This window comes from Hydractinia symbiolongicarpus, chromosome 4 (genome assembly GCF_029227915.1).
Source record: "Hydractinia symbiolongicarpus strain clone_291-10 chromosome 4, HSymV2.1, whole genome shotgun sequence".
NCBI lineage: Eukaryota > Metazoa > Cnidaria > Hydrozoa > Anthoathecata > Hydractiniidae > Hydractinia > Hydractinia symbiolongicarpus.
In genome coordinates, this window is record NC_079878.1 from 12,709,734 (window position 1) to 12,775,193 (window position 65,460).

At 33.7% G+C, this 65,460-nt stretch overlaps 6 protein-coding genes across 6 annotated transcripts; 5 read left to right on the forward strand and 1 right to left on the reverse strand.

Annotated features, from left to right (window-relative positions):
* The first annotated feature begins 7,389 nt into the window (after positions 1-7,389).
* On the forward strand, positions 7,390-8,121 carry LOC130642247 (uncharacterized). The gene has a single exon (XM_057449336.1). The coding sequence runs from the start codon at positions 7,390-7,392 to the stop codon at positions 8,119-8,121; it is 732 nt and encodes a 243-aa protein (XP_057305319.1).
* Positions 8,122-9,919: 1,798 nt separating this feature from the next.
* Positions 9,920-13,332, forward strand: LOC130641350 (demethylmenaquinone methyltransferase-like). Its single transcript, XM_057448120.1, has 2 exons — positions 9,920-10,299; positions 10,546-13,332. Exon 2 carries the CDS (start codon positions 10,546-10,548, stop codon positions 11,311-11,313), a length of 768 nt encoding a protein of 255 aa, XP_057304103.1. The 5' UTR covers positions 9,920-10,299; the 3' UTR covers positions 11,314-13,332.
* Positions 13,333-14,240: 908 nt separating this feature from the next.
* Positions 14,241-18,265, forward strand: LOC130641351 (lens fiber membrane intrinsic protein-like). Its single transcript, XM_057448121.1, has 3 exons — positions 14,241-14,497; positions 16,455-16,589; positions 17,728-18,265. Exons 1-3 carry the CDS (start codon positions 14,326-14,328, stop codon positions 17,877-17,879), a joined length of 459 nt encoding a protein of 152 aa, XP_057304104.1. The 5' UTR covers positions 14,241-14,325; the 3' UTR covers positions 17,880-18,265.
* A 3,638-nt stretch (positions 18,266-21,903) lies between these two features.
* On the forward strand, positions 21,904-25,480 carry LOC130641352 (epithelial membrane protein 2-like). Its single transcript, XM_057448122.1, has 3 exons — positions 21,904-22,164; positions 22,472-22,606; positions 25,226-25,480. Exons 1-3 carry the CDS (start codon positions 21,999-22,001, stop codon positions 25,372-25,374), a joined length of 450 nt encoding a protein of 149 aa, XP_057304105.1. The 5' UTR covers positions 21,904-21,998; the 3' UTR covers positions 25,375-25,480.
* A 4,594-nt stretch (positions 25,481-30,074) lies between these two features.
* Positions 30,075-49,681, forward strand: LOC130641354 (transmembrane protein 87A-like). Its single transcript, XM_057448123.1, has 21 exons — positions 30,075-30,405; positions 38,594-38,725; positions 39,558-39,650; positions 40,129-40,257; positions 40,612-40,860; positions 40,959-41,043; positions 41,368-41,429; positions 41,609-41,701; positions 42,023-42,050; positions 42,416-42,475; positions 43,390-43,489; positions 44,391-44,487; positions 44,887-45,070; positions 45,170-45,225; positions 45,565-45,668; positions 45,968-46,038; positions 46,997-47,067; positions 47,471-47,520; positions 48,141-48,168; positions 48,640-48,684; positions 48,862-49,681. The coding sequence occupies exons 1-20, from the start codon at positions 30,280-30,282 to the stop codon at positions 48,679-48,681; spliced, it is 1,860 nt and encodes a 619-aa protein (XP_057304106.1). The 5' UTR covers positions 30,075-30,279; the 3' UTR covers positions 48,682-48,684; positions 48,862-49,681.
* A 2,801-nt stretch (positions 49,682-52,482) lies between these two features.
* On the reverse strand, positions 52,483-62,595 carry LOC130641355 (uncharacterized). The gene is made up of 6 exons (XM_057448124.1): positions 62,330-62,595; positions 61,275-61,556; positions 53,948-61,021; positions 53,502-53,834; positions 53,029-53,127; positions 52,483-52,871 (listed from the first exon to the last, which is right to left on the reverse strand). Coding segments are annotated over exons 1-6 (7,857 nt in total). The 5' UTR covers positions 62,397-62,595; the 3' UTR covers positions 52,483-52,869.
* Between the last annotated feature and the right edge of the window lie 2,865 nt (positions 62,596-65,460).

The window sequence follows — 65,460 nt, forward strand, 5'->3', positions numbered from 1 at the left end:
GACAAGCAACTTTTTCTAGTAAAATAACATCTAAAATAAGGAAAATTTTATTAATTGACCCTTTGCTTGGTTCTCTTAGAAATAAACGTGCAATCTGCTATTTCCAGCACATTCACGAATGATGGCGTGTTTTACGTTATCTTACGTTATCTTAGGTTTTTTATGCCCCCCCGCCTCCCCCTCCTTCAGCTTTTTAGAGCACCCAAAAGACTGGCAGGAGCAATGGCTTACTTAAAGATAATATACGATGATATATAGGGATAGACTCAGCATGCTGGTGTCACCATCAGAGATCCCGCAATAAAATAATTGATGTAGTAATCATTATCAATGAAACAACATCACATATCGAATATATATTCTTAGTTTAAAAGTTTCAAAATATTTGTTAGCGAACCAACTATTTACACATTTTTAGCATTTTTTAAGTGTCTTTGGGAAGTTCTGTTGACACAGAAGGTTATATTGCTTATAAATATAATTTACTTATGCGCGAATAAAATGTAAGAGTATATAGAGTTTTCATTTTTTTATAAACTGAGCCGGCGTCGTGGTGGCTCGCTCAACTATTTTGCTTTTTTGTTGTTGCTGTCGTGGGTAAGGCGCATTGTTTAATTTCACGACTGTTCTTTCAAAAATTTTATAGAAAGATAAAAAGGTTAAGTGAACCAGTTTTTCAGAAATGTTAAAATATTTACATCTTCAAAAGCATCGACCGCTTTTAAAAAGTTACCTTCTAGAATGCCGAAAAATGAACTTTCCCGCCACGATTTAGTAATTTGAAACCAGCCTAAAGAGGTCCTTTTTAAGCGTTTGTTTCTTTTTTTGATAAAATTAGAAGAAAGAAAATCAAAAAATAAGATATGCGTTTCTTATTTACAATTTTGATGACAACATTGATGACACCATTGACAAAATATATAACACACGTCATAGCATATTAATAAGATATAAAAACAAGAATCCTAACGGCTAACAGCTCATACACTCAACAGCCGTAAAACGTCACTGACATTCTGTTACCAGCTCTTTCAAAAATTTTCCAATTGATTACATAATTATTTTGATACATTTGATATGCGACCCACTGTTCGCTATTCACATGGTACTCAAAGAATCTTTAAGATAAAATTGATCTATTTTCTCAAACGCCTTGTATTGGTCATAGCTCATCTCGCTGTCATCTTCCATTTCATCGTCTTGGAGATAAAGTTCTCTCTGTGCTTTTGAAATTTCACAATAACTCGCCTATCTCAACTTCGCTTCTTGGGTGGCGTTTTTGAACTACCCTGCATGTATGTTTATGCCGCAAAAGTTCATAAAAAGAACATACGAGAAATATAGAAAAAGAACAAAAAAGAGCATTTTAAAAATGTTCTTTTTTTCTTTAAAACCTACAAATAGGGATGTTTTTGATTGAATACTTTTGATATGCGACTCACTGTTCTCTGTTCTCTGTTCACATGGTACTTCAGTTTAGAAAAAGACAGGCGTTTTATCCCGCATGCATGTTTACACTCCAATGTTCATGAAAAGAACATACGAAAAATATAGAAGAACAAAGCTTACAAATAGGGGTGTTTGTGATTGAATATCCCTCGCACATACCCCGTCAAAAATAAGAAACTTGTTAAGAAAAGGCGAAATGACATCGGCATCTTTACTTTAATTTTCAGTTTGCGTGGTTTCGTATAAAAAACGTGCAATCTAGTATTTCCAGCACATTCACGAAATATGGCGTGTTTTACGTTATAAGTTTCTACCTCTTGAGAATAAGGCTTTATTTAAATTTTTATAGTACAAGTTGACATATTTATATTCATCTAAAAATTAAAATGTTGCCAGAAAAATAAATTACGTTGTTTTATCACTATGTTTTATCTGTAATAATTTCAATATCGTAATCAGGACCAGAGAAAATTTTAATTCTTTTTGATCTGTTAAAATGCACTAACACAGACCTTCTTTGAAGTTCACGTTTTTTGAAACATAGTCGTTAGCCCGTGGAAAAATCCACGGGTACACCCGTGGCAGCTAAGCTACCATTTTGCGTGACAGACAAACAGACGGACGGACGGACGGACGTGGATTTTTCCACGGGCTAACGACTAGTACCGTCAAAGGCTTAAAGTAAATAGATCGATGATTGTCATGTGGCTAAAAAGATATAAAATAACAAGCTATATAGTTTAAACAAAGTATATAAAGTAAAAGAAAGCATAAAAAAGAAGTAGTAACAGGGCCATAAAATTGTTGCGGCTACCTTGACCTTCTTTATCTTTAGTTTTTTGTGGTTTCGCCTTTCGTTTATTGCGAAAAAGCTATTATGCATGCGTACGAAGCTAAAGCTGCGCTATTCCTATAACCACGATACAAAAAAAACTGTGTAAGCTCTAAGAAATGACATTGCAGTTTTAAATCTCATTCTGGGTGCGTCCTTTGACATGACATGCCCATGTAAACTGATATTCTTAACTCTTAAAGGACTCTTTTTGGTCAAGACATAATCAGGTTTTCGAAACTTGAGCCACGACTGATCGTCTGACGGTTCAAACTTTGTGTAGCCCGAAATTGCATCACGAATTATTTCGCGATAACTGCAGGTGAACACATTTAGCGATAAAATACGACGCAAAATCAGTAATCTATCGCGTAATATTTTTTCCCGATGGAGAATGTAAACCTTTTCATTTTCAAGGGGAAATATTTTTTGTAACAACTGGTATTTTTTAAACATCAGAAAAATGCCGTTGATGTTTCTTGATCTTTCGATGTTTATAAAAAGATTTATTGCAAAATGAATCAAAGGTAGCCTTTACATGGACCAGATTTATGAGATTCACCGAAAATAAAATTCAAACTGCCATAAAATGTCGTTGTGTTTACATGGAGTTCTTCATATCGGAGTTTTGTGTGAAGTGCGCATGCGCCATAACTTTTTGAACATGCGCAATAGCATTTTATACAAACGCAAAGTTTTATTAGGTAAATCGTGCTTACATGAAATTTTTAGGAGTGAACATTTATAAAGACTAGATAAGAGACCGAAATGTAGTTTTTATTTTTTTTCACGAAAGAAAATTTATGTAAAGGCATCATAAATTCGCTCAATATTGTGTGATGTGCTGTTACGTCGTAAGCGAAGCCAAACTTTTTACTGTTGCGGTTGAACCGATCGTGTATTTCCGCCTTAAAGTGAACGTTAACCCAAACAAAGTCAACAATTTTCTTATTGTTTTATTCTTCTAACAGGAAATTTAACGCACATTTTCTCGCTCAAAATATCGACTCCCTTAACTCCCTTGTTCAGAATGTTGTTTCCGTAAAAAGAAAACTGCAAGATTCAGTCTAAATAAATACAAATTATAGACTTTTTCCCTATCTATTTTTGATAATTGTTTTGGGTACTTGTTTTAACTGCCCTGTCCTTGAAGTTAAAAAGATACTTGTATAAAGTGGGTTAGATTATTTTTTTATATGTTGAGTAAGATGATTGTTTTTCTCCTCTGGAAATGTTTTTCTTTCTTGCATTTGTTCGACATTTTTGATATAACCCAATCATATTGAATATTATAGGTATTATCATTTCATGAATAAGCGAGTTAATTCTAGCATACGTTTTGATAGGTACAGTTGTCATCGACGGGCTATTATCGAAATCGTCTTTGACTATTTACTAGTTGAGGCTAGTAGGTTAAGGAGATAATTAGAGAATCGAAATCACCAATCAAATCTCAGTATACTACGTAGCGTGTTTTTAGATTAACACAGGAGCTATATTATATGCTCTTTTAAAACCCGACGAAGTATGTTATTGATCTTTGGTATATATGACATGTACGCTGTTGCTACTGGTTTACTTCTGCATTCTTCGTAACCGTTCTTGTCAGTTCTGTTCCTGATTTTTTTTCAACCTTTTTAATGCTTTGTCTCGAGTACCTGTATTCACTGAAGCCGTTGTTTTTGTGAAACAATTCTTTCCTTCGATCATTTTCACCATTTATAACAACAGTTACACTACCCAGTAATGAGGACACTACCGTAATTATTCTAATTTAACGCGCCGGTAAAAATAATTATTTTAACCGCCCCGCGAAAAATAATTAGAAGCGATAAATTACAAACTTTTGAGCACGGTCAACCCGCGTTAATAATTACAGGCAAATAAACTAATCCGTTCAAAATAAGAAACATTTTTACGCTATCTTTGCAGGACAATTGACGATTAGATTTGTGACTGAGATATTGATCATTGTATGTTTGTTACTGATACGGATACGTTACCACTGTCGCGGGACACTAAAGTGTGTAAAAAAAAGGAAACGTACCGTTCCTCTCGTTTTCAATTGTAAATTGAATTATCGGGTGTAAATGATATTAAATTGTTCATGAAATGCGTTTTTTTGTTCGTTTTGTTTGTGTTTTTTTTATTTATTAAGAATACGTCATCCATAAATCTTTTCAAAACGCTGGGAGCGTGATCTTCAGTTGATAAAGTTGTAGTCTCATAAGCCTGCATAAATATTTCAGCTCCCACAGAGGAAGTTGGGACACCCATAGCCGCACCGTCAGTTTGTGTGAAGAAGTTACGGTCAAGAAAATACTATGTTTTTATAGGCACAACTTCAATCAGGGACATTAGTTTGTCAATAGGGATACGTGTGTTGTTCTTATACACATCAAATTTAGAATACAATCTATCATCGATGTTATTGCCTTTATTAAAACGTATAAAGATATCCATTGTGTCACGATTGATAGTTGCTGATGAATCTCGCTTGAAGCGTGCGTATGGACTGTTGTTAATATGGTCATAACATTTATCTAGATAATCCTTCTTGTATAAAATGACTTTCGTTCGGCCTTTATCCGCTGTCAAGATCATAATATCATTATCCTTTGTCAATGTAGACAGTATGATGTGTCTTTGTTTCGGCATGTTGTACTTTGGGACTTTTACATTGTGTAAAGTCGGGCTAATTTTCGCAAGGACAATGTCTGCTTCCTCCTTTGAAAATACTTTTAGCCTGTTACACACTGGTAACAAATTTCTTTAGTTGGCAAATCTGTTGGAGCTGGTTGGTTGATTTCAACCCTGTAATTATCGCTTTAACTAATAAAAGCCAAAGATTTTGACCATTACGATCATTGCCTGTCGATGACAGTCGCCTGTTCATGACATGTTAATATGTATACTAAGCTGTAGTTTTATTTATTTTAAAGGATCGAATCATTTAATACCAACGATGTATAAGTATCTTAATAGGTCATCTTCATCCCCAGGGATTTGTTGCTTATGGCAAAGCCGCTAGCGCTTACTTGACGCCTAAAAAAGATTTTGTCCCTCGCCTTGATGTTAAAAAGGCAAAAATCCCTGGGGAAACCCCTGAAAATCCAGGGTGGTGAACTTTCTCTCCTTCTGCGTTTACCTCCTTTCTTTCTCAATTCTAGTTTTCACTGTTTTAAAAAATGTATCCTCTTTAAACATTAGCCTGACATTGGTTGTGGGAAAGTCAGCTGTCTGCAAATATCATACGGCGTGTCAGAACCTCAACAGATGGAAAGGGAAGAGGATACAGTTCCTTACGATCTCAAAACTGGTCAAGATTGATTTTGTTGTTTCCTGGAAAGATATTGTACAGGAAAGAACTTTTATTTTCATATTTATGATGTATTTTCGTTTTCAAAAAGTTTAAAATTAGTGATTAATAAATAATTAATAAGGAACAGATGTTGTTTTTTCCTTCCGTGACAGAGGGAAGCTTATTAAAAATTTGTGTGTGTTAGAGAATAAGGGAACAATAACTTCAGTTTTGGATGCTGTTGAGAATTGTTGACCAAAAGATTGTGCTAGCAGAAATAACAGCAATCCTTGGGTACATCAACTCTTCCTCCATCATGAAGAAAAATTTGAAAGTGAATACTTTTCAAAACAAACGTTGTATTTTAAATATACACAAAACACGATACACCCAACCTCCTCCCCAGGCCATCTTGTATCTTTTCTAACATGGCAATGCCGGTAGTCACGCCGTCCTGATATAAAAAAGAGGCCCTGGGAACGATAAAACCTTGTTTCGCGCCAGCGATATAATTTTGCGACATGTTTTTCGCAATAACAAAATCATTTCAAGTGAGCACACAGCTTTATGGGTTAACGTATTGTTCGGTTAATGGATTAAAATAATTTAGGATTAAATTATTTTTTATTCACTTTGTTCAACCAAAAAAAAAGAGCCTTATTGTCTACGTAATCTCTTCAAGACTTATGACACTATTCGAGAAATAAAATTTAGTGAGTAGAGTTATCTTCGGTATTCTGAGTGGAGTCGTCTTCGGTATTCGTACGTATTTACAATTCCTAATTTACTCAATATTATATAATTACAACACAACTCAGTTTACAACAACAACAATTTTCTTACGGACTTTCCGTCTATACTTCTTAATAGTGCCACAATTCCCCGTTCCCTCTATACGGCTAATTCGCAATGCATTATGGTAGTTGTATTCCGCGAAAACGTAAACAAACCATTCGTAGTAACAAAAATGGCCGAACAAGTACACTTCATCCTTAATTCTACTCAAAACCAAAGCGATATACAAAATTCTAATCAAGACAACAGTTTTTTTCAAAACTTGGGCTCTCCTGCAAGCATTGGCTCAAACTTTTCATCAAGTTCAAGCTTTTTATTGCAAGCTAAAAGTAAAGGAGGAGGGATAACTTGCTGTGTACCTCTCTGTCAAAACAACTCAAAGAAGAATCCAGACTTATCTTTTTATGTCATTCCTAAAGACTCAGAGCTTCGAAAGAAATGGCTTTTTATGATCAGTAGAAAGGATTTTGTACCTTCTACATCGCATAGAGTTTGCTCTGTTCATTTCACTGGTGGAAAGAAGACATATATGAACAATGTTCCCACAATAGTCCCAAAAACTATCAAACCAACAGCTAGCAAACCAAGAAAAACTCTCAACAGTACAAACTGTAAATTGCAACTATTTTCTCCTGTGAGGGCTACGACAAATGACATTGCTGCAGAATTATCTGTGGAGGAAGAGTTAAAACAAGAGTTGGAAAAATTGAGAGCCGAAATTAGTTGTATGAGAATTCATGAAAAGGAACTTGATCAAACTATTGAAAAACAACAAGCCACTATAAGTGACATAGCATTTTCAATTGACCGGTTTAAACACAATGAAGCACACTTTAAGTTTTATACCGGATTCGAATCTTATAAATTATTCAAAGCAGTTTTAGAATATTTACAACCAGCTGCAAATAAACTAATATATTGGGGTTCAAATACTAACACTGAAAATACAAAAAATATAAACTCTACAAAACGAGGCCGATCACGATCATTGAGCGCAGAAGAAGAATTCTTTATGATACTGGTTCGAATTCGATGTGGACTTTTGTTAGAAGATATGGCTGTTCGATTTAATATGTCGACAAGTCACATAAGCAGAATATTGATTACATGGACAGATTTTTTACATTCACAATTCCGTATGCTTCCAATATGGGCTTCAAAAGAAACAGTACAAAATAGAATGCCGAAATGTTTTCAAAAAAGTTACCCAAATACCCGTGTCATATTAGATTGTACAGAAGTATTTGTGGAAATGCCTACGTCATATCGCACACAGTCCAGTACCTTTTCAAATTACAAACACCATAATACAGCAAAAGGATTAGTCGGAATAGCTCCTGATGGATCAGTGACATTTGTCTCTGATTTGTATGGTGGACGCTTTTCGGATAAACGAATAACAAAAGATAGTGGTATATACGATTTGCTAGAGCCTGGGGATTCTGTGATGGCTGATAGAGGATTTGAGCTCGAGGAAGATTTACCTGATGGAGTAACATTAAATATTCCACCATTTTTAGATGGAAAACCTCAGCTAAGTTTATTAGAGGAAAACGAAACTAGAAGAATAGCATCTGTACGTGTACATGTCGAACGAGCAATCGAACGTATAAAAAATTACCGAATTTTACAAACAGTTTTCAAACTATCAATGGCTGCTGAACTCAATAAGATATGGGTTATTTGTTGTTATTTAGTTAATTTTTTACCACAGTTGGTACCAGATGTAAATACGAATGACTAAAAATTATAAACTTTCGTACACTATATATATATATATACTAGATCATGAAATATAAAGACAAAACAATATTGTGAGGAAACAATTTTATTTACTCACACTGTTGTTCTGTAATGTTGCTGTGCATGAAAGTGAAATAAAAGTGTGTTAGCTCAGGCAAAGTAATTCTGTTCCATTTTTCCTTTTGAAAAACTATTGTTTCCACATGTCGGTCAACTTTTGTATAAACAATAAAATCAATTTCATTGACTTGTGTTACTGCCATCACACCTTGACATTGGTGAAAATAATTATGTCTTTCTTTGAGTTTTGGCTTGCCATTCGATATTTGTAAAAAAAAATTTTTATCTTTGCATGCGTCAGAAATAGAGCAATCCTTTTTTGAATATGGGCACTTCACCTCAATCAATCGAGCATTCCCATTCAAAGTTGTTGCGCCATCAGGACTTGCACCTAACCACGGCCATTTTGGATTAATAACGAAACCACATTTTTCGACTTCAATATTTTTCTCGGTTTGATACCAGTTTAGAGCATTAACTTCATTTTCTAAGCCCCATTTGCAGGCCTCTGATGTAAAGTTTTTATTTTTATTTAGACATTTTTGTAATATGCTTTTTGGATGTATATTTTTTCTTCTATTTATAATAGATCCAAAATTGGATGATGTTATGCGTTTCTTTCTTTCTGTGTACCACATATCACATTTATACTGAGTACATGTGGATTTTTCTATGTCTCGAACTTGTTCGGCATTGACATGAATGAAATTGTTTACAAATGACTTTTGCTCATCTGATAACTCTGCTATTTCTGGTTCAAAGTCAAGAGCCTGCAAAAATAAATTAACTGTCGGACGTAATTCAACTGTTTCACTGTTTGTCTGTTCAAAATTAAATTCTTTTATAGATGTGTCATAAAATGATGATGGTTTATAGTCATTTCCTTGTAATAAATATGCCATTGAAGTTCCTTGCCCTATTTCAAATAAGTCTGTCGCTAATTTTTTGACTTTTTCGGTTGAGGGCTCATGTGCAAACAGTGGTGTAGAACAAAATTTTCTATTTCCTGTGACCAACGGTCTTTTGCGACTTTCATTTGTGTCTTTCGTAAGGTCTGCTTTCTCGAATGCCATTGCAGAAAATTTTATTGGTGCAGAATTTGCACTTTCTCCAGGTACATGCCATTTTTGTAACAAATCTGTGCATGTCTTGTCATCAGGGACAATTTTTAAGTCCAACTGTTTGTATTCAACCAATTGAAATAGAACTGCTGCGACATGCTTACAGCATCCTCCTGCTCCAGCTTTACATAAACATTTCGCATACAAAATATCACCACTTCTTTGACACAGGTGGACATAAACAGAATATTTTTCTCTTTTCATGGAAGCAGCTACAAAACATTTCACAAGAAAAGTTAATTTTTCAGCCATAACATTACTTTTAACTCTCACTTTCTTCACGTAGCTCTCCTTGAATAGTTGGTATCCAAGAATTTTATGCTTTGTAGCACCCTTCGGCTTGCTATCACAGCTATTTCCAAGAACTAAATATTGGTGAATTTTCTCCTGGGTGATCGAAGGCATAGCTGCAAGATCAGTTGACCATTGACTTATATCTTCGTGTGTTCTTTCCTCCACTTCTTCGTCCCTCTCGGCATTTGTTAATTCTTTAAAAACAGGTCTTGGTACCACACAAGAGCTTTGAGAAAAGCTAGGCCCAAGATCTGTAGAGCTTAAAATTATATCTAAATCTGTATCCTTATTTATTACTTCCATTTCGACTTCTTTCACTCCTAAAACCTCACTAACTAACAATATTTAAATGTTTACATCAATAACACGGGTTTTGGATAAGGGAGATAATGATTTTCTTGAGGAGATTTGAAAATTATCACAAACAATAACGGCTTTTTGTTATTATCGCCACAATAAAAAGAATGCTGTTATTTATTTACAAACTCTCGCTTCTGGGAGGGAAAACTGTAGAATACAACTACCATAATGCATTGCGAATTAGCCGTATAGAGGGAACGGGGAATTCGTGTAAGCATTAAGACTTTGTTACCTTGCTGAGATTATACATTTGAGTGTTATACCGATTCCAGGATAAAAACTTTCGGTTATCCCGAGCCAAAGGGGATTCACTTCTTCTATTTTTTCCGGAAGAAACCGTATAGGTAGGTATAAGATTCTATGTCACTCAGCCAATCTTACTTTTGGAGTAATTTCTTCAACTTACAGGGTCTCAACTTATGTCTATCCCGTACGATTAGAATTGACTTGTGAGTAAAAATGGGCGAGAAAGTTCTATTCAAGCATGCGCTATCAGGCGTTTGCGTAACTTGCCTTGATTACTACGAAAATAAGTTATGTTAATGAGGTCTTTAAAGTCTGTTTAATTGTTTATTGCCATGTTATTTAAGATGACAGATAGAAACGCAAGCACGTATCACGAATTGAATCATTTAGTTCAAAAAAAGACGTTTGATAATCTTGTAACAAGATTGGGAGTCAAAGCCGGAGATGACTGTTTGGACATTGGTTGTGGGACAGGTAATTTAACAAGTTCCTTAATTAACGTGGTTGGAAAAAATGGATCCGTGCTTGGTATAGATCCTGATGAACATAGAATAGCAAAAGCCAAACAGCAATATGGCGGCTTATCAAATATTTCTTTAAGTTATGCGAGTAACCTATCTGGTATTTCAAAATGTTTCGATGTTGCTATAGCAAATCATGTAACACACTGGATGACCGACAAAGTAAAAATGGAAACATTTCAAGTCGTGTTTCAAATGCTAAAACCAGGAGGTGTTTTCGGCGTATTCTCATTACTTAGCGTCAGTGAGAATGTCAAGCAAATTTACCGTTACGTACCGGATAATGGTAATGCACGAAAATTGATGAATTGTGAGTACTCCAGTTTGAAAAATTACAAAAAAATATTTATTACATGTGGGTTTGAGATTATTTATGCTACGGAATCTAATGAATTCGACTGTTTTGATTCATTGGAAACATACCTGAGATGGATGAATGCTTCTGCGGGTGGTGATGTCGAAGATATTTACATGCAACATAAGGATGATATTTTATTTGAGAAATCTAGTGATGGCAAGTATAAACACCCAGCTCATTCTGTTTGTATTATTGGAAAAAAACCTTTACAAGCTAAGCAAAAAAGTCGGTAAAGGGTGACTATATTTTGGTTCAGCAATTAATATTTCGTACCCATCAAATTTTTTTTCGTGCATTTTTTTAAGACCACCTATTCTTACAGACTTTTTTGGTAACTAATTTTTAACCAAGAAAATTTTACGCACTATTAGTAACAGCATTTTATAACCTTCGTTTAAAATTCTCCAAACTAAAGAAATATCTGTCACGATCACCCACAATATTTTTGTCTTCATGTTTTGGGTCCCTCTTCCACAACATACTACCAGCTTCAAACAATGAAGTTTTTTATGATGAAATAGCGCCAAATTGCATCTTTTTCTGACATTCGAGACACCGATACGAACATGACCCTGGCGCAGGCCTGTTATAACTTTGTGCTGTGATTGGAAGAATTGACGTCACCAATTTATGCATTAACGCAGCGAGCTGGATTAAACTGTTCTATTCCACTGGGGTTAAAATAAAGGAAAAATGGTGCTTTTGGTCGTGAGTTTAGCTGGAGACTTTTGAGTGCGATGACCGAATTTATTGTTACCCTTGACTATTAATGTTAGATATTTTGTATAGCTACTTGGTGCAAAATTAAAAAGTGTCAGTTAAGAAATTTATATAGCTAGCTAGCCATATAGCTAGCTAGCTAGATCGTATTCTTTTTAAGAATATACACTTACTTTTGATAGTGTTTGAAGCGATGCTTCAAAATGATCATCCAAAATGACTGTCTTTATTGACCTGCATGCCACACCATAAAAGGAAAAAAGGCGACACAAACTAGTCTCATCTTTACATTCAACCAACCATGTGGAAAAGTGAGTTTAAATCTGCCCTTTTATTTGCTGTTAGCCCATGATTAGGAGTTCATCTGGAATATTAGACAGAAACCTTAAATACTGGAAGCATTTTGTACAATTTCTCACCTCTTCTGTTAAGCAATTAAATAATTCTGAATCATGCAGCGGTAGTGAGGACGCTCTTACCTTCTTAAGGTTGGTAGGTGGAGTGAGGTTGTACAGTAGTAATAAACATTCTCTGTCCAGTCGTGGGTAAATAGATGTATACTTCTACTCTGTTAAAACCAAAGTCTGAATCCAAGCCTTCAATGATTTTCCAAACAAATATAATTCTGTATCGTTAACGACGTCTTTGAAGCGAGTATAAATTGTATTTTCTGAGTGCATCTCAATGGTTAGAGATGTATTTGCCTTTGATTTTACGTATGAAGTATTACTGAATCAATTTAATTTGTTGAATGATGCCCGCAGTGGTTGGACAACACAGCTGTGAACAATATTCAATTCGAGGTAACAAAACCATTTCCCCATAGGGTTAACATTACTGCACAATATTCAGGAAGACAACTTTTCCCTGGATCAATTACACTATGTATGTGATTCTTAAACGAAGCATCGATTGTCATTAATACGTCAAGATCTCTGACTTCATTTTTTCTGTGATAATTGATCCTGAACATGTTAGGAAGCTTGTGCATAGTTTCAAGATTTCATCGTGACCGTACCTGAGAACTTTAATTTCATGTTGGAGTATTCCAAGGTCATTCATATATTCTGTCAAGGTCTCCTTGCGGTTTAAAGATATCTTGGACAATTGCTACAGCTCGGCTGACTTTTCTGCCATTAGCAAAACATTCTAAGTTACTGTGTTTGATATCTTTATCAATATCTCCAATAAGGATCAGAAAAATCAGCAGCTAGTACAATAAACTTCATTGTGGTACACCTAAGATAACATCAACATCTCAAATATTTTTATTACATGAGATGTCAAAGCTATAGGACGGTAATTTGACGCTACTGTTTTTATTCCACCTTTGAAAATGAGAGTAATTGAAAAGAGAACTCGCATTAGTTTTTGTTTTTGAATATTTTTTTGCGTAACTTAAGAAATATTTTGGACTGATTTTAATTGCGTTAGTTCGAAATGTTTGAAAACCCCCGGACAGAATAGGGCTAACAGAGGCGTGAATAAAGGAAGTCAAGTTGTAATCAATATTAAACGACCACGAAAGTCAGTGAAAGCTTCTGGCGTGCAGTAAGCTGATATTCATGGTGTGGTAACTGTAAAATCATAAATAGATGCCAAGCCAACTCAACAAAAAATTAAATCCTGTTCTCGAACATTTTAGGTAAAATGAGCGTTCACGGCTCTGTTCATAAAATTAACTACGTTAATCCTAGCTACACTAACTTCCAGACATTCCCACGTTAAAATAGAGCAAAAATTAAATCTAAATCTCGTACATGTTCGCGTAAAAATAATGGGTGCCCGTTGTTGTTATTTAAAAAATTCGTGATTTTTGATTGGCTGAATCAAAAAGCACGAATTCAAAAAACCAAGGACGGCAAGTATTTTATTTCCATTGGAAATAAAATACTTGCCGGGGGATGTGGTAAAGACTTTTAAAATAGGTTAAAAGATTGGGAAATTTCTCCAGACAGGCAACATATTTTTCAGTAAGAAATTAAACTGGGTTCCCCAGTTAAGAAATCCACATTGTGTAGTGCCCACTTTTCCTACATGTGGTAACATATAGGGTTCACCCAGTAATGCCGCCAGCACTACTTTCCAAAACCAATTTGACTTGCTTTAAACAAACAAAAATTTTCCTAGTGAAAACCTACCTTTAATTTACAAACAAGGAGGACATGCTTATTGTTTTTGCAATTAAAAAACATGTAACATTAATTATGCATGTCCACTCTTGCCCGTTGAAGCTAAAGTTTTTTAAAATGCTTGTAGTAATATAACATATGAATGAATGAGAAACATTGGAGTTCTTTCTACTTTGGAGAAAGACAGTAATGTCTTTTAATTTTCGTATACATAATAATCTTTGTTGCCCTCTGCAGATCATTCATCATTCATTCTCTGGGTTTTGTTAAATTCTGCGACGGAGTGCTGGCCTCTTCAGAATGATAAAAATATTCTTCCGCTTTAGAACTTTTTAAGCGCACGTTTTTTGTAAAGTTAAGGATGGTTAGTGAGACACTTGTAAATATTAAAAAATGGGCGTTGCAACTATTATCGGGTATGTAAACTTTATCGCGATTGCATTTGCTGTGTTGTTTGGAGTGCTTTCAATATCAACCAACAATTGGCGAACCTTTTCGTTAAAAGACTTTAATTATGGCTTGTGGAAGGTCTGCGATACTCTTACTTGTTCGAAATTTACGCAGGGTAAGTGCTACACATTAATTTATAAAAACCTAATTTATAAGAACGTCCAGGTTAAGGACTGTCAACAACTAAAAAGAACGTACCAAGCCTGAATTCCTTATTAGATTTGATTATAAAAACAAAATAATGTGAGTTATGGTTTGAAATTCTTTACAATTACAAACAATTTTTTCTTGCTTTTTACTACTATTTTTTAACAACAAAAAAACTTCAAGTAACATAAAATGCTTAAAATATGACAATAACTAAAAACACCAAATTAGGAAAGAACACGTTAGCTTGAATCTCCTGGTACTTATAAAGTTATTGTAAACCACTTTGGATGGTCATAAAAGAAGATTTATTTTATGTTTTCAAGATAAACAAACAAACAAACAAAATAGCACATGTTTACATAACGATCGCGCTTCTCAACGAGGTCGGCAACCTGGCGCGTTAGAATTTTGGATTATGCAAGTCGTTGCATAAGGTTATGTTTACACGTTCCAAATAGAGACAGCTTGTTTCAAAACGAGTTTCGTACCGGATAGGATGTTTTTTTCAACGAAACTGAAGCTTTACAGTTTTAGAAAGTAGTAAAATTGATTTGTGTAAGATTTACATGGCTAAAAAACGTGATGGTATATTTATTAGCATAGTATAGAAAAAAAGATCAAAAAGAGATCATTTTCAAACTTGAGCTATGCGACTTTTAAAATGGTAGTTTAACCGTCAGTTTTACTAAACCACTTAATTTTACTAACCGCCTCTAAGACACGCATATCTTCTATTAGTCCTAGGAGATCAGGATTTTGTGCGGGTTTTTAGCTGAAACTAGTTAGTGTTTTGTAGCTAACTAGATAACTATTAATTTTCTGGTTCTTATATATTAATAAAAAAATTATATACATTCTTTTTTATTGTGCGCAATAGAAATTTTGGATTCAGCTAAGGAATTCTTAATTTTCTTAGCGTTTTTAGATTTAACTTGCGTTCATTTTACAGTAAATTAGATTTGATATATACCACAACCCTTTCTTAATTCTCATCGGTTAGCTACCTTGTGTTTTACTCTTTTTTTCTTCTACTATCGCACATAATGAGCAGTTATTTTAGGAAACGAATTAATTTGTACTACAACTCATTAGCCCTTTTTCTAGACCTACCAAAATATTGGCAAAAAGGACATTTTGATATTAGCCCTTTAGCCATAACGCAACATTGGCTTTTTTGCTGTTTTGTCATGAAAGATCTGATCCTCCTTGTCCAGTTTAGCTAACAATAAAAAATGATCATTTTTACACTAGCCCATTTGCTATCTCTTTTACGTTTTACCCAAAAATTTCACCTTGACATTATTCTTGCTTCGTTCATATTTTTCAGTCATTTCCAGCCTTATAGCACTCGCCCGTTAAATCGCTTTTTCCATCAAAGAAAAAATGAAATTTTTGTCTACTAGTGTATTTAAAAAAACACAAAATGGCGATTTTAAGTAATACGTCGCTGGCATTCATCCACCGTCTACCGACTCGTATATAGATCGTGGAATAAAATAATTCAAAACTATGTATAGTTGTTATACATACTAACCGGTAAATATGCATAATTCCCAACTAATTTCCGTAACATTCTTTGTTGTTCTTTTCAAGTCTATAAAAATTGTCTGTGGGAGTGGCGAAAAGAAAAGTTTTGTGTTTCGACCGTTTTTATTTTCTTTTTAATGAACACCCGAAACAGATAATTCCTATATTTCTAGGTTACGTTTTTATTAATTTGACGATATGTAAGCGAACATGTTAGTCGCCTGGCTTTCTTTTACTACCCAAATTACAGGTGCAGTTACAGGCGCGTTTTTTTTGTTTGTTTCTTATATCTTGGTCTGCTGCACTGAAAAATAATTAAATGTATGGTTGTTGACCATAACATTATTTTTGGATTTTTTTAGAATCTTATTATTAGTATTTTTTGTTTCTTTTAGATGAAACATTGCCAACGCGAGTGTTGATGATCATAACATGTCTATGTTTTGCAGTTGTTGTTGTTTTGAGGCTCCTCGGGTGTTTTATCAAATCGTTATCTCCCAAGATTGTGACTCTCTTTTTGATCCTAGCATGTAAGTGACTAATATTCTACTGCGATGAATATATCGAAGGTTCAAATACACAGCTTCACAATCATTTGTAGTGGTTGAAGTTAATCTGAACCTCCACACAACGGAACGCAACAGAACGAAAAAAAAAATACTTGAATTGGTTTGCCTATCTGCTAAATATTCTTCTGTTTTTATAATTTTTTCTGTTCTTGTCCGCCATAAAAGTTGAAATGTTTCAGTTGGAACAGAAAAGTTCATCAACCAATTAAATTCTAAAAATCACAACCAAAAATCCGTTCCATTCCGATCCATTCCGTTTTGTTTTTGAGTGGAAATTCAATGAGCAGTTAATGAATTATCAATAAATTGTGCAGCTAGCTATACACAAAAAATGACAAAAATTTTCTCTTTTATCTGTTCTCTTTTTTTCATTTTCTAATGATCATTGATAAAAACAGATTGTTTTTGTCATTTTCACGCATATTATTGTACACTATCATTCTCAATGATAATCAGCCATGCTCGATACTTCTCCGCTGGCAATTATTAATAACAATGATTTTAAAGGGGATAGTGTATCTGAGCGTTGCTATGTTTTACATTGCTTTGTCGGTGAGAAAAATATTTAGCTGAAATTGGAACACCTAAAATACGTGTGCGCTGATGTTTTATAATGATATAAATGTTGAAATCTTTGGCTTGTTGTTCAAAATGCGATGCTTATATTTGTTAAAAAAGCTAGTGGTAAAAACAAGAACTGATCAACTCGTCCTGCTTTCAAAATATCCTTTCGACCATTACACTAAGATCGCAATTTCAGTACCTAGACATTGTTAAACCAGCGGAAAATCAATTCTGCGGACTCATAAAATATTAAGTTATCAAAGCACGTGAAAAACGAATGCACGTGAAACACTAAATCACATGGGTAAGTTATGAATCCGCTAGGGCACGTAGGCAAAGAAGGCATGTACTATTTTCGGTGGCATTACATCTGAGGACATACAATACCCTCACCGGAACTTAGCTATTATATATGACTTACATAGAATATTGTTTTACGAACATTTGACTGTTTTCCCCAAAAAATTCACATTCCTACGGGTTAAAAATTTCCTGCCAGGAACCCAGCTGGCTCTATTTTCTTTTTTCTTTTCAGTTGTTTTTGAGTTAGCAGCAGTGGCAAGCTATACAGACAAGATGAAGCAAGATGGATTTAGTTTCAGTTGGTCTTATCATTTAGGCTGGGTTTCGGCATTCCTAGCTTTAATTACAGGAATTATAAACTTGTTTGAGCGCAGAGATGAGTAAAGTGTGAAGAACATACTAGATTTAGTTTTTCTATCTTGAGCTTTTTTTATCAATACATATTTTTGTTATTATATTTATTATCCGCGAAACAGAACCGTCAAAAGCCTTTTCTTACGAGTTTTTTTACATTTTTTTTAAACTATGTGTTCATATGTGAGCATATTTATGTTTATATTTGTTTTGTTGTTGTTGTTTTTGTATATTTATTAGGGATTTTTTCATTCTTATATTAGGAAATATATATATTGGATCGGCAGTTATTAAGAAAACAAATTCCCTATTTTAACAGTAGAAGATTCTGCGATCATAAATCTTTGTGATTATTTGGCGTTTGTTTAAAATTTTTTTTTCATAAAATACAGACATTTGATTTAAAGATTTAGTTTTCTTTTCGCCTTTTTTTCGCAGTGTGATACCTCATAATTCAAATCTTGGAGGTCAAACTTACAGCACAACTTTTCCCAAAATGTTTCACATTCTTTTATTTTAGTTGCCCGAATAAAAATAATACCAAGTTTTGTAAATTAATTCAGTTGGTTGTTGAAAATCAGTAAAAGCATGGCCGCTTTTTTTTGATGAAGTGAGAACTGTCATAGGTCCAAAATCAAAACCGCCCAAAACTGACGAATTATACCACATTAAAAAGATAATTTATTGTTTATTCACTTTCAAATAGGAATCGTGTTCCAGCACGCGTTTGAAAGTATCTTCAGGCTAAATGTTTGTGTAAGGTAAAACAGAGATCCCATTTTCTATTTTTTTAAGGTTGCAACAAAAGTTGATGTTGATTCGTTTTATTGCGACAATTGTGAATCTGAATACACAGTCAAATAAGATATAAAATCATTAGTGGTTGAATAGTTTAAGTGATGCATGTCCTTAACATCTGAAATACTAAAATTTTGATATCATGTCTTCCAGTGTAATACCATAATGGAGAATGCTACGCCGGGTACTCTATCCTGTTTTAGGGTCGATTCTGCAAACCGTGGTTAGATCAACCTCGTCCCCAGGACCTCTTTTCGCTTTCTTGATATCGGGGATGGCGCGAAGAAGATCGCGCCATCCCCGATATCAAAAAAGCGAAAAGAAGTCCTGGGGACGAGGTTGTGGTTAGATTGCTACTTGCTGCTTATTTAGTCAGTTTAAGAGTAATTCATCGCAGTTTAAAATTCTTGATGACTGGTCGAATTGGATTGTGTGTCGGGATATATGTAAAGCATACTTTTGCTTAAGGCAAGAGAAAGTACTCACAAATATCCTCCGATAATGGTGCAACCTCATTACCAGTGCTTTAATTCCGGACTATCTGCTGAATGGGCTACATATCTACGCCGAGTAGAAAAAAAAAGGATTTTCTAAGAAAACCCTTTTTTGGAGTAATTAAAGATTCAAAAACCAAAAGTTTTCCCTTTCGTTCCAACCATGGTGGGGCCTCACAGAGCCGTGAAGTTGTACCTCTCGTATTTAGAACCTTCCTGTTAAAAGGTCTGATGTATTCTAGGGAATAGATAAACATCTATCTTCCATATGTTATCCTTATCTATCCTGCTAGGTGTATTGGACTCTAGAACTGGTTGGCTATGTTAATAGCTACATCCAGCATTTGATTTTTTCTTCCTATAATGTTTCCTAAAATACCCTTCAATAGTTGCAACTATATTTTGGTATCTATTCTAAAACTTAAAGCATGGGTTTTGCTTTTTGAAAAAAAAAACATTCTAAAAAATTATTTTTCCTGCCTGTCAGAATGCGCCTGCGTATATGGAATTTTGTCAACACGGCGCCTGTTGATAGCAATGTTTATATTCGTTGAAAAAATTTTACTTTGTATAATTGTTTTTCAATAGTAATAATAAAATTATAATGATAATAATAATAGTAATAATAATAGTAATAATAATAATCAACGGCACCTCGTTGTGTAAAAACATCTCAAGAAAGTGTGAAATTAACATACAGTAAATCGAAATCAGCGCATTAAAGGTTAATTCTTTAATAACAGCATGCCAGTGAAATTTTATATGTACCACAAAATAAATGTTTATTTACAAAACACAATCGGAAATAAACTTATTGATGGCGTTGTCAGCGGTTATTCTATAATGTGCGGATGTTTATGCAATAACACTGTATTATTTACACAAGCATTACATGTTGTTTGCGATCTTGAGACCAGATATTATTGTCTATGTGTCGTCATTTGTATTTGATTTAAACTAATTAGAATAGAATAGACCGCTTTATTTGCAACGTAATGTTTTGATTATGTGTTAAAAACAATGAACGTGCGCACTCATTCCTGTAGGTCTCAGATATAAAAAACACACAGCAAACAAACAAAATATTGATAAACCTGTTTTAAAAAAAAGAATATAGAATACAGTTAAAAAATTAATTTCAGTGCCTTTTGGATTTTTCAAATAATCTGTATGAATTTTATTGATTATTGGTATCATTTTTAACCCTATATTGTCGTATATGTCTGAGCATTTTTTGCCAACAATTTTTAATTATTGAACTTGATTGCTGGTCACCTGTTGTTAGAATGTTGTCGAAATTAGAAACTGTCTGAAAGTAAATTTAACCCTCTAGTCTTTAGCCCTAAAAAACATAAAAAATACCTATTTGTCCCTCACCCTGTTAGCAAGAGTTTAGTAGATAGCATACATGATCTCCTCAAAAGACCTCTTGGAGTACTTCAGGATCGAAGGATTTGAATAATTTGATGAAAGTTAAAGAAAGGGACGAGTGTTAAAAACGCATAGGCGTTATTTCTAACATGCAAAACGTCTATAGCAAAAAAGACTTGGTATGCTTTGTAGAAAGCAATGCTTGCATTATCGGGTCATGCAAAAACACGTGCAAGAAACTGTAGTGCTAACCTATACTCAAAAGGCTACACTAAATTTAAAAAAAAATGAAATTTTATTTCTAAGAACATGTATACTGTAATAACGTGCCAAATTTTGATAACTTTACTATCCTCTTCGCCGTATATACTAATGTTATTTAGAACTGAGCAGAAACGTCGTTAGAAATCTTTGAGATATCTCATCAACTTGTTTATTTATTTTATTACACACTCAATCATTTGTTGAAATTTTTATCACTATTTGTGCAATGGTATAGAGGGGGAAGAATGATGGGTATAACTTTCCCTGTTTGTGTGTTATATGTCATGAAATTTAGTTAAAATAACTTCTGATACAAAGAAATATCAAATCATGTTATGATAAGTCAACAATAGGTTCTGTTGACGAAATTTTTTTAGGCGGAAGGGGGGGGGGAGTATGTAAAAATAATACTAATAACTAGTCGTTAGCCTGTGGAAAAATCCACGGGTTCGCCCGTCCTTTTTATACCGCATTGCGTGCGTCTCGCGCAGCAAAGCTACCATTTTGCGTGACAGACAGACGGACGGACAGACGGACGGAACGAATATAGATAATAACGCTTTTGCGTACAAAATGTTTTTCGCAATAAAGGACATAATCAATTTAATTATTTTAAACATAAATAGTATATGTACAACTTCACGACTTGGTAACCTTGTTTTTCAAATCCTAGAGTGATTCTTATAATCACATACATGAACGTTTTTTCACGTTAGTATGCACCTCTCGCAGAAGAACTAATGTAGGTTGACCATGTGATCAATGTTATCAGTATTTTTATTTTATCCTGTTTATAATTAATGTATTATTAGTAAAAGTGATTTAAGCAATGGGTGCTATGCCATTTCATCACCCGTACTTAATCAGAACAGTTTTACACTGTATAAAATGTAGAAAACTCAGTAGTCAATAGGATATCTGAAACGTGATGAAATATTGAAAGCTAACACCTACTTTAAACTGAAAGAAAGAAGATCATTATGCGTTTGTTTACATAGCACTCCATCGTCGTACCAAACTTAGTTAAAATCTACCAAGCATTCCTGACATACGTTGCGCGTTTCATAATGTTAATTTAAGCATATAGTGGGAGAGCGCTAATCATATGGTTTCACAGTTAAAAAATGACACAACGTTTGTTTGTATAGCTTAACTTTAGAAGGATGGGCTGTTCGTTGGTTAGTTGCAGAGTTGAAGTTCATTAACTCTGACACGATCCATCATGGCGTTATCAAGTGTTATCAGACATATCAACTTTGCTATCACTGTCTTCGCTGCGTTGTTTACTGTTTTATCAACGGCGGGAAATTATTGGCAATATGGCGATGATTTTCATTTAGGATTGTGGAAGACATGTAGTGACAGTGATTGTATACGACATGATATAGGTAATAATGTTATTTAAGGTCAAACTTTCGCATGGAAGACATCAATAATGAATCGAACAGTGTTCGTTATTATCTGCACCGTGTTCAGCTAGCTTAGCTGTACATAGTATATAAAACCTAGAAAAGGATAGAGAAGTACTTCTACGCAAAACAATTAATTGGCGTGTAATTGGTGTAATTAAATGGCGGTGGCGGTTTTTAAACATTTACTTCAGTACGCCCTCCACTAATGAGAAGTCGTTGCGATAAATAGAGAATATGCTCCACCAAAATTAGTCATTAACTAATTTCTTTACTTACTTTATAGAAACGTTCCGAGCAACTCAAATTTTGATGGTACTGTGTTGCATCTGTTTTGGTTTTGTCGCTGGTTATGTCATACTTATGCACTTGATGAAAAATTTGTCACCAAAATTTATGGGTGTTATATTGTTAATTACGTGTAAGTAAGATCATGCGTCGATTTTGACTTTTGAAATTTTTGCCGTAACAGGACGGAAGATGCTTTATCCAAAATGCCATTCCGTGGTTTAAAATTAACTCTTATTCAAAATACTTCGGCATTAAATATGGCTTCCTTTAGCCGCACTTATTACCCAGATCCCCGATTTACCCAGATTTTATTGCGGAAGTAGATATTTGGGTAAAACAGGAAAGAAATGTTGAATGATGATGTGTTTTTTTGGAAGAAATTTATTTACATTTTTTACAAAACCATTTCCTTCGTGACAAAGCTTGGACATTCGCAATGTTTGCACATTTATCGTGAAACCACTCCATGCACTTTGAACATTCCACCATTTCATCGTCCGTATTGTATGGCATACGGCAATCGCAATATATTTCTACCAAATTTGTTTTTTCGGCCTTAAAGTTCTCTTTCTTGCGCGTAGCCTACTTGGAAAGGGAGTCATTTGACCAGCATCTAGACATGACAGAAGGTGTGGACGAAGAGAATCATTGCCATATATCTTATCGCATGCGTTTTCACCGAATGCTAATGATGTAGCAAAAGCAATCGAAAACAGGCCACAGTCAACTCCATTTTTCTGTTGCTGAACAGGCATAACATCGATAACAAGTTCTTCTGATTGGCAGTAAGAAAAGGCGGCAATTTGATTTGCAACATCTACGGAAACGTTTCCACTTGTCAAGCTATCAAAAATTTGGCAATACCTGTTGTCAATTTTGTTGTTGTTGACATTTGCCACGCATATCCAGTGCAAAGAACCAGCATGAAGCAACTGGATGTAATTTTCTTCGTATTTCACGATGTCAAAACTTTGCGTCTTCCCAACAACCGTGTCTTGAAATCCGCCTATGGTTGGGAATTGTGACACCAAAAGACTCTGTGCGATGTTTATTAACTCGTCAGTTAACATTTGTTTGTTAACAATGGCGCTTCTTTCTTCTTTAGAGAAAAGTAACTTCCTTCTTTTCGGCAAAGGAGTGTCACACTCAGACACATGTGTTATCATAACTTCGTCATCTTCAGGAGTGTCTTCGTCCTGTGGTAGTTAGATAGATGAGCAGAAAATGGTCAGACTAAAACGGCAAAACGAGTAATGGAAAAATAAATGCGCTTACTCTGAAGTCTGGGAAAAAGGCGATGTCACGAATTATGATTTTTGCTGGACAACCAAGTTTTTTCGAATTTTGAACCATAAACCGAGCCTTACTGTATACCTTGCGATGTGTTTGAGAATCCTATAGATAAGAAAAAGGTTATTATTTTTCCTTTCTTTTTCCTTTTCAGATTTCAAAGCAAAGGTAAAACATACTTTTCCTTTGATTTTTTCATCCTGTATTTTCTTCTTTTTTGATATGCCATGATCTACGCCGTGCGTGCAATCTAGCGACTTTTTCCAACAATCACAAAAGGAGTTCCGGACCAAAGGATTTGTTGGGGTGACTCCTTGTTCTTGATATCTTCGAAGAGAATCTTGTGATTTTTTAAATTAATATCTAAAAAATTAAGTTGGTAACACACACAAAGATTTTCTTTTTTAAAGAAGACTACTGCTTTTTGTTTCTCTTGGTCAAAAGATCAATTTTTTTTATTATAACTTAAAACTCACCAGCAACTCCGAATGATTTATCTTTTTGATAAACAGAGAAATGGGATAATGACTTTATCTCGAGATTTCTAACTGCTACATCGACATCTTCCATGGATTCGAATATATATTTCTGTTTTTCTTTACAATCTACAAAGTATCCGGTGGAAAAAAATTTTCGATTTTGATTTACTTCTAGCTTTTATTTTTTCTTTATGATATCCAAGAATAATAAAAAAAACTTTGACAACTTATCATCTAGATTTTCATTATTCGTTTTATTTATTTCCATTATTGAACGATGATTACAGTTCGAAAGGTTTTATTTTAGTTGAAAACTACAACGGTATACAAAATCTCAAAAACACGTGCGTGTGCCTCCAGCAGGCTTTTTCCGCGAACTCCTGCTAAATGCGCACCCAATGCATTTCGGTGTATTACGCAACAATATGTCATATTTGAATGACGTAATTCTAATAATAATTTAAATTTAAAACCACGGAATGGCATTTTGGATAAAGCATCTTCCTAACAGGACCGGGAAGGGTCAACATTAAAAAAAAGCCCCTGTTGTTGTTTTCGTTCTATAACAACCCTTTTCAAATTCGTTTCCCGCGAAGATGTGCGGAGGAAAAAAACCGGCTTCGGGGACCCTGCGGAAAAGTCCTGATGAAAGGAAATATTTAAAACTGAAAACAGTTTTAGTGTGAACCGTTTTAATCCCTAAGAGCATAGTTGGAGAGAGCAAGAACTGTCTGACGTGGTCTTAAGGCTTATGCAAAATGGATTGTGTACAACTTTCTATCGTACAAACATTAATTTCATCTCTCAATGAACACCCTTGATGTGTTTTCATGTGACAGAAACACGTATTGTGAAACCATATGAAAGAAGTAACTTTCCATTGTTGGAATACTTCTGCTAGTGTCTTGATTGAGAGGATCAAATTGAATCAAAAACAATATTTTCAGTAGTAGTTACCCTAAAAAACGTTTTATTTTTAGGCCTCTTCGAAATAGCTGCTTTGTCATTTTACACAGACAAGATGGGCAGTGAACTTCTTTCCTACGGATGGGCATACGCCTTAGGCTGGGTAGCATCTATTTTATCACTAATATCTGGTGTTGTATGCGTCTTAGACGAAGCTGAGTGAATATGCATCAACGAACAAGCAGATTACGATCACCATATTTTTGTACCTACTTGGTCTGTGGAATAACTGGAATAACTTTTTTTATTGAAATAGGCTTATTTGTTTACATATTTTTGTTCTTCTTGTTTGTTTGTTTGTTTGTTTGTTTGTTTGTTTTCAGTCACCTTTGAATACGAAAAAATAATGGCAAACTTGATTATCCCCTTATTAATACTCGAGTTGTCTTTCGGGCGCGAAATCCAAAATAATAAGAAAAAAATTGTCAAGTTTTTTTTTTTCACCAAAATGCGGTGCCTAGCCGTGTGGGAAACTCCGTCTTGCTATGAAAACAAAATGTCGTCTTTTTTCGCTTAAATATTACCAAAATTTTATGTTTTAACCAACAGGTCCATACTGTTCTTGGGCGCCGTTGCTGTTGACCGAGGGGCGCGGTAGCAAGCATTTTAGGAAGAAAGACGGCGAAGTTATCAGTTGCGAAAAGTTATTTTCTAAAATATATATTTACACCCGAACCGCTGTATCACTGTGAATGTTTACCTGCATTAGCGTGACATACTATATGCCTGCATAAAAACCCCTAGACTGGCTTACTGAAAAAAAGTGGCTTAATTACAGGATTCACAGTGCGCTAAGGATCGAAACGTAGCGTAGTGGTTAGCGATCAAAGAGAAGTTGAAACCGCCATGCATTAGCCATGTTTTTAACGGTCGTCTAAAGAATCATAATAACAACCTTGTTGTAAAGAAATTTGGTTAAGAAGATTCCTTTTATCATCTTCGAATCGAAGACCTATTATACTCCTGGCCAAAACTCCACTATCGCTACCATAGTCACCAATATCTATAAGCGTGAAACAATAATTCTCATCACTGATCGACTAGACTAGATCAGTGATGAGAATTAAGACTAGACTAGAATAACATTTATAGTTATGCATTATTGTTTTGAAATTGAAATTACATTTTTTAATAAAGTACACACAATTTTACAACAACAACTAAAACATTATAGGACTACACGGGACTAAATTATAACACAGCACAACATATTTTTAACTAAAGATTTAACAGTTCAACTTTAAAATTTCATGATCAACCACAATATCATCTCATCATCAAACTTCTTATACAACCTTCTCGAACCTCTTAAACACATTAAACTGGACCTCAAAGGAGCGAAACAAATTTTTGTGCTTATATGTGTGACTGCAGTTGTAATAGGTATGTTCTTCTCATCCGCTATCATTTCCGAAAACCGACTGTAAAAAGTGATGCATTCGCGACCCATGCTTCCGTGAATTGAAAATATAGGCGGGGTAAAACTGCTTCTATCAACACTCATGAATTATTGTTTCGCTTTCCGATTCGAATGTGTTTTCCATCAAAAGCACCAATGGTGTGTGGCATATTCCAGCATTTCTCCAAATCCTTTGCAACAGGCCACCATTTAGCTTTTGATGTTGGTGGTCAGAGATACTGGTTTAAATAAACCTGATATATGGTTTCGCATTTATCCATCCAGTACGAAAACGATAAAGACTGTTAAGATTCTCTGGTGGCAAATAAAACGAAGAGTGTGTGATAATCTTTCAGCTGACGATATCGCTTTTCTGAAATTTGTATTCTTCTTAGTTCTTTATTGGCACACAAGTTGACAAAGATAAGGAGACATTCTAGTACACCTAACCAAGTTAAAACACGTTTTAGGATGAGCGCATAAGTGACGCAGTGAAAATGCTGTTGTTTATTATATATTGCCTAGAAGGATTGTCTGTCAAACACATGCATTGCTTAAACAAAATGTAAAAGTGACCTTTATTATCTCTATTGCCAAATATCAGCCTTTTTGCGTTTTTTAAGAAGCCAGTATGCAAATGTAAACTCTTCTTCGGCTGAGCTGCTTTCGGTAGTTGGATCTATGATAAAAGATTATTACCTCATTGGTGTGGATAAATTTTTTTTAGCGCGACAGGGTTTTAAAAGATTAGCTCAGTGAACGCGTTAAGCTGCGTTAAGGCTGAAACCACTGGTGTGAACTCATTAGGAAATATATCTAATCTAGCTAGCTAGCTATAGATGTTTTTTTTGACCTAAAAACAAGAACAGTTTGTTGATACTAATAGCTAAAGTTTATTAGCTAGCTTATAATTCTAGTTTCTTTATATAAGTCTGGTAAAATATTCTAATTGAGGGACAGAAATAAGGCATACCTCTCTCGCTCTCTGGAAACAAGTAATCTTTCTACTTTTCTAGGTTACTTTCGCAGCTCAAATTGTTTCACTGTTTACGATTTCACTGTTTACACTTCGACAGGATTTGTATGCATGCGTAAAAACATCGACGGGCAATAAAATGCAGGCTATGAAAGCAAATTATGTTAAATTTTTTTTCCACTTTCGCTATTGAAATATATTCAAGATCTAAGCTGGATACAAACTATAGGTTAATTATAAAACCAAACCTTCACTGTGAAGGACAGCTAGGAATGAGCTGGTATACGACTTGAAATTTTCGGCTCCTCGATTGGCGATGGGGATAGGAATTAACCTCGTCATCAGTAATTCTTGCTATTTTGTTATCCGTAAAGTAAGCGCTAGCAGGTTTGACATCAGGCTAAAAATCCTAGGGACGAGGATGGATTAGGGATATAAACGCTACCGCGTCATGATAAAATTGTCTAGATATGATTCTGTAACCAGCTCTATAACCAGATAGCATTTAAAACAAAGACTTTACAGTCACAGAGTGCTAATTGTGTTGATATTAGCTACAGGTAAATTCTTTTGAAGTCGCATACGCTATTCTGATTTGGTTTCGAGTTGAGTGTCAAAAAGTCATATTTTGCCAATTATTTAACTAGCAACCATGTAACCATGGGAACTAGTCGATTTAATTTTTGGTTTAATTTTGTCGTACTGTCCCATGATATGACATCCTTACAAGTAAATTGATGAAAAACATCCGTCTTTTGCGGTGTAGTTTTTTTCGCTTGCTTAGCCACCTTGATTAAGTGTTAAGATGACGATGTCACTTATTTTTAAATTGACAGCCAGTGACCGTAGAAAAAACTCAAAAAAATTATTAGAGTGCAGACATACCATACATACATAAATACAAGGGGAGCCTGATCATCCGAGATTTTACAAAAGAGAAAAAAGCTTTGGAAACAAGGTTGCTAGGAGATAGTAAAACAGGAATAGACATATAGTTAGATAAAAGCACAATATAACAAAACACTGGCGCAAGCATAAGACATGTTGAGTCTTAGAGAGCAAAATGTATTTACAATATACAGTTTATATAATTTGCATAAATAAGGGTAGAATACAAGAATAATGAACTCACTTTAAAATTAGCAAAGGTCTTCCTTGTCTTTCCAATTCCTTATTGGTACTGCTCTCAATGAGGGTTCTGTTAAAGCTATATAAAGGTAATCCTAATGCAATTAAAAATCCCCATTTAAGGTATAAAACTCGTGAAAGCAGAAATCAATCAACCAGACAATCGCCTAAGATATCAGTCCTATCCTCGTACTGAGTGTTAAGCAGAAAGGACGTATATTTTGACCTTCTACACTGGAAGCGAACGTTCCATTAGGAGGCCACTATTCGTTTGATTGGGGAGGAATTTTTACCTGATTATGAATGTTTTGACAGTTTTAGATGTATTGACAACATAATATCATTAACGACTTATTAAGATATAAGATATGATGACCGCAGAAATATGTATCATGAACCTCGAAATTAAGAATTTACATGTTGGTAATATAAAATTGTATTTTGAAAGTCCTGTCTGGTGCTTAACAAAAATATTCTCGCAAAGGTTACTTAAGGAAAAAAAACTTTCGCGGTAACAAAATCACTATGGAATTGTGGCAGGTAACCTTTGTGAAAAATTTTCGCCGGAGTAAACTTTCGCGAATCCGTCGCGTGTTTTGTGTACGTCGCGCGGAAGCAAATTTACGCAGTTCGCAATTTCAACAATAAATATTTAAATTGTGTTAGAGTATAATTTGAATTTAAAATTTACGATGTGTCGTATTTTTTTGGCGCGGAAATAAACTTTAGCGCTCGAGCGACTTGGGCGAGTTTTGCGGAAGAAAATTTCGCGGAAAGTATGATTTAATTACTGCGACAGTTTCTTTTTTTAAAGTACCTTAGGCTTATGTTTTAACCAGTCTCTACACTCAAACTGGTGAAGTTTAAAATGCTTAATCAGCAGCATTTGTGAAAGTAGGCTTGCAAGATCACAGACCTACTGTAGGTAGATTTCTAAGGATTTGGAAAAAGTTCATTGGCGACTTATTCACACTAACCAAACCACCCAATTTAAAAGATTTCAACTAACACTTACACTCACTCACAGTGCTATAAGGGAAGACGGCAAAACACCTGGGGGAACGAGGGTGGAATGCTTCAACGGCCTTTTATATACGACACAAAAAGGATATATACTAACATCGGATTAAAAGTCAATGTATAAGGACATCTTTTGAGTCAACTACTGATGGTTAAGTGGCGCTATATTCGCGAAAAAAAGATCCAAGAAATTTCGCAAGTTTTTAACCTTTGCGATGTTTCTTCTCTCATTTTTCTTCGTTTGTCTGACGGAAAACTATTATATACACTTCGCGCACGAGAGAACGCCGAACACTACTACATTTGACAAAGATGTTCAAGCCATAAACTTTTTTTGAATGGCAAAATATGTACCGGGAATGAGTATACTTTCAAAGGCAAATGTTATGTATAATATCAATGTAGGTAGATTTAGAAAAATATCGGAAACATCAATCTTTTGCCACACATTCAAAATAATGATGGATGACAGACAGATAAAACAAGCTTGCAGATAACTTCCTACTTACATCTTGTATTGTCGCAAAATTATATATTTAATCAAGATGAATTTTTATTGTTTAAATATTTTTGCTATAGTAATTTCTTATTCATCGGCCCTGATGGAGGAAGGTTATGTGACTTTCGATTTTGATTTTGATCCTGAGAAGGATGCTGACACTGTCTACAAGGTATGATTTGAAATTCTAACAGTCATAGTAGCTAGGAAACACAGCATTTTTTTTTCTACAGTAAAATCAAAATTCTTAAGATTGGAAAAACTACACCACAAAAAACATATGACGTCGTAGATTAGTGGTTATGGCTCTCGTACTCTGTGCAGGGTTTTGATTCCTCTTAACAACGATCCAACATGGGCGAGTGAATGTTACCATAGCACCGGGTTAACCCAAAGCCTTGTGAGGGAAATTGGAAAGATGGCGCACTGTGTGGCTCTAATTGGGTCTGCATAGCTCAAAATGGGTATTAAATACTCTAGGACTCTCCATCTAAGCCACGACCCCTTCTGCAAATAATAGACAGGGTATATCCCTTGATATTTGTGAGACTAGCCATGTAAAGTATGCAGATCCATCTACGCTCTGGGTTGTAAACAAATTTTACATAAAATCGAATAGCTAACTTTGTCAAAAAACGTAATGGCATTGTGGCGCCGTAGATTAGTGGTTATAGCTCTCGTACTCTGTGCGGGAGACCGGGGTTCGATTCCTCTTGACAGCGATTCAACATGGGCGAGAGAATGTTACCATAGCCCCGGGTTAACCCAAGCCATGTGAGGGAAATTGGGAAGATGGCACACTGTGTGGGCCGTTGGATGTTGCCGGGAGTTGTCTAGTAGAGCACGGGCTCTAATTGGGTCTGCGTAGCTCAAAATGAGCATTTAAATACTCTAGGACTCTCCATCTACGCCATGGCCCCTCCTGGAAATAATAGACAGGGTATATCCCTCGATATTTGTGAGGCTAGCCATGTAAAATATGCACATCTATCTATCTATCTATACTGTGCTGATATAACAATAATAAAGGTATAACAATAATAAATTCACAATACTGGTTACTTCGAAGGTTTTTTGTGTGTGTACAAGTCAAAAAAAATTAAGAGTTCTGTTTTGTATTTTGGCAATAATTCAGGTGAGTTCAGAAATATCAAGAAGTTATCACCAAAAAAACGTAGATTTTTTTAAGTAGTCGCTCAAAAAATGATTTAAAAAGGACGAGGGTGCAGATCAGCTGTATATGTCGCAGACGAGTTCAGTGTTTTGAAAAAAATTCAAGTATTCGCCCGAAAAAACTTGCAAAGACCCGAACAATGTCTGGAAAAAACTCAAAGATTCACCACAAATGATTCAAAAAACTATTAAAGTTAAAATAAACTTGTGGTTGCGAAGTTCTTAAAAGAACTGTTTTTGATTGTTTTTGATCAGATTTACTTGAGGAATAACTTAGCTGACTCTAACTAAATTAGTTGTTCTAGGGCCTGACTGGCCCTAATTTTAACGAAAACAAACAAAAAGAATATCAAGCAAAAAAGTGAAAAAAAGAAGAAAAAAAACAAACATTTTCTCCTCTTATCTAGTGAAAATATGAACATAGAAAATAATCAATGATGTTTTTTTTTGTTGGTTGAATGTCAATCTACAATTATACTAAACAAGGTGAATCAATAGCATTACTTTAGGACCACCATTGGTAAGGTCACTTGAAGTTGATTCATGATTGCTCATTGTAATTTGTTCGAAAAAACTAAAATGCATGATTCGCTAATTTTGTATGTGGTTAAAACAGAAGTTTAAATTTTATGTGATTTATAACAAAAATTAGCTACTTTTGCTAAATAGTTACAATATAAGTAAAAAACAAGACAAATTATTATTGCCATAACACTCTCCTTCGTTATTATTATTTTATATGTTTAAAATTACGCTAGCTAAACTGTAATACAGCAAGACTTTCAGTCGATACCATTTAGGAAAAATAATAAAAACAAGATACAATACAATTGTTGTAACACCCTCCTCCTTTATGAATTTTAAAGAAATAATTTTAACTGCAAAAGACTTTAAATATTATCAACTAAACCATACCAGAATTTGCACTTAAATTTGGATTTTTCATAAAACTGTGTAAAAAACATTAAACACTAAACTTGTTTGTTTTATTATTTAAGTGGGAGAAGAATAACTTGTTGTATAAATTTCGAAACAGCGCAACTATAACTTGCTGTATAACTTTCAAAACAGCAGAAAAATAATTCTTGCTGTAAATAGCTTTCAAAACAACACAAGAAAAAATCTTGCTGCATATATAACATTTAAAAAAAAGTTTTTGAGCATGCAAATATTTTTATCTTTTCACCTTAAGAACTACATTTTATTCATTTTATTTTAATGAGACAAATGATTATTATTTTTCCTTCGCAACTAAAAAATATAAACTGCATGCGTTATGCAAAAATACATAAAAAATGGTTGTTATAACACCCTTCTCCATTGTTATTTTTATTATTATTTTTTGTTGTTGTTCCAACCATACATTATTGGTAAAATTATTTTTTGTTTTGCCAACCCACTGACCATAAACTACCATCGACTTCGCTGATAGAGCAACTAATTAAGATGGAGTTGCCTTATATAAACTTTATAAACTTCTCTCTTCAAGCCCTTCTTCAAACTGTCGTTTGCGTGGTATGTTACAAGGAATTGCATGTCAGGAATGCTCAGGCAAGTTCGGGAGAGTTCGGGAAAGTGCGGGTGGTTTCGGAGAACAGCAGCCAATTTAATTCGAAAAGTTGCTAGAACTTGACCTGCACAAACTCGGCTTATTGATACCCTCTTTGAAAAGGGCGAACTTCATATACATGCTTTTTTTCGGCATGTTAGCACCCTTATATATGAGCAGGTCAAACCTAAAATTGTGCAGTGCAAGGTTTGTTTATATGATCTGATCAACAATAGACAACATACATTTCGAAATGTTGTTAGGCGTGTTAGATATATGGTAATAAAAATCTCTACCTCTGTTGTTGTAACAATAATAACAGTGAGAAACTTAAACCCACGTTACCAAAAAGTGCTAAAATTGTTTACAAATATGGAGGATGCATACAAGACTTTAATCTAATGAATATTAAATCTCTATTCGAAATAAATCTGCCAAGGGAGACTTTAAAACACTGGTTTCTCAGTTAATTTTTGCCATCATCCTAAAGCTTACTTTTGGTGAAAAAGTTATTTTTTTAAAATCTGGATTGGTTTCCGAGTTAGGGGTTAGCACCTGCTTTACTCTGGGGATTTAAATTAAAAGTTTCTTTTGCAGATGTGTTATTTCCTTTTGTTTAAAATATAAAAATATCCTTTGAGAGTTTTTTTAATTGTAATGTTTTTGTATCATTATAAAATTCTTTCAATCAGCAGCAGTGACATAAAAAAGGTAGGAAACATTGTGTTCCATATTACCTATGTCGCATTAAACAGACTATTTTTAAACAAACATTTTCAAGCAATCCGACAAAGTGAAATATTTTTTCTACATCTTTTAAAACACGGTTAATTCTGCTGACGTTATAAAGAAATTTTCTTGGCATGCTGAACTTGGCAAATATATAAAAGCTTGAAATCTACTGATAATCTGCCTAATTTTTATGGAACTCCATTTTTATAGTGGAAAAAAATATAATATAATAAAAAAGAAAATCTTATGTGGAATACTAGAATTTATAATTTGCATCAGCTAATGCTGAAATAAACTATTCTGATAAATCATTTTTTTTCCTTGTTCAATTCTTTGATATCCTTCATTTTCATTCTAAGTTACACACTTTTGTTATTCAGTTGCTCCCATATATTGTTCTTGCTAAGAAAGTATTTGCAAAATGAGTGAGAACCCTGAAACAGCCTAACACTTGTTTATTTTTTATTAAAAAGGATTATTATTTTTGAAAGCACCCAATTGAGTAAAGATATCACCAGGTTAAACTGATTGTTTTTTTAAACCAATGCAAACAATTGATTTAATTTACATTGTAGTGCGTTTTCTCAATTGTTGATTTTGTATGTATATACTAACATAAGTATAAATTGTGTGGTTATAACAGTATTTTTTGTGGTAATGTTAAAAACTAATCCATAATATAATATCAACATGTTTTTACGATGTCTGGCAATAATTTTTTAATATTTTTTCTTTATTTGCGTCAAGGAATTATTTGAAAAGTGAAATATATATAAATAGATGTTCCATTCTCTAAAATCAATAAAACATGTTTTTTGTCAGTTCAACGATATACATTGCCTTATAATTCTTATTTCCAAAAAATAAGAATTAAAAAAATGATAAAAGGAGGCAGGAAAATGGGCGGATACCAAAACTACTACTTTGCTTCGTAAGATATTTTACTTTAAAAATTTAAGAATAATTTTAAATGAAAAAAAAACAAAACAATGATTGTCAATGGCCCATGCATTTATATTAGCTGTAATCTGCAGTTGCCAACTACGAAATGGCCATGTTGGTGATATCTTAATAAATCTTTATCTAAGTCAGGTGTAGGTGTATTGCTATAGGATATACAGGGTAGCTCTGTATATGCTTTTGTTGGTTTGTTTCTTTCAATAGTACCGCAATTCTTTTTAACTCACAGTATGTGATCTTCACATTTGTCAAAAAATATGATTGCCATGGTTTTGAAACTAGCAATCAGCAGGTTTAAGAACGTCATGTTTTGATGCTGAAAAGATTCATTGAGCAACAAGCAATGTTGTTAAACTGTACTGCATTATTAATTTGCTCACATACGTATTTCTTGCATACAATTACAATGCTTGATTCTCTATTTTTTACTTTTGATTTGCCTCGTTTAAATTGTAAGCAACCATGTACTTGACTTTATTATTCAACCTGATTTCTTGGGTATAATAAAAATTATTCTTTTAGGGCCACTAAAAATACAGAAGCCTAGAAGGGACAATCAAAAATATTTGTCAGAGTACACAACTAAATTTCAAAATGTTTTCCAAAATACACAAATGTTTTATGAAATGCAAAAATCATTCTCAAAATACACAAATCATTTTCAATGCAGAAATTTTCTCTATTTAAGCTTAAGGGGCACGAGATACATTTTCATGCACATGCAATGCAGCAGTGCTCCATTGCACACACATGAAAAAAATAATTTTGCTCCACAACTTAAGGGACAAAATAGATCTGAATCTATTTTGTGCGTGTGCTCCGGGCTCAAAATTTGAACATTTTGTTGCATAGAAAATGTTGCTCATGTCTCCATCTCTGGTGTTCCCTTAGTTTTACACAAAACATTTCTAAAGTATAAATTTACATACAGAATATTAACTCTGTGTTTTCAGTTGTAAAGACATAAAATGGCTACTGTTGTATTTTGTTATCGATGTGGTAGGCAGTTTTACGATGTTGAATACTTCTGTCCAAAGTGTGGAACACAAAGAAGATGCACCCTAAAAAACATAAATGTGTACACTATTGGCCTTAACAAGATTTGGAATAGTATTTCTGTCAATAATAAATGCATCCTTTTGGCAGCTAACAACTTCAACCCCCTCTTTCATTTTCACTTTCATTACTTAAATCGATTTTCCACACAACTGGCAATTCTTTGTTTTGTAGACAGGCATCTGCATGTTGCTCAATTTTATTGAAAGGGAATTTCTGGTTACAAATTGGATATCTTCCAAATCTTCCGCTGACAGGAGTTTTCCAATTTAGAAAATTGGGAATTTCTGGCAACTCATTGTTTCCACTGCTGGATGGCTTATTTAGTAGACTTTTATTATTACGTTCCTGCTGTTTATTTTCTTCATTACGAGAATCATTGTGATCATTGTTAATGTCATAGCGTGATGTTTCTTTTAATGGAGCTGCCATGGCATTAAGTTCATAATTTTGTTTCAGAGTTCTAGTACCAATATACAGATCCAATCTAGAATATGGCATTCTCAGTTCTGTTTTGTAATTTGCAACAGTAAATGTATCTGTGTGTGGAGTAATAATGACCTCTTTTAGGTCAGGGTACAACAATACGTAGTCCTCAAGTGAACAGAATAACTGATCATGATTGGCATGCTTTTTTACTGCCAAGTCAAGAACTGATTTGGCAGAAGCATATTTTTGAACTTTTAGGGGTAGCTTACTTCCTCTTACAATTTGTAACTCAGCATTGTTATTTTCCCAGATTAGTCCAACATTTATTGTGACTAAATCATGATTAATGCTTGTAATGCCAGTACTCATTTCTTTTTCACTCTTTCTATTTTTGTGAACAAATCTTCCAGATATTGAAGATTTGAGTATTGGTTTAATATTTTTTGAACACTTTGTGTGTGAAGGTTCTTTTGAAATATATTGTTTCTGTATTCTGAAAAAGATTTGTGTATTTTAAAATAAATTTGTGTATTCTGAATTTAATTTGTGTATTGTCCCTTCTAATCTTCTATACAAAAACATACTATCAAAGTGATTTTGATTGTATAAGAGCTAATTGGTGGAACATACAAATTAATAATTTGGGTAGCATTATTTCTTGTTCTTCTTGAAAGCATCAAAACTATCGAAATCATAATTTTAGGTAAAGTGATAAAGATGTTGGAATCGACTTTGCATTGAAAATTATAACAGAAATCAAGCCTTCGTCAGGACCCTGAGAAAAGTTATAATTGGTCATGTAAAGATGTGGTTCTGTAAGAAAACAACATTGTGGCTTGAAATGCATGTCCTCTTGGATTTTTTTTGCTTCTTGTAAAGAAATAATTCAATTAAAAAAAGGATTCTTGAAACAACATTGAATATACGCATGTCTTTTTTGATAAAAACCTGAACCTTAATCATTGCTTATAAAACTAAAAAAACTGAGTAAAAATTTTGCCATAGCATATGAAAAGAACATTCATATAAATTCTCTTACAATTCTCTTTAAAGTAAACAAAATTATTTTTTACTTGTGGTTATTTCTTTTTATTTATACAGTTGCGAAGTTACGGCGCTGTTTATAAACACATTTGTAAGAATTTCCATAAATTAAAATAAAGTAAGGCTGAATTTTGAACTTTTGCAACCTTGTTCCTGGCGTCCATTTTCTCTTTTTTCATATCAGGATGGTGAGACGAACATCTCTCCGTTCAGATATAGAAAAAGAGACAACATGTTCTGGGAATAAGATTGGAAGTTATGTTCTCACTACTAGGCTGAAAAAGCTTCAAAAATAAGAACAATCCCACCTGCAAAACAGATTTATTAACTCTCATAATAAAAAAAACTAAATTTAAAGAATATGGTGGTTAAAAATTCTAAATCAGAAATATTGTATGATGTTCCTGTTTTTAGAAACAAGCTGTAAAACTTATTCCCATAACTCTTTTTCAATTTTGATTTTGTGTGTTCTCTTGCACGTTGATCTGATATCAAAAGTGAAAAACAACCCTAGGGACGGGGTTGACAAGCCGTTTCTTGACATTTTATGTATCCTTCACTTCAATAGTTAGCAATTTTTCCTGAAAATAACATTTTTACTGGAGCTGACAAGATGTAAATTCAAATCTTGACTGAGTCTATGATTCTGCTACACTAAGTATATAGAGGTGAAGAGCATCAGTGTAAAATATTAAATGACAACTATAAAATGACGTTTAATGTAAGAAGAAATAGAGCAAAAATATTTCTTCTGAACTTACTCTTGAAGTACGATGGTAGGAATAATAATATATGTTGGGTGCAAAGATGGTACTTGTTCCTTACATTTTTTTAATACCACATGTGAGTGTGATTGTTACTTTCAGTAAACTTTTATTGGCTGCAGATAAAGTAATATGGTTCTCAATAATTAGTATTATAATCGCTTCTTTGATCTTTTTTTTTAACAATTAACATTTGAAATCTAATATATATATAGATCAGAAAGAAACTAATAATTATTGACATCTTTATTCACATTTTTGACATAAAATTTTTTTTTTGAGGCTGGAGGTCTTTAAGAAAACAAACAAAAAATATAGAAATTTTTATTCACTATAAACATATACTTCCCTCCCCTTCTTCCTACAAAAAAAATTTAGGAATGTTTAAAAGTTCTTTTAATAAAATCAAGTGGTTATCCATGATTGGGAAAATTGAGATTTAGCTTCGTTTGCCAACCAACTATTCAACATAGTTGACATAGTTGAGTAATGGAGTGCAATCCTAAATGCTGTTGGCTCATATCCTGGCCAATTTAAGTTTTCATTTATGTTAAACTTAAATTACCTGTAACTTTAAATGCTGGATTAGTTTTTAACCATAACAACCAATAAGTTTTTATTTATTTAAATTTGAATTGTAAACTTTTTTTTAGAACTTCACAAAATCGATGTATCAAGGCTCAGACATAATGTTTACAATCGATTGCAAAGGAAACGACACAGATTTTCTTCTCAGTGTGCTATTATTTTCACAGCCATGCCATGAAAAAGATGTTTCAGTAATGGTAAGTTATGTAATTAAGGTCTACAAATATATTTATTTCAAACCTTGAAGTTTTCTTAAAGAAGACAGCAAAAATAGATTGTTGCCTCTTTTCCCACTGGTAACATCCCTTTTTGTAAAGGCAATATTTTCCACCAACATGGTGACCAAAATAGATAAATTACTGTAAAATCTTGAAACTTTGGTAAATATTGAAAAATGTCCTGAATTTGTCCTGGATTGATATTATATAAAGTTGAGTTTTTTCAAATTGGGATATTTGAATTGATGAATTAATTAATTTATTTATTTTTCAGGTCTTGGAATTCTTGAAAATTTAGCATATACGTAGACTTTATGATCCTAAAATTATTCTGAAATCTCATAATTTTTTCTATTATATTAACAAACAATGTCAGGAAAAGTCCCAGAATTTAAAATTAAATTTTCTTTCCATGCTTACAAGTCCTTAAAAATTGTTTTGTTTCTTGTCTATAAAATTTACAATAGGTGTTTAGGATTTCTCGTCCTTTTCATACCAATATTATTGGAATTTTTCTATTATATTGTGGTATAAGAGCTTAAGTATACATTGCAATTTTTTTCAACAAAGTTATGAAATTGTTCCAATCACTATATTTTATTAAATTTTTAGTATATATAGCAATTTTTAAAAGTTTGTAGAAAACTGAAATTATTTTTATATCTTCATTATAACACTATCAAGGAGTGTTCTTCAATTTTACAGTGCAGCCAAGGAGACAAGCATTTAGTGTTATCGTATAGAAATTAAATAGTATATGTTGTATAGCTTCTAAGTAAGATTTTTTTATATACTTATTCATACTTTTTAGGGACTTACCCAGCAAATATTCGAATTAAGCTCAAAGTGTCAAGAAAAGCTTGTGCTTCAAAAAGATGAACTTAAAAAACTTGTTGTTAAAAAGGTATGTTTAGTATAATCTGCGCTGGAATATTCTTTCTATATTATGCATGCTAGATGTATTGGTACGCTTGGTATGTTATGCAAATTTAAAGACGTAGTGTCACTTGTTTTGGCTATCTTCCTTTATCTTTTCTTCCCTTGTAATCAAGTCAAACAATGTGAATGTAATTAGATTAATTTACCACTTTTTTACAATGCATTTTTTTTTCTTCTTTTTTTATTTCTTGACTTCATTCTAGCAGCTACAAAAGTCACATTTAGAATATGTAGACAATTGTGATCGCGAATGTCTCATAAAATTTTCTTGTACCTATTTCGAACTGACTGATTTGTCTCCCAGTGTTTCCTTTTTTTTGTTTCTTTCTGACTAACTAATTATAGTGTGTTCAAACAAATTTTTATGCATATGGGCTAGAACATTCCGAGGTATCTTAAAGTTTCACTTACTTTTTACCTGTGCTGTATTGTTTATATTTTAGTTAGATATCTCGGACAGTACACCACCAGATGCTATACCCAATGAACCAATAAAGCCTAACACAGTAACACCAACACAACAGACAAAGACAACTGCCAATAACAGAAAGAAAAAAAGTTTACAGGAGCATGTATAAATTTTCTCTATATATATTTTACAACCTGTTTTGAGTAATATAGGGTGGAGAGTAAGTGGAGAATATTGTCTAATCAAAGTGTGAAGTGCTTTTAATGAATTTGACCTATTATAGCCTGTTTAAATCTATTATCTACCTCTCAGGCCACAATGGACCCCTTTGAAATCGCAGACTTCGATGTCAAAGAAAACCCATCAAGTATCATTGCCAAAGATGACAATGATGTAGTTTTAGATGTGGAAATCTATTGTTTTTTGCAAGAAAAAAAAATTGAGTTTGCAAAACATCAGAAAATTAAATATTACGTTGATCTTAGCATTGTTATGATTTTTTACTAATTTTTTTTAGATAATTGTGAAAAGAGCAAACCAAGCTAAAAAAGTAACAACAAACAGACCAATAGCAGCAAAGAAACTACCAACAAACAGACCAATACCAGCAAAGAAAAGAAAACAAAGCAGACCAACAGCATCAGTGACAAGAAAAACTACGAAAACGCAGACAACAAAACTTAGAATAGTGACCATGAGTGAAAATGCAGCAAAAAATGTGATCACTAACAAACCTGTAACTGCAGCACATAATGTACCTGTTGGGGTAAGTACTGACTATAAATTTTACATTTACTTTTGATGAGAGAGCAACCATGTAATGTACGTGAGTGCTACAACTAAATTGACCTCATTTTTCTGTAGGCCAATGTATTGCCAAAAACAGAATTCAAAGCTATATATACATTAAGACTTGGTTTCTCTGGTGAAACTAAAATGAAATTTCATGGTGAGTATTTTCTATTGATGTATCTTTGATTCTTTCATAACTTGGCAAGGTTTAACCAAACCCTTGACCATCTGCACTGTAAATGAACGTTATACTACAAGAGATGGAGTGATTTCATTTATTCTTGTATTAGCACTGCTGTTGACTGACATCCTGTTAGTACAGTCCTATTGGTGCCAAATTAAAGAAATCCCACAAAATAGCAACTAGTTAACTATAGAGAACAACATCGATCTTGTTATATTAAAAACAGCTTGTAAATGCACCCACATATGGTAATTTGTAGTACAGTGTACATTTATTATATACTATATTATTTTGTAGTTAAAATTGAGTCAAAACATAAAGGATCATATCTGTCAGCTATCAACTATCCTCTTCTGCCGGTAAAAACATATTTTTTTGATGTTAATTTTGTTAAAATTTGATGCCTACTGTTAGAAAGCAAGTTGGTTTCATGCGAAAGCACTTCAAAAGTTGTCTTAAATTTCGGTCTTGATTGGCCTTGGAAGTTTACTAATTATGCAGAATTATAACATTTCTATGTACTTGTTTAATTCTTAAGTTCTTTGGTATAATGTCATTGGTGTATCTTGCATTTGCTATTGGGTGGTTTGTTGTATCGTGTTGTAATTGGAGAGATTTACTTCGAGTCCAGGTAAATAAATTCCTATGGATTTTTGCACTAGCCAACATCCAGTTTGCCATGAAAATTTTGACATGTTTTATCGTGTATGGATTTGAAATAGAACTTGTGTTTATTTGTTATACAAATTCTTCTTAACTGGGAACTAATTGCTAAACCGTTTAGGAAAGTTGTGGATTAGTAGCACATTTCGATTATAATCATGGTTTTGCAAGTTTAAATTTCCAGCCAGCCCAATTTGCTTCTAGTGTTATAGTTTGTAACCATCAACTGACTACGGCATGATGGCATAATAACAGATTGAATTTATTTAGTTATGCTGTTTTTTTATAGTTTTGGATTGGAGCAGTTATTGCATTGGGTAAGACACGTATAGTTTTTACTATAAAGTTGGCCTTGTGTGACACATCTGAATGTACTGCACGTTTTAAGCACTTGCTGTAACACGATTCAGTATCATTAAAATAAAAAGGAAGATTCGATTTCAGTGCTGCTCTCCATTCCTATGGCGCAAGAATTAATCTAAGTGATAATAGACTTTTTGACTTCTTGTTTAAGTTTGTGACTCAAGTTTTCTCAATAATTCCCAGGTGTTTTTTTAATTTTTTTTGTCTGCAAATTTTTTTTTACAAAAATTACAAAAACAAAAAAAGTAAAATGATAATATAAGAATTATTTAAGTAATCATTGTATATATTATAAAATAAAAATTGTTTTGTTTTGTAGGAATGTTCGAAAATGCTTTGTTTTATACCGAATATAGAAATATCAGTAGCTCTGGCTCAGGTAAGAATAATTATATATATATAGGAATGGCCTGTGGACTAGTGGTTACGGAGTTTGCTTCGTAATTACAAGATCCGTGGTATGGTCCACATGCAAGCACGTTTAGAAAGTGCCTTTAACACAGCTACAGGTTACCCCATGCTATGTAAGGGACATTGTGTAGGCAATGCTTGTGTATACCTAATGTATAACTACAGGACACATGACCCACTTTCATAACAGTGTTTCCAACACTGAAGTGGCTATATCCGGAATAAATTTCATAATAATAATAGAACACACCCACTTGAAGATGGGTGTAGTACTAGTATTTTTAAAATTAACGAAATCATTTACCAATGTGGTACAAAAAAGTTCAACATTGGATAGCTGTCATGACGTTTATGTTTTATGTATTATGACAAATGACACACCCTTTTTTAAAAGAAGTACTTGTCAACGTGCTAAATTGAGCACTTTGTACATCAAATGGATGCTCTAAATTACGGCAAATATCTCTGTAATATTGTTGAGAATACTTTCGCAGTGATATACCCACAAAACGTGCTCCATGGTACCTGCTTTTTTGTAAAAAAAATGTTTAAAATTTGGTTAGGGGTTTTATTTTTATGATAATCCTTTGTATGGTAAAATAACAAGTAATGAATCACTTTCATATTAAACTGGTTGATTTGAAAGGTCATAGTTTACTTAAGTGTTAAGACATCCTTAAATTCCTTATAAAAAGCGTACAAGGTGCTCTAAGATGTCAAATTAACCCTCTTGCACACCTTTCTCACTGCTATTTAATAAACTCAAACTTTTGCATTTGATGTCTAGTCTATCTCTTTTTTCTTTTTTTGTTGTTTACCAACATTATCTGGCTTTGATCTGTCATTTATGTCTGATAATCTTTTTTTTTTTGTTTTCTTTAGAAAATGGGTTGCTTTATTTTGCTGAGATAGTATCTTGTATTAAGCGTGCTCTTGCACGGATACTTGTGGTCATTGTCAGTCTTGGTTTTGGCATTGTAAAGTAAGTCCCAGTCATTCAAGTTGAAACGAAAGGAATTTTTTAATTCAAAAATTTTATATTTTAAAAAAGTTTTAGGAAGAATGGAGTACTGGACGTGAAAAAGTTATAATTTTGTTATCACTATTTTGAATGAATAAGTTTATACAACGGATTTATATTCAAATGTAGTTTATATACCCAAGATCATGTTCACAATCCACTCCCACTCGTCATAAAATTATAAAATGTTATAAATATAGTTACAGATTTCCATTAAGTATAGTTTCCTAGTAAATCGTTCTACATTGAAAAAATGGTAGTAGTAAGTCACAACAATTTAATTTAAAAACAACGTGCTTGATAAGTTTCACTGCCTAAATGCCTTTTAGCCTCTATGCATTATGTTTCTATGTGGATCACATACTGTTCCCCATGGATTATTTTGTGGTGTTCCAGAGAGTGGGTTCTCAATCAACAAAATGTTGTTGGATATTTATGGATACTCATTAAGCGAGTGTGCAATTAATTGATTTTATCATAAAATGTCGGGAAGAGTCGTAAATTATGAGAATTTTAAAATTTGGAGTGAGTGGCCTGTGTTCACGTGTTGCGAATAGATATTATTTCGGAATATAATGTGAGGCGAAAGTGATGATGTGAAAAACGTACTTAAAAAGTTAGTCACCTAATACACCAAGTAAAAGCTTGAGCGTTACCTTTATCGTCGTCACTTTGTTTCGATGGTTCACACGATGCTGTTTTGCATCAGAGCAAAATAGTTTCACTTTTTGTACCGAAACGAATTATGTTCCTATATTGGATAGGTTCAGTTTTATGTGTACGAATGCCCTATCATGTACGAAATTTGATGTCTATTCCTTAACAAACTACGTATGTTGATCATGTTCTTATTTCCTTTCAGGCCACGACTTGGTGAGACGTTACACAAAGTATTAGCTATGGGTGGTTTATATTTTCTGCTAGCTGCAATCGAAGGATGTATACGCGTGCATGATAGTGTAAGCATTTATGTTTGCCTTTCAAACAAAAATTTTTTCAGTGCGAGACCGAGCCATATTATTGAGGCTTTTTGCTTCTTTGTGGAGCAGTTTTAATTTCAATTTTTAATTACAAATTTTCTTTTTTTTTAAATTTTTCTCGAATCACAACTTAATAATATGAATTTTTAGAAAGTTCTCCCGTTTGACTTTCCATTATTTTTATTTTTTTACTAAATGCCAAATTTCTTAAAAAGGTGTTACAATTAGGCTCACGGGAAAACCAATGATAATGGACCTGGGGAATTTTTTTCAGAGATTTAAATCTTTGTTAAAATCTCGGTTTAATCGTGCACCGAACTGATATTTATTCTAACTAATGTGGTTTAATTAAACGGATTTTTTTCTGTATTATTCCAGAGTAAATTAGTTTCAAAAACACAACTCTACGCGCTGGTCCCTCTCACTGCGTTAGATGTCGCCTTATGTTGGTGGGTATTCACAGCCTTGGTGCAAACCACACGTACACTTCGTATAAGAAAGAACATTGTTAAATTGACATTGTATCGACACTTTACAAATACTCTCATTTTTTCTGTCGTAGGTGGGTTTTATTTGTTGTTGTCGTCTTTATTAGAATCGTTGCCGTTGTTGTTGTCGTTATTTTTGTTGTCGTTTTGTTGACTCCATTAATTTATTTTAGCCTCGCTTGCATATATGATTTGGATGATCAAGCAAAGCCGGTTTACTGATTGTATTGTGAGCCAATTTTTTTTAATTTTGTACTGAATACATGTGCGATATTGTTTTTTTTATTCGAATTTTAATTTTTTTTTCACAAATTACATTAACAGCATGGAATGTTAGTATCATTATCAATTAACAATATGATAAATCTTCACAAATATGTTTTATTCGAACGTAAATTTAATTACGATGTACTTTCACCAATTCGAATTTTATTAATTCGAATGCAGATTATTCGAACGAACATTTATTTCAAAACTGATTTCTTCATTTTAAACAAATTTTCTGATGCTTTTCATGTTTTACTTAGCAAATGTTTGTATTTATTCTCATTCCCCCTTTTTTTACCAGGATGTTTCAACGATATGGATGAACGATGCATTGTGGCCATTTTTATTTGCAATTATTCTACTTGTCATTATGGTGTTGTGGAGGCCTAGCATCAACAACCAAAGGTCTGAAAACGCGAAATATTCTTTCGAAGTAATCAGACAAAAATATGTTGGACGTTTTGGGTGTAACTTGAAGTTTTTTCTTCGAATAATTTCGTCCGACAATTATCATAAGAAGCACCGTAATTTATAGTCTACAGCTGTTATGGGTTTTTTAAACATTATTTTTAAAAATGGACAACACTGACAATATTTTTGGGACGAATATCTTCTGCAAGATATATATCTTCTTGTCCGGTCAGGTATTACTGTTAATACTTGTTAAAAAAGCTCGACAGTAAGAACAACATGAATTTCTTTAGATACGCTTTCACACCGCTTGACGCAGGTGACAGTGATGGAGATGATGATATGACATTGTCTGATGCTTTTGGTATGCTATTTCTGTGTTTGCTGTTTTGTTTTTGTGTTTATCTGTTAATATCAAGATGACAAAGTGTGACTTGTGATTATCTTCTCCAAAAAACCAAATTTTGGATTGTTCGTAGCTGGCTTCGTCCTACTTTGACTAAAATGTTTTGTTCTAAAAAATATGCCTTAGTTTTTTAGATAATCGTTTTTTTTTTGTTTTGTTTCTTTTCATGACTTATTGTTAATGTGATGGTATATTTCCAAGTTCACCTTACCCAAAGTGATCAAAATAGAAATTTTCATATTTAGTAGCCCCTGTTTAAAAGCAAAAACATAATCACAATTTTAACTGAGATATTATTGTATTTGGGTTCTGATTCAATAGTTGGGATCAAATAAACTTATTGGTGTTTGGGTATGAACTTTTGAAGATTTTTTTCATCAACATAACCAACAGAATTGTTGAGAAATAATGTGACCTATATGTACTTGTATGTATCTTAAACGGAAGAAATTTGACCTTAATTTGGCGAATGAATTTAATAAGATTTTCTGCATGTATGGAGTTTGACTGAACAAAAATAAACAGCCGCAAAATGCGGTATTTATTGTATTCATTTTATCGGTTATTTTACCGGAAAAAACCCTCTTGATCACTGTTTTCGATTGTTGAAGGAATTGGATTTTTTTTTACAAACGATTAGGAATTTTAGATTTAGCGCGAATTTAATTTGGTGTATGTTAACAAAATTTGCGAATCTAGTCAAACTCCGAAGCCAAAATCTCTCATGTCAAATATGAAATGTCAAATATCTTATACTTGCTAAAAATGGATAATACATAGAACGTACAGCAAACTATCAGTTTGAACTCAGTGAAAAAAATTTATATATATATTACAACAGGTTACACTTGCTCTCTATATTGTTTATTGTACTTTATTAATGAAGCTTTTTAATTATTATGTGTTTTTCTTATAGAGGGTATGAAAATGAGGAACAAATCCGACAGTCACATAAATGGAAACGTCACAAAGAACCGAAATAAAGCCGTAAGTTGGAGCTTATAAAAAATGTTTGTCGTGTTTTTAAAAAGGTGTTTCGAGGGGTGTGTCTTTTTTACGTGTATTTTGTCGCATTTATAAGCTCCATCTGATTTCGATATTTTTATGCCATTTTTTTTATCCATATTTGTCCAAATAGTAAAGATATTGAAAGAAGTTTAAAAGTCTAATAAGAAAATGAGATTTGTATTTTTAATAAACAAATCAAAATAAAAACAGGAAAAACTTTAGAATTTTACAGATTTCACCTGGATCTGTTAAATTTTTTTAATGGGAAAAATAAAAGTATTATACATACCAAATTATGTTTCTTTAACAAACCTTTTGTCTGGTTTAAAAGCGTGACATTTAAGATGTTTCGTTATAAATAAAAAATATCACTTTTCTTTAGGATGATGATTTAAAATGGGTAGAAGAAAATATACCATCCGTTCCCTCCACGTAAGTATGGTTTGTGTTCATCATGTTTACTCAAGTCAAGTCAACCTTGCGAGTTGAAGTAAAATATTTGTTTTTGCTATTGACTAAGTACTCCCTGATGTTGTGTCCTTCTTTTGTTATATAATTCAAAAAAGATAAACAAAGCCTAAATATCACTGTATTTAAACATAATAGTATGTTATTTAAAATTAGACTCCGTGGCGAGATCGTTTTTAGACGTGTAGATGTAGTAATTAGGTTTTCAAGCTTGCAAATTAAGTCTTACTGTGTCACTGAGTATCACTGTGTCACTAATACATAGCAAATGTTGCCAGACATATATTTTACTACTTCCTATGATGTCTGGTTGATGTTCCAAATTTGATGCTAGTGGATCTGTTTATGGATCTAAATCTGCGAGAGAAGTGATGAGAAGTAAATATATGGGAGTTCATGTTAACATCCTAATATACTGATATATATATACTAGTCGTTCACCCGTGGAAAAATCCACGGGGCCGTCCGTCTTTAAATTGTACGTTATTTTGTGTGCTCTTTGCACAACACTTTTTTTTTTTTGCGAATAGATAGACAGGCTGTTTTTAAAATGACAATGTATAATTTTCCGTTTTTTCATATAGGCTGCTTCCTACCATTGACTCAGATGAGGTTCGTATAGTGTTTTATACGCTTTTTGTTGTTGTTGGGTATCTTTTCCGCTTATTGTCCCCTTCCACCCTGTATCCCTGCCCTGTACTACCCTCACTACATTATCTTAACGAAACAGTTGTCGCTGAATAGAAATTGTGCTGTTTCAGTTATATTTACATATCATACCGCTAAGATGGGTTACCTGAGGAAATGAAAAGGGGTATTTTTAGTGACAGTTCAAGACTTAAATCTTGCGTATATTTATGATTTTTTTAAATTACAGAAGTTTTTTTCAGTGGATTGTAAAACATGCGTGAAACGTTTTATTTGTATACCTCTTGAATGTTTATAAATTTTGTTTCTGTTGGATCGCATTTTTTTATTGACTTGATATTTACACCTAAGCATGAGTACTGAGTTTGTAAGTTTTGCGTTTAATCCAAAGTCTCACTTGCTTGTCTATAAATGGTTCGTGTTTTTTTTTCACAGGAAATCATAATGACGAAATTTGAAACTTCAAAGATGGATTAATAAGTAATTTGTTTGTTGCGCTCGTTCTTTCGTTCGTTCGTTCGTTCGTTCGTTCGTTCGTTCGTTCGTTCGTTCGTTCGTTCGTTCGTTCGTTCGTTCGCTCGTTCGTTCGTTCGTTGTAAAATAAATGCATCATGAAAATATCTGACTTTAAAGGTAGAATTATGTTTCACTTTTTAGATGTTTACTTTCAAATGGAACATATTACTTGAAGTTGGAATTATCGTTTTTGTGTGATGTCAGATTAAATTTTTGGGGTGTGAAAATTCCAATCTGTTTAGCATTCGTTAAGGACTGGATGAAGAAGACAAAAACTCGATAATACAATAATATTTATTTAAAATATGGGATATTATTGGTTTTTAGTATAAAATGTTTGTTTCTTAGTTGTTAGTTTTCCCTTCATTATCTGTTTTTATATTTAGAAGATTTCATATGTTTGCATGCCAGAAGTTGTTGAATTTAGTCAGCTGTTAATCAGCTGTTAGTCAGCTGTTAGTTGAAATAATGAACTATATACACGTGCTTGCATTTTTTAAGCAAGGTACAAACCATCTTGAGAATGTTGTTCTTTTGTGAAGCAAGTGTTTATTGAAACATGTTTGCTATGCATTGTACACCCAGAACTTCAAGTCACGTGTGATGTTCTTAAACTAAATTCTTATAAAGGTCGTGTAAAAACCAACTTTTTCTCTCTCCTTCGTAGAAAAATTGCAAGTACCTAAATTTCAAAAATAGTCCTGTATTTTGTTGTTGTATATGCTTCATCTTAACCTTTTAACATGTTACATTTTATAATGTACCTATATTCCAGTCTAAATGTAGACCACGATTCCATCTTACGGTGTAAAGCTCGCCTTGTTTTTTTGTCTAAAAATGGACCGTGCCCCTTTTCTTCGGTGTAAAGCTAGACCATGTTTTTGGTTATTCACGATGTATAATAAAACATTGTAATTTTTTTGGTTTACGATGATTTTTGGTTAACTAAGTTTTTTTCTTACATGTTTTGTCTTGCTTATTTACTCCTTTAAGATTTATGATCATTATCGCATAGCTGTACTTCACCTCTCCGTCATGTAGGCTAAAAAAAGCCAACGAAAGTTACTGGGTAAGCGGAGTTAAGTCCGATGGAAAGTACATTGCAGCCCTAACCGCGTAAAAAGTACCCGTCAACCAGGAAAGGTGTTGTCTGGCTTAAATGATTCAGGTGCATTCTATTTTGTTTTGTTGCGTAAAATGTAGAAAGGTAAATCAAAAATTTAGAGTTGTAACCAATTATTCAATGAACAAGTTTTGTAACTATTTAAAATAGAGTGCATTAATTTTAACATTTTTTTTTTCAATGTTAAGGGTGACCCTACTTTGTTGACTCATCTAATGGCGAAGGGGCTTTTTATAGTCCATTGCCCAAAGGAAAGATACGAAAAGTAGATACGGTAACTCGCAGAACTTCAATGTGTCTACAATTTTGGTCAAATTATTTTAAGAAATTCTTTGCCACAATTATGCCATTTCTAAATTAAGTTTACATATTTTAAACTTGTTTTAACTGCGGACTTGTCAATGCTCAAAGAAGATTAGGTCGCAGATTATAAGCTTATAGGTACAAGCTCTTAAAATGCCATACCTACTGCTATCAGCATACATTGTTACCCAATTGTTTGGGCAATGGTGTGGGCATCTTGTATCTTTTCTGACCACGGGACAGCGATACGAACATGGCCCTGGAGGAGGCTGGTCCGATGTGAAACCTGATTGGCGCGGATATGTCACATAATTATTGCGTCATACAAAACATTTTGGCGAGGCGGCGAGTCTGTGACGAACAGGAGGAAGCTGTTCGTATTAAAATGGCGGAGGAGGTGTATCAGTATCAAGTTTTTTTCAAAGTGAAAAATTTAATAAAAAGCATTACTAAGCAATGAGAGTATAAAAAAGACATCATAAAGTAATACTGCTTACATGGGAATATTTCAATAGCTGGGAATGTTTAATAAAGCTAGAAAACTAGCTATCTAGCACACTATACCTAGCAAACTATCAAGATAAGAACAAAAGAAGGAAACTCAACTTGTTTCCAAGTGGCCAGGTTTAATTTGCAGCTTTGTGAATGACGTTGCGTAAAATTGGTGCTCATGTCCTTTATAGACAAAATAATTTTGCACAAAATATCGACAATGTTTTTTTTACAAAATATGTGTATCATTACATTTTAAATTATATCAGGTTGTTATTAGTGGGCATGTTTTATTATTTTATATGCTTTGGTTACTATAAAAGATATGAAAAGCCAGTAGGTTAACCGTCAAAACCATTTTATCATTGACTGCACATTTACCTGGCCTAATTCAAGAAAATTCAAAGTGCAATAACTTTAGTAAAAAATAAAGTTATTGACTTGAAACTTGTTATGGAGTACTTTTAGACCAATCCGATAAAAGATAATTTTACCACGGCATAAAAAATTTACACAGCCATTTTGAGGAACAGAAAAAGGTAGGAAAATTTTCTTAAACTGATTCTTACTAGGCCCTTTTTAACACGCTATAAAGGAAATTTCAGAAAATCAAACTCAATCAAATTGAAGAATTTACAGTTATGTATCTTAAGATACAAATCTTAAGCTATTATATCGTATAATCTAGAGATATGATTGCATATGCTAAAAAGGTTAGCCAAAGAGGTAAAAAATGGCAGGAGCGAGAAGAAAGCTATGATAGCCTTATCACCAAGCCCCCTTTCAAATAACCTCTCTACAGCAGACAAACCCAACAATGAGCAATTCCAGCTAAAAAGTTTGTCTCTTAAGATAACATCTTACCATTTATTTCCCTTCGATCATTTTATTCCCAGTGACAAGTCAAACTGGGTTTTGGAACGTTTTTCCACTTATGTTACTACGATACAACTTTGTCATTTGGCACTATGGCGCTTCATTGATTTACCGCTCGTCTTGCTACATGTTTTAACAACGCTAAATGTTTTTTCACCGGAGAAGAATGTACTGTAGAATAGCAACAAAAATGCATTGCAACCGTGTTAATGCCTTGCGGCACTTGTTTTACTTTTTAGCCAGTTTTTTCAGAGCTATAAAAACTCGCAGGGGTTTCTTAACTCTGTTTTACTTTTATGAATGAAAGATGGCATATTCACAATATAATGATGTCGACTATAGATAGGTTCCACTGTATCTAATATCGAAGATCTCGTCCTCGTTTTGATGGGGCGAGTAAAATATTTTAGTACCTGAAACACCTGATAAAGCATTTACCGAATAAACTTGCGGCCCGTCTAATGACAGTATCATGGACTATGCTTTATTTGTCATCATGTGTGATTTGGTCTTTTTTTGTTCTTAATTTTGACTTCTAATTGAAAAATACAGAAGGTCCCTTAAACCTTTAAATTCCAGGCCAAATCCACGGAAACCGAGAAGGTTTAACATAATGCTGATGAGTACAAACTTTTGTTGAAAACTACCTACCCCTATAAGTAAACAGACTAATTAGGAGGGACGCTTATTAAAACAGAAAAAACAAAAGAGAAAGTTCATCAAACATAAAAACTACTTGATTAATATGTTTTTTAAAGAATAATTTGAGTCCATTTCCATCTTCAGAAGTACATATGTGTTGCTTCTTTTTTCCCAGTTTTGACGTAAATTGATAAACGGCCCTGTTAAAAAAAGCAACCCTCAGTACTCGAGGCATAGTTCTTTGCGGCGTATAAGCGATGTTTGCGTATCGTGTCGCAACGTTACGTGCAACCACGATACAATGAAGACGAGAAAATAATAATTCGTTTATAATCAATCGATTGTGTACAAAAATCAAACAAATATACATAATATCGTCTTTAAAACAAAACAAATACAAAAGAAAAAGTTGCTGGCTCTATCATTAAGTGTCTTAAACTGTTCATGTACTAAAAGATCACCGAGGCACATACTCAACAAATACTATTCGAGCTATTGATATCATGCTTCACCTCCAATTAACGTTTTATGTCGGGTGAAGCCAGTTAGTGGTTGTGTACGTGATATAACGCCTTCGCTGAGTGTGCGATAAAGTTACGGTTACGAGTCCGAAACGTCGATAATTTTGCGTGCCATATCACAGCGTGACGGTGATCTTACATGCGTGTATGCGTCGCACAGTGTTTTCTGTGTGTTAATCATCAACACTTTCTCTCTATAAGGACAAAAATATATAGCCGTAAATGAACGTAAAATTACATTGTCGCATATTACTTTCACCATCATGGGGGGGGGGGGGGGGTGCTAAGGTTTATCATAAGGTCAATTGACGTGGGAAAAATGTAGAAAAAAATAGAAAAATTGAAACTTACAAAGATACAACTCCGGGTTATTGATGATGGTGTGAATTTCTTCCAACTCACTTTCATCTAATTCACGAATAGCTTCGTCAAGAGAAAAAGGTCTTGGAACTAAATAGACGAAACACAAAAATGTCAACTATAGTACGCTCAAGAATACACACACACATACACGTACCAGAAACTTGTATAAAAAGTTATTAAATATTTGAAGCTCATTTCAAATACATAAAAACAAATATATTGCCGTGGCTTTAGTTTTGCTAAGAATAAAAAACAGCTCCATTGTATTAGTTCTGAATTGCACTATTTCTCAAACATTAACTATACGACTAAAGATGTTATAAAAGTTTCATCTCATCTCAAAAAAGCAAACACTTCACAGACTTTCCAACAATTAAGTTTTTTCCGTTTCGATACGAAAAAGACCGACGTGAAAACAGGCCATAAAATCGATAATGTAAATCATGATTATTTTCACGTACTTATGGACCGCTTTCCAATCTTTTTTGGTTTTCTAATAAACGTGACAACGGGTAACACATCTCTGTATACTGCTAAATTTCCTGCAGGAGCAATTGTACACATTTTCTTGTTAAAACATTTAATATTGATGCATTCACGACCGATTGTCATAGCCACGTCGCATTTTTTACTTCTGCAACACAAATCAACACATGATTTCTGTGTATCTACCACTCCCATACTATGAAACTCTCCTGACAGAATGCCACCCCGTAACGTTGCACCACGAACAGTTAAACCACGATTGCATGACGGGTCGGGATGTAAATAATGTTCCATAATTTCTTGGCGGGCTAAAAAGAAATCCGCATAAAATTCAACAAACATCTAACTAAAAGTATTCAAAAAATCAAAACAAAATTGGTATATACAGAGAAGAAAAATTACAAAATATCTCTAGACCTACCTTGTTTTATACCCTCCAATCGCTTTTGATATCTCAAGAAGGGTCTCCAACTACTTTCTGCTGATGGCCTCCACCCTTTTCCATTGTTTAGGTAGTTCAATTTACTTGTTAACGAACTGGCCAAAGAGTTAAACTGGTTAAGTTTGCTGGTGATTTCCTTCTCTTTTTGCATTGAAACAAGTGTTGCGCTCAAATGATTCAAAAATTGTTTTGGCGTTTGCTTTGTATTTGTAGCATTAGGATCTCTTTCCGCCCATTTGTCATTATTTCTGTGATTATCCGCAGTATCATTATGCATACCATAATGGCCTTGCTTTGGACTAAAATCGTGATTTGCCCACTTGTGTCCAGATTGATATTCACTGGAGCCATACCTATGTCCGTCCATGGGGTGTCCATGACCATAATCATCTTGAGCATTCAGCTGTGATGAAGCATCACTGTTAAAAGGCATATTTTCATCATTTGATAAACTGGAGGGTACACTTTCCATTTCAAACCCTTGGTGAACCTTTTTTCTCATTTTCTTAGCTTTACCATGTTTGCTTGGGACATTTTCAGTTTCCTTTTTGTGTGTGGCTTTCTTCTTTCCTTCAGGTGATGCATATTGTAACGCTTGGCTTGTTTTATTCTTTTGTTTCTTCTTCTTCTTCTTTTTCTCTTTGTATTTGCCTTTCGCTTTTCTTTCTTTCTTTTTGTTTGGTTTTGCATCTGCCAAAAGTAATTGTGCATCTTTATTAGGGTTGTCTTTCACGATTTTTGACTGTTTAGTCTCGTGTTTGTGGTATATTTTAGGTTTCTTTGTTTTCTTCTTCGCAGTTTTTCCTTTTGTAGAAGATTGTTCTGTAGTTACATGACTTACTGAAGTTACTGAGTCGTGAGGCGACTTCGAATCAGGCTTACTGTGTAATGCATTTAGCTTGTTAATTAAGACTTCTTTCAAAGCATGGAAAAATTGATGGTTAGGTACATTCGCTTTTCCTTTTGCTGTTTTCTTCAATTCTTGGCTTAGTTTTTTAACAGTAGCGTCAAGTTTCTTCCTATTTTCTTCTTTTTGCTGCTCTTTGGTCTTCTTTAAATGCGAGTTTAGTGACACTTCGTGATTGCTGTTTAGTTTTTCTTGCGCAGATACTTCGCTTTCGTCATTGTTTTTATTTTTTTCGGTTGACGATTCGGCAGTCTTATTTTCGATATCGAATTGGGAAGCGCTAAATGACTTTGGCGCCTGTGTTGTCGAAGAACTGTTGCCATTATCTTTTTCTTCATCTGGTTTTACATGTTTTCCATTTGCTGTTTTCCAGCTTATATGACTACCTTTAGACATATTTGCTACATTGTTGGATGTATTAGTAAGAGATTGATAGTTTGCAGCCACTTTAGTTGGAATTTCCAACTTAATGGGAGCTTGTATCGCTTTTATAGGCTCTTTAGTTAATGCTGAAACACTTTTTGTTTTGCTGCTGTCAGCCATTGCTGTTCCATCTATTGACTCTATAGGCTTATCTGACTTTCTTCTTAGCTTGGCTTGTTCTTGTAATGGTTGTTCGTTAAATGAAATGGCTTCGGATGGTTTTAGCACTGTTTTTTCTGATTCACCTGCAAAAGTGATGGGTTTTATAGGTTCCTGTATTGGTAAGAAGGATTGTTGTATTGGTTCAACTAGTCGAATTTGTTTATGTACTGTATGGTTTTTTTCTTTTTCAAATGTTTGTGCCGGCGACGTAGTATTTTCAGGGAAATTCATTGAAGTGGCGTTACCTATATTCGTTGTGTTTTGAAACGCTGTAGTGTTTGATGTCTCGTTTCCAAGATTACCCTTACTTTCTGCCAATTTATTTTCATCTTCGCTACTGTCTGTTATATTTATCTTCAACGCATTCGTTTGTTGATCATTAATAAAGTATTTTGCAGATTCCAAAATTCCATTATCACTGGATTTTGAGTCCACTTTAATCGTATCTGGTTTTACTAAGTTATCCTTCTTTCCACCCATTGTAAAGAGAGCAGGCCTTTGTCTTAGTCTGGGATTAACATTCAAAACAGGGTGCTGTTCACGCCCAAAATCGTGAAAGTTAACAAATGGCCTAAATTGACCATTTATTGGAACGACATGTGGTGGCATAGCTCTAAATTGTGTATTTGGTGATAAACTCGGAGGGCTTAATTTTTTCATTGAGTTAAGATCTCTCAATTCCCCATTACTTAATTGTTCAACATGTCTTTGTGCAAAACGTTCTTGCGGAATTAGCATAGAAGAGGCTTCTCTCATTTCATTTAAACCCACATTCTCTGCCTTAGGTACCATCTCATTCGGACCAGGGGTTAGATCCTCCGCTATACGCTGAATCTGGCGATTTTCTTGACCAAAATTAACATAATTATTTTGAGGAAACCTATTGTTGAACTGTTGATTCTCCACTGATGGCATCCCTTGAATCTGCAAATCTTCTGACTTCTTAGGCAGCTGATTAAACTGAGGAACCTCTTGTGACATCTCTTCTGGAGTATTCATGGGTCCTTCATGACTGCCTAGATTTTCTAGTCCTGAATATTCTAAACCTAAATTCTCCTGACGGCCATTTCCTTGTAAATTTTGGCCTTCTGAATTAGCTTCGTTTTCCTGAGTTACTTGTGCCTCTTGGGAAACTCCATTTTCTTGATTTGATGGTCCCAATTGTCCCATTTGTCCAATTGCTATATTTTCACCCTGGCTATAATGATTACCTGGATCAATAAATTGTTGATTCTCCTTCCAACGCTGTGGGAAAGGAAGACGATTTTCTAATTCAGGTGGTGGAAGTCCAAAAGCAAGGGGGTCTTGATAATGCACTTTATTATTATGTTTTTTATGAACTTTATGTCTTGTATGATGCTTAAGATGTGAATTCGTAAGTGCCATTTGAGTTGCAAATTTTGTCAAGTCCTGATTTAAATCAACTTCATCATTTTGTATCATAGCATTTCCCGTTAACATTTGTCCCAAAAAGCTACTTGCTTTGATACCTGTGTTGATCATAAGATTCTTTTTACCTTTATGGAAGATACCTTTTAAACCATGCCTTCTCGCGTGGTTGTGTCTATGTTTCGTTTTATGCTGATTAGCTGGCATTATAAAAGGCAGAAAACGCACTGGAATTTCAGGAGATTGATCGCTATCCTCTGCCAACGGACCAATTGGAACCATAGCGTGTTTTTTGTGATGCGTTCTTTCTCTTTGCATTACATTCCCTGGAAAATTTTCACTCCAAATTCTCTCATTGTTTTCTTCTTCAAATTGATTTTGGAATGGGTTCTGCATCATATTCATTGGTTGGTTTAATAAAGGTAAAAGACTCTTTTTAGATGGTTTTTTGTCTATCTTTCCTGACTTAGATACTTTAGTGGTGGGAGTTGTGGTTAGATTTTGGTAATGAGAGTTTTTTAATGTTGAGTTTTTGCTCTTCCAAGGTATAGTAGACCTTCTCGTAGATTGTGCTAAGTCAGTATCAGATGGTAAGTCGCCATCTCCGCTTTCATCTTCCCTTTCGCCTTCTTCTGTGTCTTCTTCTTTTTTATTTGAGTAGTATTTTTCATGCGGGGGTGCTTTAGAGTTTTGGTGATTTGTTTGAAAGTTATTCCACGACGATGATGCTGGTTTCAGCATTTTTGGTCGATCTGTTGGCACAAAGGGCATTCCATTGTATGTATTGTAGTTGTATCCATATAAACCGTTCGGCGACATTTGATTACTTTCTGATGAATATGAGTACTGCTTTTGTTTTTCAGTTACATTGTATCCATTTACATATCCTGTTTTGTAACTTGTTGAGCTGCTTTCTTTTGTTTTTGGTTTGTCTTGGTTTACTTCATTTGAATTTACCATATCTTCATACCATGGTTCATTGAATTTTCCTTCAGAATCTTCTTCAGATTGTTCTTCCTCTTCTTCTTCAGTTTCTTCTGTTGAACTCTGTTTTTTCGTCGATACAGGCTTTGCTTTAATTTTTTTTGTTTTCCTCTTTCCACTTTTTTTGATCTTACTAACATTGATCTCTTCCTTCTTTTTCCCTGAGAACTTTGTTTTATGTGATGGAAACTTTGCAGAACTTTTAAACACTGCAACAGATACATCATCTTCAAGTTCCTGGTGAAATGGCGCGTTCACTTTTGTATCACGAATCGTTTCTGTTTTATCTACTAATCCAGATGTCAACTGATTCTCTTCTTCCTCTTCATCTTCACCAGATCCGGACCCAGATCCAGATTCTAATTCAGCGGCTATTACAGTTACAGATGAATCTTGATCATCCCCCCTGATATTCACACTTGTACCGTTTCGGAAACTTTCATATCCTGCTTGAATTGATTTTAAGGGGTCTTTTTCATTTTCACCACTGTGTTCACTCACTTCATCCTGTGCACTACCTGATTCTGATTCTGATTCTCCTGACCCTGATACCATGTCATTTTTAATTTCGTTGGCTTTGGGTTTATCATTATTATTTTTCACTTTTGGAAATAAGCTACCACCAATTGTGTTAGGTTGCTTAGATTTCACTTTCGAATTATTAGTATCCGAACGTGAAACACCTTCGCCTTCTCGTTCGTGCTTAGCTTCTTTCTTATTGCTCAATTTACCTTGTGATTGGTATGAATATAGTACAGATTTATTAGCCATTACTGCGGTATTGTACGAGTCAGTAATCTTATTAAATGCGTTTTTCGTTGCCTTCGTTTTAATTTTTTGTTTTTCTTTGTGTATATTTTTTAAAGCTGTAGCTTCTTCCTCCTTCTCTTCTTTTTCTTCTTCTTCTTCATCATCATCATTTTCTTCCTCTTCATTATCTGGTTGATATCCTTGGATTTCGTCTTGAACTTTCTTTTCATCATCAGATATTTCTTGTGTTGTTGAGTTCTGTTTAGCTATTACTCCGTTCGGATTTGTTAGATTATATCCTGGATAGTACAGCAAAAAGGGTTGATACATTGGAATAGCTGGGATCTTGCCATATTGACTGTTTACCATCACAGGTGCGCTGGATTGTTTATTAACCATAATGTTTCCATCGCTTGGTGTATTAAGTTCTTCGTCATCGCCCGATTCTGTGGCTTCTTCACCTTCTTGTTCTTCTTCCTGATATTTCTGTTTTTCCTCTTCTGGTTGCCTTTGGTCATCGTCTTCATCCCCATTTCTTTGTTCATTGCCTAATTGTGTTGATTGTAGTTCGTTTGTTATAAGACCAACATTTTTGTCTGGTTTAGATGATGCAGAAGGATATAAATTCCATGTTTGAGCAGTACCCTTACTTGCATTGATGTTTTGATTATCAGTGTTCATTATATTTGACGAGCTGTTCCCTTGATCAAAAGCATCATTAATGATTTTTGTAGCATTAGTGCCAAACATGTCTTTGAATTTTTGTTCATTTTCTGCATAAGTGTTCATTTTACCTTCTGAAGCGACATCTGCAGTTGCTGTAACATTACTTTTGTTGTCAACAACTTTTTCACCATTTTCACTGAGCGTGTCGCTAACACCAGGTTGATTTGGAACAATAGGATGAGGTTTTGTCTCAGCTACTGGTATGTTCATTACAAGCTGTGGGGAGGATTGACCAGGATAGTACATGTAGTATGGGACAAACGTATTATTGGAAGGAGTTGTCACGTTTGTTTTTGTAAAATTTGACTTAATCTCAGTTGATTTTTCCACTCCGCTATTTTCCGTACTTGAATTGGTGTTAAATTCCATAGCTATTTGATCAATATTGGTGTCCGGCGTTTGAGATAAAGCTTGTTGATATCCATTTAAATACTCATTGTATATATTACTCACATTGTCGTAGCTTGTGGCTGTATTATATCCTTGTGTCACTGCATTAGAAATTGTTTCGTTTTGTGAGATTGCATTTAAATCATTTGCGGTACTGCTCAGGTTTGATTCTTTTGAAACATCACTCGCAACTGAATGGTTAGACTTTTGATCATTTGCGTTAAACAGATTGTTACTTTCCATTGTTTCGTTGTTGTTTTGGTCTTTTACTGCACTAGTATTTGCCACAGGTATAGTTTCATTTGAGTTATTGTCGAAATACTTTGTTGGTAACTCTTGCTCGTTAAATTTGTTTGTACCTTCTGGTGAGACTACTTGTGATGTTGCATTTGCTTCATATTTTACTGATGAATTTTTCTCTTTGTCTACACTGGCAATAATGGAACCATCTTGGGATATGCGTACGTCTGCGCCAGATCCTAAGTCGTCCGTATTGTCATCCTTGTAGGGGCTATCAGACAATTCTCCTGCAATTTCTGTTACGAATGTATCCTTTGTCGGCTGCTTCTCCGTTGGTGTAAACAATGAACTCTCTTTGCCAACTGTTTCGTTTTTTGTTTGATTCAAGGCAATTGGATTAATATTTGGATAATAATAAAAATATGGTATCTTTTGTTGCGTATTTGAATTGGCAGTTTGTGAACTGCTTGCAGTAGTACTGTTAGTTGCATCATTACTCTTTTGGGAACCTTCAACATCGTTATTTATGGCATTAATTCCTGGTAACTGATACTGTGAGTTAACAAGAGCCCATTGATAATATGGAACATTTTGATTATCTGGTAGTTCGTTTGGATTTGCAACAAGAGGTAATTGAGGAATATACATAACAGTCTGAGTTTGATTTTGAACTATTGGAGTTGTTTTGGCAATGTTTGCATTACTGGCATTCTCAGCATTCACTTTGCTGTTTTTGCCAATTGTGGTAAAATTGTTTCTATTTGAATCACTTTTATTAAAACTATTATTTTTTCTTGTTTCCTTGACATCTGTTGTCGAGTTAGATTCTTGTTTGAAGTCTTTATTATTTCCATCTAACTCAAGAACAGCACCAATTGATTCTACTTCAGTATTTGCCTTGTTTTCTTTATTTTTTAAAGTGCTTGATGATTCAGTTTGTTGTAGGTTTCCCACCGGGCGGTCCTCTTCATCTTCAGTTTGTTTTTCCGTTTCATGTTTTTTCTCAAAGTTGATTTCTGGATTGTGATTTAGTCTATGGAAATGTTTCGCTGCAACTTTCGGTCTTGGCGACGGCTGCTCGACTAAGTTAAAAAAATATAAAAATAAATGGCAGTGCAAGAGTGAATCTTAATATGTGTTCACACTTTTAAATTTTATTTTATTTTTTGTTGTGATTATTTTTGTCTATGACCAAAAAAAATCTGAGCTAAAGTCTAAATCTTCGAAAGAGTTTGTGTATAAAGTTTAGGAATTTAATATTTTGAAATAATTGGATAGTTTAGTGCATCAATATTTTTTATATGTATACCTAGATTTATAATGAAATGGCAATACCTTCTCTGTCGCTTGACGGCTTGGTTATAAACGCAATTTCTGCATCATTTTTTGTTGCTATCTTTGAGTGAGTGATACGGCATGACTCATCCCGATCACAAGTGACACCGTAACATTTTTTCTTCTTCATCATCGCCAGATCGCACTGTTTTATATGGCAACATTTCGCCACGCAGTCTTTCATGGAATGTACACCTTTGATAATAGTGTAGTTATTGGTTTGTCCACCGCCTTCCAAATTGACGTTTCTAATAAACCCACTGTGGGTGCAATCATTGGTGACTAAAATAAATAAGAAAATAAAAAGAATAAAGTAACAACATGTAGTCGTTTAAGATGAACATTCTTTTGTTCAAAATAAACATCTGTTTTAATAATTTTTCGAATACTTAAGATGGTTAGCCATGTCCACAAAAATCTGCTTGTAAATCAAAATATATTAAGGGCACTAATTCCGGTAGGTAAAAACTTAACCTGTCAACTTATTTTGAGATGTTTGGCAGTATATTTAGAGCCATCTTGAATTTAAACAAGGTAATTAAATGGAGCAGTTTTGCATCAATTTCTTCAGGTACTCGCTAACTAAAAAGAAAAAACTTCAAAGATACCTATTACCTATAACAATGTCAATGTTATACACGAAGGGTCTGCTAATTGTCCACCTATTAGAAAGTTGTCTAAAAGACTTTGACTTGACTTCGCCGGTGCAATGAAATATGTCCAATAAACAGAGGAGACCGCCTTTTGGAGTGTGCGTTAATTAGCGTATTGTAAAAAATTTCCCGCGTTTTGAGGATGATAGTAGCTAAGTACGCGAAATTATTATTGACTTAAGGTTGTCCCTGTATCTATAAACGATGAAGAAAAATACAAAGCTAAAGAGATTTTACTATGGACAATCACAAAACATACATTAAAAAGAATACATGAACAGATAAAATTATTAAATTATTATTAAAGATTTGCTGCATTAATTATAAGATACTGCCATGCTTTCTACATGTTAAACGAAGCATGTCTAATTCGAACGAAAGAAAAACTTGCTGCATAATTACCTTTTTTATTTGCATATATTTCCACCAAAGATAATAAGACAAAACTAATCCAAACTTGCCATTCCATTTTCGTAAAGTCCGTTTTGTTCAAATAGATGTATATAACTATGTCGTTTTACGATGCTTAGTTCGCCATTTTTGATTTCAAGTTTCTTCGTTGCAGTGAATCTCAAACCGAAAAGTGATGTGATAGCGAGCACGTGAATAGACTAGCTGATCTTCTCACTTGTTCTATACAACTTCCCAACACTATTTTAGCTTTATATTTACCTATAAACAAAAATTAGCTGTAAGAACTGCGTAGCATCTGGCAGTAGACGACATATAATCTGATATACAATAAAAAAAAAATTATTGGACCACTGCTGGTAAACCTCACAACAGATGGTTATTGATGAGAAGTCTGCACAGACAGACGCTAAAGCAAAGATTCTTTAATACAAGTATTAATACCAGGTCCTTTACTTGATTTCCATTCTATAAATATTCCTTCTTGATATGCATTTAACAAAAACACATGGAAGATTTAAACCATGCTATATAAAGGTGCTGTCATAGAATGAATGCAATGTGGCATATGTCTGATGTACATTACATTACGCTACAACATCACAATATACAGTTTGAAACTTAACCTAATGAAACTTACACCAACAAAAAATGGTGCAAAGGCCAAAAAAACTTATCCAAATAAAATAAAGTCACCCCAGTTATCGAGATTGGAACTGTACTACAAAAAACACTTATATTATAAAATATAGCTTATATATGTGCCAATAATATGTAGCTGTTTATCTAAAATATCAATTCTTAATCTCAAATGAAACATGTAAAACTGTCATCATTTATTCACTGCTTATTTGGTCAATCAGACATCTTGTTGTGTTCATTGTCATCATTTATTCATATAAGTTGTGGCAAATCTATTTTGTGACAATTTCATCTCAAAACTTCAGCAGAGATTTTATATTTGACATTTATGTAGTCTTTTTAGTGAAAGTAGTGGTTTTTTAATTTTAAAAGTTGAATTCTTACTTTCTGTTAAAATGGAGAGTTTAATGTTATTGGTTGAGCACCAGTTGAGCAAAAGTTTTAGCTGCTTGAACCCCAAAGTATAATGCATTTTTCTTTGAATCACATCATATTAAAATAAGAGACACGAAATAAAATTGTATATGTTTGTATCAAGCCATAAACACTTTTTTAAACCGATTGTACCCTATACTGTAATAAACCAATCATAGTGACAAAACAGCTGGCTTCAATGATGATACAAGTCTAATGATTAATTAAAAACTGGTTAGGATATATGTAGAGGTCTAAAGACTTCTCAAGATAACAAAATCTTCATTCCTGCCATCAACTGCGTTCTAATACCAACATATTTCGAAACTATGTTGTAACATACTCAGGAAAACGAACCATTACAAATTCTAAACCCAGTTGAATACTTATGTTTGTTAATTTTTATCTGTATTCTGTTATAAAATATCTTGTATAACCTTTCTTTTCCCCGCTATGTCGAAGAAGAGCAAAAAAATTCGCATTTTTCAACTTCCTGTGAAGAGCAGCAGCGGTAATTATGCACCAAATTAAATTTTGTTCAAAACATTCTCATCTTTGTTACCCATTAAACCAATTCACTGAGAAGTTAACAGTGCTAATACAAACATGTTTTTTAGATCACTTGCTGTTAATTGGATTCATTAAAAAAACTTTTGCACCGTTGATGTTGGTTGTGAAAATTGCAGCAGCGTGCAAATTCACTCTGATCATGCGGCATGTTGCACAAATGCTCATAATACATCTTCTGAATTAACAAACTTTACAATTCCATGAAACTATACCAAATAACAGAAAAAATATATATATAGTTATGTAGACTTCGAATGTCGGGGAAATTTAAGCAGACTCTCGCATTTTTACACAAAAAACGGAAAAAGTTAAAACGTGAAATTATAAATTTCTTAAAATACAACCTTGATTTACCAATAATACATCTTTAATAAATCAGGTTTGTATTTTGACATGAAATACTTTCTTTTCGACAGAAAATTGGTCCAATTCGACAGAAAATTGGTCCAATAAATAATAAAGTATATGCCTGCTGGTAGGAGCAAAATTTAGCAACAAGGTTACAAACGCAATACAACTTTTAATTTCTCGGACATAGGTTTACCCGATGTCTCAACCTCGTTCCCAGCGCTTGTTGTCTCTTTTCTTTAACCGGGACGGGGAGACGAACTGTTTCCCAAGTTAAGGTGCGATGCCGATGTGAAGACTTTTCTCTGAAATCATGACCAGCAAGGTAACATCTGGCACCCTGCTTAAATTTAAATTCTTTTAATAAATTATAATTCCTTACTTCATTCGGCAAACTTTCGCCATATCTTAAATCTGGAAAGTTTTTCATATTTTACATGGCTGGGCTCACAAATATCAAGGGATATACCCTGTCTATTTTTTCCAGGAGGGACCATGGCTTAAAACCCCGATCTAGAGTATTTAATGCTCATTTTGACCAACGCAGACCCAATTTGGGCCCGCGCTAAACCTGACAACTCCCTGTCACATCCAACGGCTAACCCAATTTGCCATGGGGCTATGGCATCATTCACTCGCCCATATTGAGTTGCCGCCATGGTAAATCAAACCCCGGTCTCCTGCACAAAGTGCGAGAGTTTTATGCACTTTAAACTATGGCGCTTTACGAAGAAAGAAAAATACGGCATTTATTTGTCAACATGTGTCATGAATCTGATTTTTTTGACATGATAATTAAATTGCTCCAGAGCAGTGCTTATCTCGACCTTGTTTTTTAGGTAACCTTCATTTAAATGTAAGAATGAAATATATCTTTGTTTTAAGCAAAGTTACGTCAAAAATGCCTTCGTTCCAACGTCTTTTTTGCATTTAAAAGTATGTCTTTTATTATTTTCAACATGTAACTATTTTGAGCGGTTTCAGTTACCAGTTCTGTCGCTAATTAGCGCTATTTTTGAGCTATTCACAGTCTAGCCGCATTACAAAAACATAATTCAAAATTAACGAAGACTTCAAGTATTTTTTATGACGCTATTTTGCTTCCCTTTTATGACGTCAAATTAGATTTTAAAACTGACGTTAAATTT

Coding starts and splice junctions, on each gene's coding strand:
- LOC130641351 (XM_057448121.1), top strand. CDS start 14,326: ATGGGCGTTGCAACTATTATCGGGTATGTAAACTTTATCGCGATTGCA. Junction 14,498..16,454: donor TTGTTCGAAATTTACGCAGG/GTAAGTGCTACA, acceptor TGTTTCTTTTAG/ATGAAACATTGCCAACGCGA. Junction 16,590..17,727: donor TCTCTTTTTGATCCTAGCAT/GTAAGTGACTAA, acceptor TTTTCTTTTCAG/TTGTTTTTGAGTTAGCAGCA.
- LOC130641355 (XM_057448124.1), bottom strand. CDS start 62,396: ATGGAATGGCAAGTTTGGATTAGTTTTGTCTTATTATCTTTGGTGGAA. Junction 61,557..62,329: donor AATATATGCAAATAAAAAAG/GTAATTATGCAG, acceptor TATTTATTTTAG/TCACCAATGATTGCACCCAC. Junction 53,128..53,501: donor GATTGGAAAGCGGTCCATAA/GTACGTGAAAAT, acceptor TCGTCTATTTAG/TTCCAAGACCTTTTTCTCTT.
- LOC130641352 (XM_057448122.1), top strand. CDS start 21,999: ATGGCGTTATCAAGTGTTATCAGACATATCAACTTTGCTATCACTGTC. Junction 22,165..22,471: donor TTGTATACGACATGATATAG/GTAATAATGTTA, acceptor CTTACTTTATAG/AAACGTTCCGAGCAACTCAA. Junction 22,607..25,225: donor TGTTATATTGTTAATTACGT/GTAAGTAAGATC, acceptor TTTTATTTTTAG/GCCTCTTCGAAATAGCTGCT.
- LOC130641354 (XM_057448123.1), top strand. CDS start 30,280: ATGAATTTTTATTGTTTAAATATTTTTGCTATAGTAATTTCTTATTCA. Junction 45,226..45,564: donor GCCGGTTTACTGATTGTATT/GTGAGCCAATTT, acceptor TTTTTTTACCAG/GATGTTTCAACGATATGGAT. Junction 47,521..48,140: donor ATACCATCCGTTCCCTCCAC/GTAAGTATGGTT, acceptor TTTTTCATATAG/GCTGCTTCCTACCATTGACT.
- LOC130641350 (XM_057448120.1), top strand. CDS start 10,546: ATGACAGATAGAAACGCAAGCACGTATCACGAATTGAATCATTTAGTT.
- LOC130642247 (XM_057449336.1), top strand. CDS start 7,390: ATGATACTGGTTCGAATTCGATGTGGACTTTTGTTAGAAGATATGGCT.